This window comes from Nuphar pumila, chromosome 7, assembly GCF_984573655.1.
Source record: "Nuphar pumila chromosome 7, dmNupPumi1.hap1.1, whole genome shotgun sequence".
NCBI classification, from domain to species: Eukaryota; Viridiplantae; Streptophyta; class Magnoliopsida; order Nymphaeales; family Nymphaeaceae; genus Nuphar; species Nuphar pumila.
Window position 1 is genome coordinate 123,254,629 of NC_143255.1, and position 72,089 is coordinate 123,326,717.

The 72,089-nt window shown below is 36.9% G+C and overlaps 1 protein-coding gene across 1 annotated transcript; it reads left to right on the forward strand.

Moving 5' to 3' along the window:
- The first annotated feature begins 5,842 nt into the window (after window positions 1-5,842).
- Window positions 5,843-55,925, forward strand: AAE16 (AMP-dependent synthetase and ligase family protein). Its single transcript, XM_090015040.1, has 18 exons — window positions 5,843-6,083; window positions 9,061-9,258; window positions 23,312-23,426; window positions 24,283-24,370; window positions 42,760-42,971; window positions 45,818-45,936; window positions 46,248-46,397; window positions 47,043-47,110; window positions 48,159-48,264; window positions 48,494-48,652; window positions 48,812-48,865; window positions 48,943-49,023; window positions 50,947-51,084; window positions 51,355-51,514; window positions 52,293-52,372; window positions 54,855-55,000; window positions 55,438-55,495; window positions 55,576-55,925. The coding sequence occupies exons 1-18, from the start codon at window positions 5,925-5,927 to the stop codon at window positions 55,666-55,668; spliced, it is 2,184 nt and encodes a 727-aa protein (XP_089871166.1). The 5' UTR covers window positions 5,843-5,924; the 3' UTR covers window positions 55,669-55,925.
- Window positions 55,926-72,089: the final 16,164 nt, after the last annotated feature.

Genomic DNA, 72,089 nt, shown 5'->3' on the forward strand with positions numbered 1-72,089 from the left:
TCTGCGGTCTTTCTTTGGCTTGACCAAGTATTATTGACGCTTTATTTTGGGTTACTCACTCGTGGTTGCCCCTCTCACCAATCTTACCATAAGGGATCAGAAGTATGTTTGGACAACAGATTGTCAGACTGCCTTCACCAAGCTCAAAGTTATCCTCACAAGCGAGCCAGTTTTGCAGTTGCTCGATCACTTAAAACCATTTATGGTGCACATTGATGCCTTAGAATTTGCCATTGGGGGTGTTCTCATGCAAGAGGGCTACCCCAGTGCATTTGAAAGTAGAAAGTTGAATGACACATAGCATCACTACTTCGTGCATGAACCAGAGGTGACCACCATAGTCCAGTGCCTCAGGATATGACATCATTATTTATTGGGTTCTCCTTTTGTAGTCTACACGGATAATACAGCCACAAGCTATTTCCAAACACAAAAGAAGCTGAATCCCAAGTAGGCGCGATGGCAAGAGTTTCTAGTCAAATTCGACATGACATTACTCTACAACCCATTGAGTACCAACTATGTCGCTGACACACTCAGTAGAAGGGATGGGCTGGCGGCTCTGAGTGAAGGATATACCCTTCTTGTTCAGCTAAACATCGACCTCCTTGATCGAATCCGTGAGGGAATGTGTTATGACCCTATGGTCCCTTAACTGCATTACCTGATCAAGGCCGACAAAATGATGAAGTATACCTTTGAAGATGGCCTAATCTTGATGAAGGAGTGAGTCTTCGTCCCCAATTGAAGCTCACTGCAGAAAATTATCATTAAAGAGTGCTATGACACCAAGTGGGCAGGACACAGTGGCCAAGAACACACACTTTCTCTCATCGAAAGGGCTTACTATTTGCCTCATATGTGAAATGATGTTGAAGAATATATGAGGACTTGCTTTATTTATCAACATGACAAGTCCAACAATCTGAAACCTAAGGGTCTGCTTCAGCCTCTGTCAATCCCCAATCATCCACGACAAAACATTTTCATGGACTTCAGCTTAGCATTTCAGGTTGTCGATGATTTCATATCAATCTTTGTAGTGGTGGACAAATTTTCAAAATATGCCATCTTCATCCCTGCTCTGCCTACGTGCACCACCGATTATATTGTCCATCTCTTTGTCAAGAATGTGATCAAATATTGGAGACTACTAGAAGATATCGTCAGTGATCATGATCCTCACTTCATTGGCAGATTCTGGACTAAGGTGTTCAAACTCTTGGGATCAGAATTTTATTTCTCAACTGCCCTTCATCTGCAGACAGATGGGCAAACTGAGAGAATGAATGTGTTACTTAAAGATTATCTGAGGCACTTCGTCAATGCCAACCAAAGAGATTTGGTGAAACTGTAAGATGTTGCTCAATTTAGTTTCAACTTGCAAAAAAGTGAATTTACAGGGCATAGCCCCTTTGATTTCATTACCAAAGAGTAGCCCCTGACGCCTCATATCGTAGTTGTCCGCTATTCAAGCAAGATCCCCTAGCCATTAGTTAATCCATGACTGGCAAGAAAGAACATAACTTGCACAAAAAATCCTACAGAAGGTAGCTATGCCCATGAAGAAGTGGGTGGATCCTAAACGTCGACCCCTGACTTTCGACGTTGGTGACCAAGTGATGGTCAAGCTCGACGTGGAATAGATTTGTGCCTTTCGGAAGCTACACAAGGACCTTGTCTGCAAGTATGAAGGCCCATTTGTTGTTGTCTAAAAGGTAGGCAATCTCACCTATAAGTTGGAACTCCCCTCACACTTCAACTTGCATCCAGTCTTTCATGTCAATCAACTCAAGTCCTACCGTTCTGACAGTGAAGATCATAGTAAAAGCCAACCAATGCGCCCCCTGATACCACTCCGAACTATTGATAACTAGAAAGTTGACTACATCCTCAACCATAACACGAATTTGCGCGGTGGCTATAAAGAATTATTTCCCAATTTCAAGCAAAGCTCGATTAGTACCTCGATCGACTATAGCAGTTGCTGAGGAGGATGACATTTTTGGTTGGGGAGAATGTCATGCACAATATGCGCAACCATGGCATGTGCATGCCATGGCATATCTAAGTTGTTTTTTTTTGCTTCTTTAGCCATGTATATCATTTTCCTAAAGCTCTGTGTGGCTCATTTGGACATTATGGCCTTGTAAATAGCTTAGGGTGAGACGTGGTGTCATGAGCTCTATGACGTGCGCTCATGCTGCCACCCATGGCTAGGGAGAACCCTCCTGAAAACTTTATGGACGACGATAAACACCATCTTGAAAGAAAAATCCTTAGGGGTATTTTCAAGATTTGTCGTTACTCGTAGGATTTCAAGGTAGAAATTTTTTAGACCTCTCTGCGTAGGAACTTTTAATATTAAAATAATCATGTATGTTTTTTCATATTGAAAATGTGCACATACATATTCTTGTATGTTTTCCGTGATAAAATAAATGTATTGGTCAAAGTTCACGAAATATTATTCGCATGCATAAATTAGTTCATGTACATGCTTTAAAGATGTTTCTACATAAATTAACTCGCGTAAATGATATTTTTACATATGCATATCAATGTTAGCTTACGTATAAAAGAATTGCATGCACATGTTTTTTCCAGAGATTATTTATGCAAAATGGTTTACATGCATTTTTGTTCAAGATGTCCACGAAAAATGGTCGCATGCATGCCTTTCAAAGATAATTTTTGCATGCATGCCTTTTAATAAAGCTTTACATGAGATAGTTCTCACGCATAATCGTTCAAGGAAATGTACTTGAGAAGAATACCGGCATAATAATAAAATAAACATTTACTTGTGAATTTTACATGCATAGAATGATGAATGAGGTTAAAAAAGAGATAGTACACATGAAATGTTTATGACTCATGTTGGAGCCTATGATTCTAAGAACCAACTATGAATTATTTATTGAAGTATGTATGTTTTGGTACTATAAGATGCACACTCACATGCATATATGGGTATCACTTCTGGGGAGAAAGGGGTTGTTGTGAACCCAGTTGAAGGCGCAAAGCTCTCTCGTTTATGGATTACAAATATATGCACACAATTAATATTGGGATTCTCGCCTGTAACACATATATACATGTATCACTCTTGGGGAGCAAGGGTACTCTGATCTTATCCAGACTACCGCCCGTAACCCGCTCAAAAGTTGTTTAAACCTTTTGCATGATAAATATCATTTTTTTGTTGATTAAAGTTTAAAAGAAAATTTTCAAATTTTTGTTAAAATTTTAGGTTTAGATTTTCGGAGAGTTCATGCCTTGTATCATTTGGCCAATGATTCAGGTGAATTGGCCAATACTAATACTCAAGTGAATCATTCTAAATTAGCCAAAAAATAATTAAAAAATATTACATGTCAATCAGAACATGACACATGTTAACATCATTCAAATAATATTAAAATAATATTACAAAAATAATTATAGTTATTTTTTTACATTTATTAAAAAATAGCTTATTCAAGGGTGAAGCATATCGATTTTTTGCCCATATGATACGGCCGCTGATATATATATATATATATATATATATATATATATATATATATATATATATATATATATATATAGGTGTATCATCAAACACCCATCTTGTACAGTCCTAGACCATCGATAAAGGTCTGGTTTCCGCCCAAACCTTTAGGGCAGTCCAAGACCACTGCTAAATGTAAAAAAAAAAAAACATGAACGCATTGTGTGTGTCTGACATTACTCTGATTTGTGTGTATATATATATATATATATATATATATATATATATATATATATATAGTGAGAGAGAAAGAGAAAGAGAGATGTATTGTAAACAAGCATCGCTGATCGTGCATGCTATAAGCAGCGCTCTACTTTTTTCACACAAAAAACACATTTAGCTGTGGCCTTGACCATCACTAAAGACTTGTTTTTCACCCAGGTCTTTAGGGGAGATCAAAGACCGTGCTAAATAAATGTGGTTTTTTTTAAGGCACGGTGTTGAACGGCGCATCTGATGAAAGGGGTTCGATGTTACCCCTTCCGTGGGTATATAAAGCATAGTCGAGTCTAACGGACCCTATCGACAAAGCGTTTTCTAGCAGTTTTCATGCTGAAAATGATACCACCTTGAAGGGCGGGTGCTGCCGTTAGGACTGGCAAGGTGTTCAAGCTTGGCTTTTTTTCTTTTATTAAACGAGTCAAGTCGACCCCATGATGAGCTCAACCTGGCTCGTTTACTAAGATAAGAAAACATCATTTGAAAACAAGGAAGAAATTGTATTTGACATGTATGGCAATTGAGTGAAGCTCAAGCCAACTTGTCTTGGAATTTGAGGATAGAGGTCTGTAATGAGTGTTTGGTAGCCGGATCTGAGTGTTAGATGGAGGTGATATGGGTAGTGGTGATAGTGGTGGGTGGTGGTGGTGAGATGGGTCGTGGAGAGTGTAAAAATAAAATTTCTCTTGGTAGGAACCATTCCTTTCACTTTCTTTGGAGGAATGTTTTCTAAAAAAAATGTACTTGGAATTTGAGGACAGAGGTCTGAAATGAGTGTTGGGTCGTCGGATTTGGGTGCTTGCTGGAGGTTAGATGAGTAGTGGTGTTGGTGAGATGGGTGGTGGAGAGTGTAAAAATAAATTTTCTTTTGGTAGAAAACATTCATTCACCCCCTTTGGAGATTTTTTTTTCATCAAAAAGTGTATTTTTTAAGAAAAACTCTCTCGAAAAATCTATTGTTTGGAATGGTCAGAAAATCCGTATGGATTTTTTCATTTTGTATCACTTTTCCTACATCTTTCGCGCTTTCAAACGTGCTCTAAAGGGGAATTTGCATGTCACCTAAGAGGAAGCTGCGGCACTTCTGTCGCAGTTTCCTCTTCAGCAAAAATGGTATTGAACTCCCCTGTAAGAACACTTTCCGTAGAAAATGGGTCCAGCGTGCATTTTGGCACGAGTTAAATCCACACTCACATATTTGTTTCAAAATTTTAAGCACCTCAAAAACGCACGTCCGTCAATGGGTTTCCGCAGAAAATGCCCATTTTCCTTTGATCAACGTGACACCTCTCGACCCATGAGTGGTTTCTCCGTTCTCAATAAAAAAGAGAAAAAAGAAAAAAAAAACTTTGTAAGCATGGTCACTGTACGATGAGGCAGTACCATTCTATGATACGTGTTCTCACTCAAGTTAGAAATACTGGCCACAGAATGAAGATAAGAAGTACAAAACCCTTAATGTGCAGATACATCAATTTTCTTATGTCATGAAACGTGATTTTCAGCGTTGATCTTGGTGGATGGATTCAACATCCACCGTACAAATGGTGGTGCTAGTGAATGGAGATGGCGAGAAAAAAGAGGGAACCGGGAAGGGGGTGTGGATAAAGAAGGAATTAAGAGGGAAACGTGATTTATTGCAATATTATCATATTGTTAATGCGACATTTATATTTCTCATACATAATTTTTAATATTTTAATAATTTCCTTATATTTTTAAGATTTAAATATACTGATATTTTGTTGAGAAAGACAAAATTTAAATTTATCTTTAGATTTCATTTGACGAGAAAATCCCGATCGCAAGATTTGTGCCCTTATGGTTGGGTCGGCATGACGTAATCCAACCCAATGACCGTTAGGGCCGGACAGATCCGACCCGATCCTTGTCGGATTGAGGAAGGGCCCTGGTCTCACGGGGTCAAGGTCCGTTTCAGGTTTGGTACGGGTTGAGTAGCACGGTCGCTTGGTGATATCACGTCGCACAGAAAAAAAAGTGAACCCGCACGCTTCCCTTCAGCGTAGGCCAAAAATTTATTTGAACGTTGCGATTACCTTCCATAATTAGGGCGGTTCCATCTCCTCTCTGCAACAGGCGAAGGCCAAACTCTCTCTCTGAGAGGAATCCGAATTCCGGCCGATCGCCGGAGATGCCGACGCTGCACTACCCGAGCTTCCATACATCCAACGGCGATCTCCAGAAGCTCGTCGGAATATTTTCTCTCCGACCGTCCTTACAAGGGAGGATATGCTTCCCAGGATGCCTCGGCCGACTGATGAGGAGACCTATGGTTTCCTGCGTTTCCGGGGTGAGATTCATTTCTTCTCTTGAGTTTCCTGCGAATATCTTTACTATCCGAGTATCCGGTAGTCTCCCTGTGATCGAATTGACCGTTTTCCTTTAGTTTCTGAGATCGTCAGTTTCGTGGAGCGGAATCGTGGTTTCTTCTGTTGATTTCGTTAGGATTAGAGTCTGTTTTGTTCTTTCTATCGGATAGCGGGGATTCTTTTAGCTACTTTTGCGCGATAATTCCTTGAATGTTCGAAGTGATGTGAGGAATTTGGTGAATTGATGGTTCTAGGGATATCATCGAGCTATGCATTGATCATTTGTATTGACTCGTAGATTTTGAGTTTCTTTCGTTGATTTTTTTGTCTGAAATAGCTTCTATTTTGGGGATGTCAATGAATCAGATTGTTATCTGGTTTCCGACCTAATTCGATTCAGTTTAGTTGCATTTGGTAAGTCAAAATAATATCCGATTATAATGGGATGCATATATGGTTTTGATTTGTTGTGACTGAATCCGACAAATATCCAAATTTGACTGATATCCAAATCTGTTTACATGTAAAAAAGCGGATCAGGTAGGAGCTTTTGGCCATCCAAATCCAAATTGGAATCCGTTTAGCCAGCATCTGATTAGTCGAATATGATATTGGCCACATACGATCAGAATCCGAACCGTTTACATCCCTGCTCGAGTTTTTTTTTTACAGAATTCTTTCATTCTGTTGGACACTTATTAAAGAATCACACATGAATTCATATCGCTAAACATGTGGAAAATGAGAAAGGAGCTCCCGCTTTAATTTTTTGAATTGTTTTATCACATGGTTAGAGCCTTGTGGACTAGGATCACTGTTGTTGATTAGCATTTTAGTATACTGGATTTTTCATAGATTGCACGACTTACTTTTCTGTAAATTAGCTTATGAATTACATTCAAGAAAACAACAGGGATAAGTGATATATTGACGACTTAAAGATTTCAAATTAGCTAATAATAGCCGGGCTATAAATTAAGGAACTGGACTAGCTTGTTGTTATATGCAGAAACATGCCTGCTGATTTAATGAATTTATGCTGCTAGAGCAATTGTGAATGCTTTGACATAGAGATTAGGATCTATATATAAAGAAATGCAAATAGTTATGGAGCACCGATAGGAAAACAAGAACTATGTAGCTTGACAATTTAAATTAGTATTTTGAACCTGTAGGCAATTATTGCAAGTAATCCCGGCTGGCAAGAAGCCTTATAAATTATGATACTGGGGACATCGTTAAGGGGTTTTTAGTCAGAAAACAAAAATTCTGCATAAGGAATTACGTGAATTATTGACCTAGAAGCAAAAAGTAATATATCAACCTTGAATTAGGTATAGCAGGAATATCTACATGATAATAGCCACACGAATATTGTATTGCTGAAAGCCTCCTCGAATAGAGAATTATGCCTTGATACCTTTTACTTCACTGCAGTTTGAGACATGATATCTGATTGAAAATATATATATTTAATTGATTACTACAGATTTGATGTGGAGATCTGTTATGGCTGTTTGTTTTGGTGGGGAACCTGATCAATTTCCCATTTTATAGATTCTCCTGTTTAGGCTCCATTTTACATGAGAAACAAGTGGTGTCTTCTGTCTTTTGAGGTGATGTAAAGCTATAGGTTTTCAAGATGTGTCAAGATAATATTAGAAACATATGAGAAAAAAAAGGAGATGAAAGAGCACAGATTATCATAGTTGGGTTTCATTCTATATGGATAGTTTTATAAAAAGAAAAACCCATTCCAAATATGATTTGAAGAGAAATAAAAAGGAAAAAAAGGAGCTTCATCCTTTAAGGCTTATGTCTTAAGAGGAAGTCTTCATAGATGAGGCACAAGGATCTCCAAGGTGATGTGTGAACATCAATATCATGTAGCAAGCAAATACTTTGTCGTTCAAACTTCAAGGATGTGGAATGCATTGAGCTGTTTAGTGAAAATCCTATCTCCAACATTATAGTGTGCTTCATGGCCAAGAACTTATGCATTTCATTGATATGCACAAGCTATATCAATCAAGAACTATATGGGCTTAGTAGTAGAAACTTCAGCTGTGGACTGTGAATAATGGATCATGTTCAATGTCTCCGTAAGCAACTAAATGAGAGTATAAGCTTTATGGTAAGCTGGAACCACATTTACGAATGTATACTGCAGTAACATGGTTCATCTTTTCACACACACATACACATACTTCCTCACACACACACGGACACTAGTTGATTTGCCGATTATACAAAATGAATGTCTCCTTATTACTCTCCTGAATCTTGGGCATCTAATTCTGCCCAATCATCATGAGAAAGGGAAGGGAAAGTATAGCCTTGATTGTTTTTCTCTAAGGGAGACCATTGATGACATGGAAGCAAGCACTATGCTTGTTTTTCTGAAAGGAGCAAGCATTGACATTTTGGCTTCACTTGCTTCTGTGCTGCATTGACATTTTGGCTTCACTTGCTTCTGTGCTGCATTGACTTTGTTGATCAAATATCCAACTGAATTGAACTTCTAAAATGTGTAACCTAAACCAAGAATCTGATTCTTTTGTTGGAAACACCTATCATGGTATGACTTAGTTCATTTACTTTTTTCTTCTGAATTCAATTCATTGGCACGATAACTGTGAATTTTACATTTTTCAGTTATCTGTACAAGTGTAAACTGCTTACCCGTGTATTTTTAAATGATCACTATGTCTTAAGGAGATGGTAAATTTGTGTCTTTTTTCGTGCAAATTGGTCGCCTTTGGTACCTGTGAAATATTTTATGCTTTTCTCCAAGATCAGATTTCTCGCGGCAACTAGATCGATTTTAAAAAATCCAGATATTGCTGAACTTAAATATTGTACCTTTTAGGTCATGCCCAGCATCCATGACTTGGATGGAATATATTGTTTATGGCATGGGCTCTTGTACTTGTGTAATTGGTGGACGTTGCCATGCAGGAAGAGGTGAAGATGCACCAAATCAGGAAGTATTGTCCAGTTCTAGAGCATCCACCATCAGCAACTAATAATATTATAACCTCATGTGAATGGAAGGTTGTTCCAGATATTTGGAAGACATCAGCTGATAGATACGGCGATAGGGTTGCATTGATTGATCCTTATCATGATCCACCCTCAACATTGACGTACAAGCAGGTCAGCATATCTTTATGGTTGAGGAGGCTGATTAATTATTGTGCTTAGATCTTAGTTGTGAGAATCTGATCAATTTATGCTAATGGCTGCATCCAGGATCTCAATACAGAGGCTTTTGGATGCATGTGTGTGTGTACGTGCGTTTAGAATACTATATAGAAAACATACAAAAATTCACTATGCTAAGGATTTTTGACATGGATGTTATATTGCGTGTTTGTGCAGTCACATGCATGCACATACACATGCATGTATGGGTGTTGTTTTCTTCCACAGTCCTTTTGTACCTAATGTGCTGTACTGTTCTGAAAGTTGCATAATTCCCTTGGTAGCATTTAATGAAGATGCTACCGCGAAATTTGTGGTGATCTTGCTATCATCCTTTAGAGGCAGCTGTGGCTGTGTATTTTTCTGAGGGTGTAGTCTAGTGCAAATTTGATTTGTTTTATAAAAAAATTCAAGAATAACACATGTTGGTTAGACTGTTAATGTAATGAAACAAGAGCCTTCAATCAAGAACACAAAAGTTCACCAAGGATCCAAGTGGGCGAATACAACAAATGTCCACTAAGGACACACCAACAAAGCCCACAAAATGGCATACACAAGAAGGCTCAAGAATGTAAAAATAATATTTTATTCAATCCATAAAATACTAGAAAGTATTAATACATTGTGGGGATCACCCCTATTTATATACAAAAGGGCAGCTCAAGAGAGAAGCTCTTGAGAGACTCAAATAGAGTCATTGGAGCAAGTCCAACGACTCTATTTGTAGCCATTGGACTAGCTCCAATTCAACAATGTGTTAACTAGTTTGAATCTAGTTCAAAATAAACTAGACAAAAAAAAAGAAAGGAAAAATATATATAAATATACATATATACTATATATACATATGTATATATATATATATAATACATGTACATACATTGGTATGTACATATATATATATATATAGATTATATACATCATATGTATAGCTATATATATATACACTTTTAACAGCTAAGAGTGTTGTTTTCTTTTTTATTCGTGTTACAAGCATCTGGTATTTTAAAGAATGTAATTCACATTACATAGAGATAAGGATATATAGAATTATAGATCTTCTCGTCATTGTTATCCTAATTTTAATGAAAATGGAGTTGGATTTAAAAATTGTTTTTCTTTGCAGATTGGGTTTTCGTGTTACAAGCAGCTGGTATTTTAAAGAATGTAATCCACATTACATAGAGATAAGGATATGTAGAATTATAGATTTTCTCATCATTGTTAACCTAATTTTAATGAAAATGGAGTTGGATTTAAGAATTTCTTTTCTTTTCTGATTGGGTTTTGTTTCCTTTTTGATAAATCAAATTTTTGAAAGAAATGAGGAAAATAAACTATGACTTAGGCCCTGCTTGGATATGTTTTTATTTATTGTTTACATGCATAAATTAAAGCACATTTTGTAAAGAAGAATCTTGCCTTTATTTTTAATTAGGTGAATGTTTGGATCATACATTATTTAAACTTAAATGAAAAGGAACATAGATAAGTATGAGTAGTGGTGATGGTGATGGTGATGGTGATGGTAGTGGCTGGTAATGGTGATAGGGTGTGGTGGTGGTGATAGTGATGATGGAGGTGGTGGTTATGGTGGTAATGGTAACAGAGTTGCCAGTCGAGGAAGCAGGAGTGAGAAGCGATTCGGGAAGCCGAAGAAGGAAGCGAGGCACTTTCAAAATTTTAGGAAGTGGAAAGCGCGGGACGACTTAGAAGCGAACCAAGAATCATCTCGGAAGTGACCTAGAAAGCAAAAAAAGAAAGAAAAATAAAAATGAAAATGAAAAAAGAGGGGGAAGCACGCTTCCCAAAAATTTTTGGTGCTTCCCAGTATGTTTCAGAAGCGACACATTTCGTGCCTCCGAAACGCCCTTCGGGGAAGCGCACTTCTCCATGCCCTATGGCACTTTTAGTAACCCTGAATGGTAGTGATAGGGTGATGGTGATATTTGTGATGGTGGTGGTGGTGGTAGTGGTAGTGGTAGTGGTGATATTTGTGGGGATGGTGATGGAGGTGGTGATGGTTGTGGTGATGATGGTGGTGGTGGTGGAGGTCACAGGGTGGTAGTGGTGGTGATAGTGATGGTAGTGGCAACAATGGTGGTGGTCGTGATAGTGAAGTGATGGTGGTGATCGTGGTGGTAGTGGTGATGGTAGTGGTGGTGATGATAGGGTGAATGTGATATTTGTGGTGGTAGTGGTAAAGGTCATGGGGTGGCATTGGTGGTGATAGTGATCATAGTGGCAACAATAATGGTGGAGAAGTGGTAGGGTTTATGATGGTGATGGTGGTGGTGGTGGTGACGGTGGTGGGATGGAAGAAAATAAATTGTTGTAAAAGAAAAAAAGGTAGGTCCCTCTCTATTTCTGAAAAGGTGGATTATTTCTTATCAAATTTATAAAAGCTCATTAAAACAAATAACAATAAAAGATCTAAACACCAAAACTTGCTATTTAAAATAAGTATAAATGACATGGAGCTATTTATAAAGAGACCGGAACGGGTTTTACATATATCAGAAGCTAAATGTAATAATTGATTTTTTATATTTTGAAATGAGAACTGCCTTCATTATTTAATTTGGACCCTTCTTTCTGACGGATGACCTATATATATATATATTGGTTAATTGTTTGTATTTACAAATGACTTTGCAACTTCCATTCTTTTTGTTTTTTTGGTCCAATCGACCCCATGGATGTGACCTACATGTTTTTAGTGGGAACCGACTTTTGAATCACCGAACTCCAGCGTGTGTACAATATTTTCTGGCGATGCAAAAATCAACTGTTGTAAATGCATTATTTTTTGTGACTCAAGAAACCATGTTTTTTCATTGGAAAAACATGATCCAAGGGTTGTTTCTCAATAAATTGAGCATGTTGTACACGTCTAAGAGGTTAGATTGAGTCAAAACAACTTGCATCGTGAGATCCCAACTAGTTTGTACCTACAATCGACTATATTAAATTTAACCTCTCTATATATATTGTATATATATGTATGCATGGTTAATGTTTGCTACCCTCGCAGGCAAGGAATCCCCTAATAAAAAACTGTAATATTTTTAATTTTTTAATGTTTGTTGATCCCCATATGTGATCTATATGTTTGGGTTAGTAGAAATCAATGCTTGGATCATGTTATTCCAACATACATGTAAGATTTTACATGCCTACCACATTTTCATCGCTCATCAAAACGTATTTTTACATTAAAAAAAAGATCCAAGAGTTGATTCCTACTATTTTGACCATGATGAACAGGTCCATAAGGTTAGATTTGGTTAAAACAACCTTTCAGTATAAACTTCCCACTAGGGGGTTCCTTACCAATATATATATATATATATATATATATATGGGATAAGTCTCTTGTGCAGATTTGCATATGGTATCAATCAGTTGAAATACACAATATCTTATTTCTCGTGTTCTTTTAAGTGGACCTTACCTTATAGACAAGATCTACATGGTCTCTTTGGTGGGGATTGACTTTTCGATCATCTAAATTTGGTGTGTACAAGTTTTTGGTGATTAAAAATTCAGTGGCCATAATTTTGTCAATTTTTCATGACTTAATTTTTTTTTTGTCAAAAAAACATGATCCAAGGGTCAATGTCTAACAAATTGACTACGATGAACACATCTACAAGGTCAGGCTGAGTCAAAACAACTTGCACCTATGAGTTTCAACTCATTGATAACGCATGCACATCACATCTACAATTGTTTGTATGTATAAACAACTTAGCAAACTTCATATTTTTTTGGTCCAAATGACCCCATGGATGTGAGCTACATGCTGTTTTTAGTGGGAATTGGCTTTTGAAACACTGGAATACGACCTGCGTATAGGTTTCCCTGGCGATGCAAAAAATGATAGTTGTAAATTCACTGATTTTTTCAACTAAAAAAAACAAATTTTTTCGACGAAAAAACATGATCCAAGATTGAACACACCTACGGTGTTAGATTGAGCCAAAACTACTCACATCATGAGATCCTAAGACAATTGTACCTATAATTGACTTTACTAAATATATACCTATATATATGTAGTCAAAACAACTCACATAGTGAGATCCTAAGAAGATTATACCTACACTTGACTCTACTAAATATATACCTATATATACGTGTATATATATGGGTGCTTCTATGGTAGTACTGTATCACCTTTACATACATCTAAGCTCCAAATGCAAAATCTAACCTTTGGATCATGTTTAACATGTTCTATTTACTATTTCATGTGTTAAAGTTGATTGAAATATGATGTTTTATGCCATTTTTAAACCATCCTTATTTTCATGAGTTGTGAGCCTTTGATTTTCACTATCTTAAAAATAGGACCTTATGATATATTAGACATGATAAAACCTTCCAACATACTAAATTAACCATGCTAAACACATCTATACGGTTAGATCTACCTTTTGGTGGCTAGTTCTATAGAAACAAGGGTGTGTACCACCGTATGGTATCATGGTACATAACCACCATATATATATATACAACAACTACGCCTTCATCCCAAAACAATTGGGGTCGGCGATATGAACCAAAAAAGAAAATCATTCTGGGTCTTCCACATGAATCCTACTCCTCCAATCATTTCTATCCAATGCCATGTCCTCGGTGAGGTTCAAAGCATTCATATCCTTTCCTATCACCTCCATTCATGTCTTCCTAGGCCTACCCCGACCTCTTTTAACTAATATATTTTCCCATTTCTCCATCCTTCTAACTGGAGCATCATTAGGCCTTCGCCGAATATGTCCAAACCACCGTAAACGATTCTCTCTCATCTTATTTTCAATGGGTGCAACACCTTTCTTACGTATCTCCTCGTTCCGAATCTTATCTTTTATTGTATTTCCACACATCCATCTCAGCATACGCATCTCAGCTACACTCATTTTTTGAATATGATGTCTCTTGGCAGCCTAACATTCCGTACCATATAGTAAAGCGGGCCTAATAGTCATCGTATAAAACTTTCCCTTCAACCGTAATGACATTCTACGATCGCACAACACTCCAGTTGCACTTTTCCATTTCATCCACCCAACTTTTATCCTATGATTTACATCTCCATCAATTTCTCCATACTTTTGAATGCTAGATCTCAAATATTTGAAACAATCATCCACCAATATTTCTTGCTCACCAAGCTTCACTACACTCCCATCACTACTTCGTTGCTTACTAAACCGACATTCCATGTATTCTGTCTTACTCTTACTCAACTTAAAACCTCTTGCTTCTAATGTTTGTCTCCATAATTCTAACTTAGCATTAACCCCAGCTCTAGACTCATCAATCAAAACAATATCACCAGCAAACAACATACACCACGACACATTTTCTTGAATTGATCTCGTAAGCTCATCCATCACTATAGCAAATATATATATATATATATATATATATATATATATATATATATATATATCCTACCCAATTTAATCTCCTAACCGGCTCCAAAACATAGAGGCAGGTGTTTATTTAATTTTAACTTGTAGATATACTCTATAGCTTAGTAGAAGAATATATTAGTTTAGGTGTTTTTCATGTCTGAGTGTGCCTTTAGAGAGATGAAAAATCAACAACCATATGTCACTAGAAAACTCTGATAAAAAATCAAGCTTTTACATCAAATTTTTTTTATTTATGTATGTGCATGCATATGGTTTTTATGGCTCTCTTCTGTAACGACCCCAACTCATACCTATTAAAAAGTGTTTTTTTTAAACATTTGCGGAAACATTCCCAGATACCCGGGGCCTTTACGATCATAACCAATCCACAACAAGGGATCTTGCACTACCATCGTCCAAACCAAACCAACTTTATTAATCAAAAGCATAGAGTCTGAGAACACGATACAAAAGAATATAAATGAATAAAAAAGTAGAGCCACGTTGTTCCTAAGTAAAGCTGTCAAGCGGTCGTGTAACCTTCATAGCTCCTCGTACTAGCAGGTCCCTTCATTGGGCCTCAGAGGCTGTGAAAAATACAAAAGTAAGGGTGTTATAATCAAAGATCATGTGTACGAGTCCCTATAATGAATCAAATAAGTAAAAAGAAGATAAATAAGATTCATGCAATATATTAGAGGGATGCAATTATAACAAATTTATAATTCAATTAACCATTCATGCATTAAAAAACTATTACGAAACAATAAAAAATAATTATTAAGCAAGAGAAAATAATTATTAAACAATAAAGATCACTATTAAGCAATATTGAACACTTATCTTGCATTATGGAGCAAATATCATGCAATCATTAATTTAGCACGAGTAAGAAAACAAATAAATATGCATGATCTAATGCATAACAGGATTATGCATGATTTCAGTGCACATGCATGAATAAATTATCTTTTATCAGAGTTTGCTTTTATATGCATGTCCCTATTAAATGTACACAAACTTTACTAAACAATAAAAAATAATTATTAAGCAAGAGAAAATAATTATTAAACAATAGGGATCACTATTAAGCAATAGAGAACATTTATCATGCATTATGGAGCAAATATCATGCAATCATTAATTTAGCATGAGTAAGGGAACAAGTAATTATGCATGATCTAATGCATATGATTATGCATGATTTCAGTGTACATGCATGAATAAATTATTTTTTATCAGAGTTTGCTTTTATATACATGTCCCTATTAAATGTACACAAACTTTACTTTCTTTTTTTATTACCATTGCTCGCAAATACTAAAAAACAGGTGAAAATTTCTCAGGGTTAAATTAGGTTCTTAGTTGCAGCTTAACACACCATTTGTATTTTATTACTAGGTTTTACTCTTAGCCCTCGACCGATATCAAGAATCAACATCATCCATCAGAACATTAGAAATCAACATCTAATGTCGAGACATTATGAAAATCAACATCCACTAATGTCACTTTATTGGTATATCAAAAACAACAACGGTGTCTACATACGACTCCCAGGCAAAGTGGCAGAATCTCTCTAAAACTGTGGCCGGAAGATGAACCACCTAGTTGGGTTCAGGGGTACAACAACGCACACGGAGTTATAATATTTTCACGGTTCCCCAAATCCGCAAGTCTAAGATTCCCATACTAAAGAAGGGACATTCGGGAAGTGTGAATTACACTCTTCTCTTCTTTTATCTTTTTATTATTTTAATTTTTTTATTTTGCAAATCAATATGAAAAACCAACAATATACATTTCACAAATCAACATACAAAACTCATCACGGGACCACATCCCGTGGCAACATGGAACAGTGTAATTAATTCAATAAATATTAAGTTGATTTTTGCGATGCATAAGAAAACTAAGGAAGGAGCAACACCTGCTCAAGGCCTACACGACTTGCGATGATCCACTTTTGATTACCGATGCATCTAATGCAAAAACCATGGTGAACATGTAATTTATGTAACCAATCTGCATATACTTTCATACACATTAAGAATGCACATATTTAACAAACTCATATGCTTATGAACATAGGCTTGAAAACACACATCTTGTTTCACAGGATTGTCTCATGCATTTAATTCAAATCTGCGCATGACTATGTTAACACTTCATAAGCTACTTCCAATATTTCAACCATCGGAATTATACATGTTTATACTATGAAAAGATTTTGTATGAGACTAAGCCATGTAACACCATTGTGACACTTTGTGATACTATTAATATAGGCTTGAAAACACACATCTTGTTTCACAGGATTGTCTCATGCATTTCATTCAAATCTGCGCATGACTATGTTAACACTTCATAAGATACTTCCAAGATTTCAACCATCGGAATTATACATGTTTATACTATGAAAAGATTTTGTATGAGACTAAGCCATGTAACACCGTTATGACACTTTGTGATACATGATTATGCAGGCAAAGGTATGCATGCATGTGAGTTCCATTTAGCATCATGCAAATAACATATTACTCACTTATGCAGCTAACACACAATGCATATATAATGCTGGACATTCAGAACATGAGTAGATGTTGCACTTACAAAACTGAATAGAGGTACCCAAAACAGAATTTTAATCATGCCCAAATCTGTGCAATTAACATGGATATTCTGAATATTTACCATATATAAGTCTGGTCATAATCTTGACATGTATAACGAATTCAATGCGTGAATCACATAAAAGATCGGAATGCATAACAGGCATATATCAACATGAGTACTGTGTCCAGCATGTGTAGAAAAGTTCTGTTTTTTTTTTTGTCGCAAACTGGCCAACTCGACCCAGCCGACGGCTGGGCCAGACACTGCCCAGCCGGCTCAATCGGCTGGGTCTGGGCTGAACAGCTGCCCAGCCGATCCAGGAAATCGGCTGGGTCCAGAACAACAACAAACAACAACAACAACTACGCCTTCATCCCAAAACAATTGGGGTCAGCGATATGAACCAAAAAAGAAATTCATTATGGGTCCAGTACATCAAAAAATATATAAGTTAATATTCCCTATCTTTTTTTTTTAAACTGCAGGCACCTGGCCCACCCAAACCCAGTCGGCTCGGTCAGTGCTCAACTGAATTGCACCCAGTCGATTCAGTCAGCTGGAGCTAAAAACTGAGCCATCTGTGCTGGAGCTAAAAACTGAGCCATCTGCCCAGCCGAACAAGTGGCTCGACTGGGCCCACCGACAACTAAAAAGAAACATTTATTTACTCTCTAGTTTTTTTTTTGAAATTTCTGTTTTCCGTCTTTTTTTTGACAATGTGCCAGCCCCAGTCGGCTGGGACTGGACTGTTCCAGGTTCAGTCCAGCCGACTGAATTGACGCTATATATATATATATATATTTTATTTTCTTTTCTTTTTAACAAAGGCCTAGTTCCAAACCAGACAGTCGTCTGAGACTGGACAGCAGATTGACCTATCCCAACCGACTGTCCAGGCTCTGGACAAAAAAGCACAAAAGTCCAAATTTTTCTATTTAACTATATATATATATATTCTTCCATGGATTAGGTTCGTTTTTAGGAACCACAGTCCCGTGTTATCTGTTTGGATGTACACACTGTCCCTATGTTGTCAAAAGCGCTAGGCGGGGCTAGTCGGTGGACCTTCCGAAAGGCTTAGGGGGGCCGACTAGGCGGGCAAAAAAATTTAAGAACAAACAATGTAGAAAAAGATAAACTACACAATAGTGAGATAAATAAAGCATGTATGAAGCATAACAATTAATATTAAAGGGTCAAAACATAAGAGTGAATGACATTAAACATCGAACAAACAATTAATATTACTTGGGTTTGCATATTCTATTGTTCTAATTAAACATTTCAAAACAAACAATTATTAATCAATAAAGTAGATAAACAAAACATACACAATATATATATATATATATATATATATATATATATATATATATATATATATATATATATATATAACAGTATGTATAAACTGTTCAGTATATAAACAATACATATATAAAATATATAACTGTTATATATATATATATATATATATACACACTGAACCGACTAGGTAGCTCGCCTAGTCGAGCTAGGTGGCGCCCCCTAGGTGCGCCTTTGACAACATAGACCTGTCCAGCAGACAGATATGTCCAGAATGGACAGAATAGGCAGAATAGACAGGGACTCAGATCTAGCCATATCTGCACATCATCACGATGGCCAGATCTGTCCACTAAACACATGGGACAGATCTTTCCAAAGTGTCCATGGAGACACATATATGTATACACATTTTATATATATATATATATATATATATATATATATATATATATATATATATATATATATATGTATGTATTTTCTTTTTAACAAAGGCCTAGTTCCAAACCAGACGGTCGTCTGAGACTGGACAGCAGATTGACCTATCCCAACCGACTGTCCAGGCTCTGGACAAAAAAGCACAAAAGTCCAAATTTTTCTATTTAACTATATATATATATATATATTCTTCCATGGATTAGGTTCGTTTTTAGGAACCACAGTCCCGTGTTATCTGTTTGGATGTACACACTGTCCCTATGTTGTCAAAAGCGCTAGGCGGGGCTAGTCGGTGGACCTTCCAAAAGGCCTAGGGGGCCGACTAGGCGGGCAAAAAAATTTAAGAACAAACAATGTAGAAAAAGATAAACTACACAATAGTGAGATAAATAAAGCATGTATGAAGCATAACAATTAATATTAAAGGGTCAAAACATAAGAGTGAATGACATTAAACATCGAACAAACAATTAATATTACTTGGGTTTGCATATTCTATTGTTCTAATTAAACATTTCAAAACAAACAATTATTAATCAATAAAGTAGATAAACAAAACATACACAATATATATATATATATATATATAACAGTATGTATAAACTGTTCAGTATATAAACAATACATATATAAAATATATAACTGTTATATATATATATATATATACACACTGAACCGACTAGGTAGCTCGCCTAGTCGAGCTAGGTGGCGCCCCCTAGGTGCGCCTTTGACAACATAGACCTGTCCAGCAGACAGATATGTCCAGAATGGACAGAATAGGCAGAATAGACAGGGACTCAGATCTAGCCATATCTGCACATCATCACGATGGCCAGATCTGTCCACTAAACACATGGGACAGATCTTTCCAAAGTGTCCATGGAGACACATATATGTATACACATTTTATATATATATATATATATATATATATATATATATATATATATATATATGTATGTATTTTCTTTTTAACAAAGGCCTAGTTCCAAACCAGACGGTCGTCTGAGACTGGACAGCAGATTGACCTATCCCAACCGACTGTCCAGGCTCTGGACAAAAAAGCACAAAAGTCCAAATTTTTCTATTTAACTATATATATATATATTCTTCCATGGATTAGGTTCGTTTTTAGGAACCACAGTCCCGTGTTATCTGTTTGGATGTACACACTGTCCCTATGTTGTCAAAAGCGCTAGGCGGGGCTAGTCGGTGGACCTTCCAAAAGGCCTAGGGGGCCGACTAGGCGGGCAAAAAAATTTAAGAACAAACAATGTAGAAAAAGATAAACTACACAATAGTGAGATAAATAAAGCATGTATGAAGCATAACAATTAATATTAAAGGGTCAAAACATAAGAGTGAATGACATTAAACATAGAACAAACAATTAATATTACTTGGGTTTGCATATTCTATTGTTCTAATTAAACATTTCAAAACAAACAATTATTAATCAATAAAATAGATAAACAAAACATACACAATATATATATATATATATATATATATATATATAAACAATACATATGTAACAGTATGTATAAACTGTTCAATACATATATAACAGTATGTATAAACTGTTCAGTATATAAACAATACATATATAAAATATATAACTGTTATATCTATCTATCTCTCTCTCTCTCTCTCTCTATATATATATATATATATATATATATATACACTGAACCGACTAGGTAGCTCGCCTAGTCGAGCTAGGTGGCGCCCCCTAGGTGCGCCTTTGACAACATAGACCTGTCCAGCAGACAGATATGTCCAGAATGGACAGAATAGGCAGAATAGACAGGGACTCAGATCTAGCCATATCTGCACATCATCACGATGGCCAGATCTGTCCACTAAACACATGGGACAGATCTTTCCAAAGTGTCCATGGAGACACATATATGTATACACATTATATATATATATATATATATATATATATATATATATATATATATATATATATATATATATATATATATATATATATATACACACTGAGAACACAAAAACATGCAGAGATAAAGTAGAAAATTAAATCTAACATATTCTAGACATACCTGCATCGATTTTCATGGATTAAATAGTAGAAAATCAAGATAGAATCCATGACTCTCTACAAAAATATTGCCTAAAGCCTATTTAGGCTCTTTTTTACTCATCCGATACAAGAGATAACATCCATACGTTTTTTTGAAGCTTTCGAAGTTCCAAGAAAAACGATGGATGGTTGGAGAGGAAGAGGATTTGCTCTTCTTCTTTCTCCTTATTCTCCTTTTTTTCCTTCTTCCCTTCTCTCTTTCTCTTTCTTTTTGTCTCTCTTTCTCTTTCTTTCTTATTTTTTTTGACCCTTTTATAAAAAAATAGGCCCTTATCCTTCCAGCCCTTCTAATGTGGTCTGGAGAGAAGACTTCCCATTTGGGAGTCCTTCTCCACCCTCTTTCCATTTTTTTTTGAAATTCTTTATATGTTGACTTTTTCAATTCTTTCCCAAAGAAGTCTTTCTTCTTTTTAATAATTCTTTTTATTCTGATCTCTTAGCAATTTGGAACTCTTTTAGGGAGTCCATTAAGTTAACCAAATATGAAATTCGGAATAAATTTTAATTTAATAATTAATTAATTATTAATAATTAATATTCAGAAACTTTCAGAGGGTACCTTATCCCTTTGAGAGTCAACATAAATATTAAATTTAAACTTTAAAGTTGTCTTTTTGTTGGGTATGGATTTTGGATATGGATCCGGATCCAAGATCCAGATCAACATCCACATCCAAAATTCATTTGGATCCTGGGCTGAATCAATTTCTAATTAATATGAGTCTTGGACTGAGTCCAAATCCATATTAATTTGGATCATATGTATTGGATCCAATCCTAATCCAAATTCGGACCTGGCCTGTCGAGGCGGTCATTTTTTGAAAAATTGCAATTTTTGGGCCAACCGTAGCCCGAATTCGAAAAATTAAAATACTATAATACTCAGAATTTTGAGATGCAACTAACAATATATAACTCGAATTTTGCCTTCGAAATTCGTCTGAATTTAACCCAAATTTCGCTCAAATTTTGCTTGAATTTAAAGGTCGAAAAAAAAAACTTTTTCTCACCTTTTAATTCGCTCGTTTAGGTATTGTTGATGAGACCTGGGCCAAGCCCAGACTCAAATATCGCACCCTAACATCGAGGGTTCTACTTATATTTCTACAACACTTGGCCAAATTTTCAACAGTCTATGAATTTAACTAAGTATGAAAATACACGATATTACATCTTCGGTATATTGTTAGTATCATACTAGTTAGTATATAATCATAGTTGCAGGTAATACTTAACCGAACCTATTAGATGTGTTTGCCATGCCTTGTTTACTGAGAAACATGCTTTATATGTAATTCATATTAAACTAGGCACATGTGAAAACCTGTCCAAACATCAAAATCTCAGCCATGAAGTTCACTTTCAATGCCATGATTTTGTTCATGGATTATCCACTGTTCTACACCCATTCTTGTTTTTTTCAAAAAATTGAAGATATCTTAGTAGATAAAATCTCACCTAGGCTGCCTATGTGCAAACCTACTTCCTAGAGTGCCTAGGCGAGTGCCTTTCGGGGGGATCAAGATTGGTATTATATATTTTTTGGTTAAAAGTAACAAGGAACCTTTAAATTCCTTTGCTCTCGTCTTAGTAATCTATGGAAAACATGTAGTGCCCGATTAGAACATCCCAATTCATAAACTTTTTTTTTCAAAGTTCTTCTTTCTTGATTTAGCTATAGGCACACGTGCATGTATGAACAAACACTACCCTTGCTAGTTGTTTGAGAAGATCCTTATGACCAATTTCTGCTTTTGATTGACTTTTTGCAGAATATGTTATTTGGTGTTTTGAACCATGTGAGCATGTGTTGCAGATCTCTATGAATTGGTACTCCTGTGCACCATGCTATGGTGCATTGGATCACATGCTATAGTTAATAGTTAATACATGTATTTGCTAGTTCATCCTGTGCTAAATATATGCACTGCTTTTATGTCACCTCCCTTTTTTTCAGGTGTAGCTTCATGGTTGTTATGGCAGGGTATTGCAAAGTATCCTATCATGGTCACAGCCTAATGGGGAGTTGATTATTGTTCAACAAACTGGCCTGTCATTGCTTCATATGCCATCTATTGAAATCTGTTTGTTATCTTTTGAATGTCAGCTGGAGCAAGAGATTTTGGATTTTGCTGAGGGGCTGAGAGTTTCTGGGATCTTTCCAGATGAAAAAGTTGCCCTATTTGCTGACAATTCTTGTCGATGGTTGGTTGCTGATCAAGGTAAGGTGCAACATTTCCATTATTTTATTTTTTCTAACTTTAAGTATCATTTCTGGTAAAGAGGCGTATTGATGAATACACTATGGATGTCTTTTATTTTGAATCTAACAATGGATGAGATTTCATGTGGCTTTGGATGTTCTAAACTGAAAACTAAAATCTGTGCTTGCGCTATGCTGCTTCTATGAGCATGACTGTTGGTTGCAATTTCTTAGGCTGTTAGGAATGACATGTCTTGCAATTATTTGTTTTTGTTGTACTTAAGGGCATCCTGGGTATTATTTGTATTTTAGTCATATTGTATTGTTAATAGGGGTAGACTGGTCTTTTGTCTAACCATAATGAGATGTATATTATGTCATTGAATAGAATAGAACCCACACAGAAAATCAGACGTGGGCATTGACTGCTCTCTCTCTCCTCTACACTGGAACTCGTGAAGGCTCTATTTGTTAGTTATCCCAACTACATGGGGTCGGAGTTTTAGTATAGGGCTATGACACATGGAATTTGTGGACTTTTGATTAAAATACGTCCTTGCTAAATCTGGCATAAAGGTAAAGCTTCCAATGAACTTGTATTATGATAGTAATGCATACGTTCAATGGAGTTTTAAAAATTGCTATATGTTTTTAATGTTCTTTATATGTTTATGTTTCTCTAAACATGAGCTATGGATTGTCATAATTGATTACTGTTGGACTTATTATGTGGGTTGGTGATTTTTCAATTGTTGTCTGAAGTTGATCATTGTTAGATTACAGTAGTTTTTTTTATATTGTGCATTGATTGGAGACTGTTAATAGTTCAAATATGGCTGCTGACTCTGTGATGTCCATTATTGGGTTTGATTCAGGTATTATGGCAACTGGTGCAATAAATGTAGTTCGCGGATCAAGGTCCTCTGCTGAAGAGTTACTACAAATATACAATCATTCTGGCAGGTTGAACATTGACACTCTTGTCTGTTAGCATAAGTGCATTGGTAGCATCATTGTGAGTCTTGACTGATCTTCAAGGGTAAATCAATATATGGTGGCCTTTGATGCTGACTATGTCACAAAGACATGGCGCATGTGCATGTGAGACACGGACTTGATGTGCATATATATATATATATATATATATATATGGTTGCTGACTATGTCACAAAGACATATATATATATATATATATATATATATATATATATATATATATATATATATATATATATATATAGAGAGAGAGAGAGAGAGAGAGAGAGAGAGAGAGAGAGAGAGAGCCGGACCTGTAAAGAGGCCAATGAGGCTTGGGCTTCAGGGCCCCTGAGCTCAAAAAAAATTTAGGGGCCCATTTTATTGTTATTTTGATTCTTAAAAAAAAATCGGAGGCGCTGCCCCCGAACTCCTACTATTAATAAGGGGCCCATTTTTTCCCTCCGCCTCAGGCCCCATAAAACACAGGTACTGCTCTGTATATATATATATTGCACTATTTGTAGGTGTTGTAATAGGAAATACCCATTAAGGGTATTTTTGTCTTTGCACAGCATTGTAATAGGCTGTGCCCGTTAGGAGCACAACAATACTTTTATATTTTTTGCTTTATTTTTTGTTACATGTCATTTAGCTTAAAGCTAAAGGACATTTATGTCTTTTGTCCTTAGAGTCGTGGGACCTCCCCCAATGACTATTTCTAGCCGTTGGGGAAGGTCCCAAGGCCTCTAGTGTGTAAGTGTGTGTGTTGTGTATAAACAGGGTTGAACCCCCTCTTGAATTTTGCTTCTCTAGCAATTACAATTCAATAAGATTTATATTTTTTATTGTTTCTGCTCTCTTTAGCTTGTTGAAGTTCTTATTTGCACTTTGTACTTGTGTAGTGACTTAGTGCCTATGTATTGTACATTAAGTGGACTTGTATTTTTGCATGTCACATTGTATTTTTGCTTTAAGCTTGTTTTATTATCCAACTGTTAAAAGTTGTGTAAAATACTGTATTACTAGTTGTGTGCTGCCCCTTTATCTCTTAATATTCTTTCGTACATTATAACATAACCAGGGATAGTTTGGCCCTGTACATTTTTTTTTGGTCTTTTTTTTTATGTATCTAGGGTGGGTTGACCGTTAAAAGGGAACCCTAATAATATGTGTAGCTCTAATAAGAGGTCATCTGGAATTGAAGGAGAGTATCAGGAACTTCAGTGATCGTTAGCACTGTTCTTGTGGGCACGAATCTCGAGGTGTTGAGGTCAACACGCTCGTTTGTGCATGTGCAAAGTTGTGCTTTAGTGCCTGTGTATTGTCCAATGGACTTGTATTTGTACATGTGCACATTGTATTTTTGCTTTACGCTTGTTTCATTACACATCCAACTGTTAAAAGTTGTGTAAAATACTCTATTACTAGTTGTGTGCTGCCCCTTTAATTGTTGGTATTCTTTTGTACATTATAACATAACCAGGGTTGTTGGGCCCTGTACATTTTTCTTTTCTTTTTTTTGTCTTTTGTTTTTTCATGTATCTTAGTGGGTCGACCGTTAAAAGGGAACCTAATACGTGTATCACTTTGAATATGGTATTAGCACTAAGAAGAGGTCATCTGGGATTGAAGGGGAGTATCAGGAACTTCATTCTGTGATCGTTAGCACTGTTCTTGTGGGCACGAATCTCGAGGTGTTGACGTCAACAAGAGTTGCAGTTTGCCTGATTTGAGTTAGGGCTTTGTTAGAGGGTCATTTTAGAAGTTCACAAAATAAAAGATCGTGGCAATCGGATTTATGGCTGATTTTCTACGATTTTTTCAATATTTTCTGAGTTTCACAGTGAACAGTGTCCAGATTTGAGTTTTGGGGTTGTTTTGATCTTATCGGTGGTTTTGGATCCCTTAAAAGGGTTGTAATCTGGTCGTTTTTGCCCTATGAAGCTTTTAGAAGTGGTATGGTGGTTTGATATTGCGATTTGGAGCAGATTTAACGTGTTTTGGGGGTTCCTTTTTGTAGCAGTAACAGGGTTATCGTGTTTTTTGGATCTTGGTGACCAGATTGATGGTTTTGTACCACTTAAAAAAAGTGTAATTAGGTAGTTTTCACCCTAGAAGGTTGTTGAAAGTGGTTTGAGGGGCTGATGTGGTGATTTGGAAGAGTTTCTTAGTGTTTTTGACATTCCTATTGGTGGCGGTAACAGTGTTTCTATTGTTACACCTTGTTTTGACTGATGTAGCTGAGTTATTGCAGCATATTGGTGTTAGAGGTGTTTGGCCATCCTATCGCCCAGCCTTAGTTGATTTTTGTCTGTGTGATGTGTTTTTTATATGATTTTGGCATTAATACTTGCATATTGGAGATAGTGTGGAGACTTTAGGTGAAGCTTGTGTTTGGGTATTGTTGTACGTTTTGTATATTGGTTTTCTGTTATTGCTTTCTTGTGCAACACTATATTTTTTTGTTGATATTGGAGATAGTGTGGAGACTTTAGGTGAAGTTTGTGTTTGGGTATTGTTGTACGTTTTGTATATTGGTTTTCTGTTATTGCTTTCTTGTGCAACACTATATTTTTTTGTTGGGGGTTTGTCTGAAGTATGGAGAAAGAAGAAATTTAGATTGTTCCAGTAAAGCTGGATGAGACAAATTACACTTATTGGGTTGATTTTATGACAACCGTAATAGTTGGAAAAAGGCTTAGGGGTACTTGAATGGCTCAAAGGTGAAACCCAAGCGTATTAATGCTGATTTTGACAAAGTTATAGATGAAAGAGTTATAAATAATGCAAGGGTTAAGGCTTGGATATCAGGTTCAATAGAACAGAGAATAACTATAAACCACTCCAAGTTTCAGGAAGCTAAAGAAGCTTGGGCATATCTCAAACAAGTCTACAAGCAAGAGAATTGGGCTAGGCAATATCAACTCACTTAAGAATTGAGGGGTATGCGTCAAGGAAGCAAGTCAATTGAAAAATTTTACTTTGATATGCAGAGAGTTTGGGCCTATCTTCTGAACGCTTGCTAGTAAGTTTGTTTCTTTTAATGTTGTAAATTTGTGTATATGTGTTCCAATTTATTTCACAACAAGAAGATGTAATAGGTTGTGCTAGTAACTTGAAGGCAATATGTTAAAGTAAAGGGTAGTCATATCTATATGTGACTCACCATGTAAGAGGATAATCATAATCTTTATCTATCAACCCCTCCAAACCATCAAATCATCCCAAAGAAAACTTTGAATACTCACTATGCACATTCGTATTTTGTCCAGCATCCCAAAAAATCTTATTAAAACAAAGAACCCTATTTCTTGCTAGCTTTGAATCCTTATGTAGTGGCATTCGACCAACACCTTCACCTAGACACTTTTTTCCTATAGTACTTTGGATTCAATTAATTAGCCATGCACTGCAGAGGGGTGTTGCTTTTGTCCCATCGTGCTATCAATATTTTGTATACATGATCATAAAAAACTGTTTTCAAAGGCAAAAGTTTTCTTTTCATGTTTAAAAATTGCATTTTGCACTTTCTCAATCATGGTATCCCACATCTCATAAACCCTATGCAACATAGGAACATCTCGATCAACAACTCTCAACATCTCCTAAATGGGCTCTGGGAACTCAAGAAAATAAATGACATTGTCCCACCACATGTCATCAACAATGCATCTTTTAATAGCTTGGACTTTTACAACATCATCAGAACAATAAAAAACTCAGTCACTATCAGTAACCATTTGAAATAGTGCATTCTTCACTTCTTTAATTCTTTTAAACATAACAATGATAAATATAAAACGAGTCTCAACAACTTGGTGGTTTACAATAAAGTTTCTAATGTTCTTAATGTCATTCTCTAGCCCCTCAATCCATGAACACAATTCGTAAGCAATAGGATTTTGTTCCATACTTGGTGGATTGCATATACTCTTAAGAGCCAAATTTAAACTATGTGTTATGCAAGGAGTCCAAAATATGTGAGGATAATCAATCTCTACGGATATACCAGCTTTTCTACATACCGGTGCATTGTTAGTAATTAATTGAATAACTTTGTCATCTTTAATTTTGTTGATGCATTCTACAAAAAGTCCTTTCATATACTCCATATCCTTGTACTCCCCAGATGTGTCTATTGTTTTTTAAAACATTGGCTCTTTTATTGAAGCTGCAATGAAATTGATCAAAAGGTGCCTTTATATATCAGTCCACCCATCAGACACTATGAAAACACCACTTTCAGCCCAAGAAAACTTTTTGTACTTCAACACTTTATCCCTCTCCTCTCCCAAAATGGTTGTTCGTAACTTCTCAGAATTGGGAGGCACATACCCACCGAAGTTAGAATTTGCTAAAAAGGTAATTAGATCCTTCCAATAAGGATTTCTAACTACGTTAAATGGATGAAACTTGAAACAAAAAATCTGCCGACTTTTCTATCCATTTTTTCCCTTCCACGTGCATTAAACGAGCATTCAATTGTTTTTTGGCTAACATCCAATCTCCTTCTCTTCATAATGATATATGTGCCCTCACCACTCTTATGGCTAGATATTGGTATGTTAATACAACTTGATGCTACCATGACCTTTCTTTTATCAGCATTTTCTTGTTCCTTCCTCAATTGCTTAAGTGTGGAATCATCAATGCGAGTGCACTTCCTAATACGTTGTTTTTTCATCTTCAAGAGATGGGCTTTTACTCTTGTGTATGATCCACTAAACTTTGTATCACAAAAATTACACCTAAATAGCACATTCCCCCCTTTCCAGGACATTTCCCCAAGTTTGTTATGCTGGCCCCCAGTGGCTGAACATCAGGTGCCACACTAGAAGCGCAACTTGAGCTTGTTGCCGCCCTGCTACTCGCACTTGCAGCTTGCTTTCCTTTATCAGCCATCCTACACAATCAAACAATTCAAAGCAAAAATACCACATAAGAATAAATCAACAAACCATACATGACAAAATAAAAAACTAACAATCTGAATATAAACTGAAAATATACACTGAATACAAACTGAATATAAATTGAATAATCTAAATTATAAAGTGGATAGTATGAGGACATTATGTTTCACATAGTATGCAGCTTTTGGAATGAAAAGAAAAAAGTCACCAAGTTCATTTGCATGGTCCCATGGAATATCAGAAAAATTTTCATCAATTCCCAACTTCTTTCTAAATAAGCGGACTGAGAGACCAAATCTTTTTGTTTGAATCATTTGCAGCAAGGTCGGGCGGCAGATTCATCGTGATTAATAATGGTACTTTGACAGAACAGAATAACTCTCCTTGTTTTTGAGACTGAATCATTCTCAGAGACAAGGCATCCACAACAATTCTTTTCAGAGTCAATGAGGACAGTATTCATGAGATATTAAGTACAGACTTCTAGATCGTTTGTGCCCTTCCAGCAGGTAACACGGATATTAGACTTCAGTCCAGCTACTTGTGTAGTCCCTGCTAGCAATCTGGACAGTCTATAGAAGTGGGAGAAAAGGTCCAAAAAGGAAAACAAAATAACTTGTTAGTTCTGGTGAGTGATCTTTTCCATTGGCCAGATACCAAAGATCTGAGCCTCTTATTAACACTCAAGCAAGAAGAAATGGAATGGAAGGCCTGAATCAGGTCATCGAAAGGTATGAAATCGTGCCAAGGAAATCACATAAGAAGGGGTTTAACACAAATTATGCCTAGGACTAGATAAGGTATGTGCTCAGTTCTTACATGGATATGTTTGAATATCCTATAGGAATTAAACTACAAAAACAACATATGGAGAACCCTCTGACCATATTCATGTGCTTCTATTTCTTCCAGCTACCAACCTCATAGAGTATGCAAGACCTCTGATGTGAGAGGTGAGAGGCGAGTTGAGAGGGACACAAAGAGAGGCATATGTCATGAAAATAACACAAATCATGATGCACTCTGGAATGGATACCAAAAACCCAAAATACAATGTATTTGAATACATACTCACCATAGAAGTAACAATGAAACACAAGAATTATAAAATGAATAATTTCATTAAGCATGAAATTTAAATAATACAAAAAAAATGCAAAATTACAAACAACCTCACTACAAACACTCAAAAGCTTAGAAACTACCCATCACTCTCTCACTTTACAAAGGCACACACCCACCCATATATATTGACACAAGAAGGAAGAAGAGAGAGAGAGAGTTTAAAGGAAAGAAGTCTTCTAGCTGTTGCACTAGCTTGCAATGACTAGAACTTAGTCAACCTAGGTTGACTAATATATATATATATATATATATATATATATATATACACACACACCAAAGAATATATCCATCTTAACACCCCTCCTCAAACTTACATTAATACATCCCCTCAAACTTAGAGTGACTCACTGAAAGTTTGAAATTACAAAAGAAGAAACCCATTATATAAAATGTCTCCATAGACTTCATCAAGTTCTTTTGTTTGATATTTTTTTAGAGGGTGCTCAATCATATGCTCCATTATGTAGAGGATCTTCAATATCATCAATTCTTGAAAACCTATAAATAGAGCTAACAAAACATCCCAAATGTACGCATATATATCATAAGAAAAAGTCAAAGGATAACTATATTAGTTATATATTATGGAGAGAGGATGACCAAGCACACAAACATAAATATATAGAAAATATTTAATAAGTCAATTTAACAATTTTCAAAATCATTTAAAGTAAAAATTAATTATTAAAAGTTATTAATTTAAAAAATGATAGTCATTAATCACTTTAATCATTCATGAAAATCATGCACACATATATCTATCACAAAAGGTATATTAATGCATAACATATATGAATTTTCAAAATTATCAATACTATTAAGGAATAACTCACAAAGAAGTATAAATAACAAATCATTTTTATACAACGAAAGATAATAAAGATTTAAGAAAAGTCAAATACGCATAGATCAATTTTATTTTAGAAGCAACATTAGCCATACAACTAAAAAAGGTCACTTGTGGACCAATTTTAAGAGATAACAATGAAAAACTTTCAACTAACACATGCTTAAAAAACTAACTAATGAAGCCAACAATATCTCAAAAAAATACCACAAAGGCTACAATGAAATATTAATATGATAGTGGTTACTTATGGACCACGGAAAAACACACAAACAACTCACAAGGTAAAAATAATATATCCTTCATTAACAAATACTTAGAAAGAATTAATTAAACTTATGCAAAACATGCAAACGAGTTTAGAAATTTAAAATTTAATGCAAAATGCATGAAAATATTTTAATAACCATTTCTCATATAAGAACAAACTAGTTTAGAAAAATTATGAGGAGATTTAAAAAATCTCATATAACATAATAAATAATATATTTCAACAATTGTTTTTCCATCACAAACAATCGCTTCACTAGACCTCCAAACCTCAAAAAAAAATCTAGTATATCAACTACTAGAGCAAGAACATAGCCATAATGCCACTAAAAGGCTAAAAAACACATAAAAAGTGTGAATAACCAACATCTCTTGTCTATATAAATTGACACTTAAAACAAGTGTGTCAACGACTAGAACAAGAGCATAATCAATGGGTGCATATAACTCACCATATTTAAAATATCATCTCTTATCTATATATAATGATAGTAAAAAATAAGTGTATCAGCTACTAAAACAAAAGTATAATCACAATGTCACTTATGGGCTAAACAAACATACAAAAGTGTGAATAAACATCTCTTGTTTACATATAATGACACTCAAAATAAGTGTATTGGTGGACTGATATACAAAGTGTGAATAAACATCACAGGTTCTTATACGTGTGTGAAAGCACATCTTTTGCATATTCGTGGTCAAAGAATTAGGGCATGTTCTGGGGTTGACAAAGACATGTTAAAGCAATTAAAAAAAGAATAAGAGGAAGCTGAAAAAAAGAAAATTGCAGAGATGAGAAACGATTCGATTAATTTGTCTTTTCCTACTGCTAGTGATATACAAGAAGAGCTTTTAAAGAAAAGAAAGATGAAAAGCAATAAAACAATACGAATGTCATTCAAAAACATGGCAAGAGCAGAAATTGATAAAAAGATTGGTCGATTCTTTTACTCAAGCTCAATTCCTTTTAATGTAGCTAGAAGTCCATACTGAAAAGATTGATTACATCTTTGGCTAATTGTAAATTGAGTGGGTATGTGCCTCCTAGTTCAGAAAAACTAAAAAGTCATTCTTGCAAAAGAAAAAAAATAGAATTGAAGACTTGTTAGAGACCAAAAAATTTACATGGAAACAACATGGAGTGTCGATTGTTTCTGATGGGTGGACTGATATACAAAGGCGACCACTGATAAACTTCATTGCTTACTCACTTAATGGGCCAATCTTTTTGAAGACTGTTGATGCATCTGGAGAGTATAAAAATGTTGAATATTTAAAGAGATTATTTGTCGAAGTGATAAAAGAAGTGAGTGAAGAAAGTGTGGTGCAAATCATTACTGACAATGCTCCAGTTTGCAGTCGTGCAGGAATGAATTTGGCAAGTGAAGATACATATTCACATATTTTTTGGACTCCTTGTGCAGCACACAGTTTAAATTTGGCACTTAAGAGTATATGCAATCCATCAAAAGATGATGCACATGCACATGAAATATGCTTATGGATTGAGAAAATAGAGCATGATGTTCGAAATATTAGAAATTTTGTTGTAAACCATCATCATGCCCTTTCTATATTTAATAGGCATTCTGATCTCAATTTACTGAAAGTTGTTGAAACTCGTTTTGCTTCTCTCATTGTTATGATAAAAAGAATTAAGCAACTCAAGAATGCATTGATGATGATGGTGGCTGTTCAAGATTGAGATTTTTATCGTACTGAAGATGATGTCAAGGCTCAAGCTATCAAAAAATGCATCTGTGATGATTTTTGGTGGGATAAAATTACATATTTTGTTGAATTTACAGAGCCTATTTGGGAAATGTTGAGAGAAGTTGACAAAGATGTACCCATGCTTCATAGAATTTATGAAATGTGGGACAATATGTAAAACCCGGAAATTTTGGTTACAAAATATTTTTTTAAATTAGGCAAATTGGGCCTAGATCCAAATTGCAGATCCAGGACCCATAAAGGGGGTAATTAGGATTAATCGATTTAAACCTCGATTTAATAAATAAATAAATAAAATTTTAAGTTTTTAAATATTTATCCGAGGATCGACAGTTGGATCCATTTGGATCCAACTTAATGGATCCATTTTGATTTCTGGGGCCGAGTTACGGGTCCCGGGTTCGGACTCGAGCCGCGCCCCATGTTACAGCCTTTTAAATAAAAAGGGCAACCCGATAACGGTTGCCCGATAATACCTAACAGGAAAGGAAAGGGGGGGGGAAGGGGGGGTTACGTAGGGCGTAACCGACCTCCCCCCATCTCGGCTAAGAAGGAGGGGGCTTGGGGCTGATAAAGGGGGGAGTGGAGAGGGGGGTCTCGCCCTCTTCACTCAGTCCCCCATCTCTCTCTACTCAGTCTCTCCCTCTATCCCTCTCTCTCTCTCAGTCGGTGTGCGTGCGCCGGAGGAGAGGAAGTCGTCGGCGAGCTGCGGCAACCAACAGTCACCACATGCCACGGCGAGGACTTCCTGTCACGGCAGCAGCAAGGAGCGTCAGCCGCGGCCTTACCCACGTGGTTTCAGCCTCCGATCGCCGGAAAAGCTTCAAAAAGGTACGGGTCTTCCTGGAAATGGGGTGAGGGATCGAACAGGGATTCGATTCCGTGTGTGTGACTTGGGGTAGTGTCCACCGAAAACCCCCATCGGCGCATGTGTCTTTCATTTTCAAAAGGGTAAAAAGGGGTTTTTCAGTGGTCGGGGCACCCGATTTGGGAAAAATCAGGGTGTAGCCCTAAATCGATACCCCGATTTGGGGGTTCCCTGGTTGGGTACCCGTGAATATGCATGGGAGGAAAAAAAAAAGGGAAAGGTTGCCTTCGTATGATTCCTATGTTAATTAAGGGTTTGAGATGCCGATCATAGTTCAAATGCTAAGGTTCATTTCATGCTTTGTAGGCTTACCCAACGGCTAGCCATTTAGGCAATCTACACGTATCTCATCCAGTTTTGTTTCTATTTTTAATTAATTAATTAGTTAATGTTTCTGATAAGAGTTTACCTTTCATGTTTAAATAAGGTGCCATGCATTTTTTGAGTACCTTGCTGTTATATTGGTTTTTAATTGTCTGATTGTTGTGTGGTACTCGAATACTATTTCATTGTTCAGACAAGACAAGGATGCTTGTATACTATGGACACTGGGATCCATGTCAATGCTTTTGTACATTAGCATTGCATGTTTGCTGTAGTGCAGATATACTTTCCCATGAGTATGCACATGATTATGGGATTGCAAGATGAACGATAGAACATGTTAGTTGTAGGAGTCAGTAAGTGCACTAGATGAAATGTGTCCGGGATTTTACTGCCCATTCCAGAAAAGTGGCAAATATATCATATTGTTTGCAGAAAACATTTTTATCTTGAAACTGTCTTCTTCATTTGTGAAACATAGTCAATCTTGGTCATACCCCAGGCTTGTGCAAGACAGTATGAACGACAAGTTCCTTGTTGCTTGGTGTAGGGCTCATATTTTGTTTTCATTTCATAGCACAAAGAGCTTTAATATGTATATACCGAATATAGGTTTAATATGAAAAACATTGAATCTGCACATTTGAACTTTGTACTATCTGTTTATGCAATTACTCAATGGGTTGTAAACTCTTAATGCAAAGGTATGACCATCTGGGACCTCATCATGTATAGTGTTAGGTTCAAAAATTTAGTAATCATTAGAAGTATATTTTGCTAAGATAAATATCGGTTAGTGTTAATTGACTACACTATTAGGTGTTGAACAATTATTGTTAATTGAATACTCTTTTAATGTTAATAAGCATGCCTCTAAACAGGTTATGTCAATTGAATACCTTGGTGTATGCTGAACAGTTAATAGAAATTGTATACTCTGTGATATTCTTATTATCATACCCTATTATACTAGCATACCCGGGTATCCTCTGATTTGATACAGTTGAACTGTATTGCAACAGTATGACCTGCTTTCGCCATACTGATTTTTATTGCACCATTATGAATTTCTTTCACAGCTTTGATTTTCTTGAAACAGTAGGAATTGACTTCACTTGATTTCAATAACATTGACTATTGGATTTTGTATTAGGTTACACCAGATCGTTTACTTTTCCTTACTTATGAATGATTGATATAGCTTCTCTTGAATGTCGTGTACTATTAATATGATTACAAAGTTTGTTGGTGGGGGTACATACATGATGTGAATGCGTGCAGCCCTGACATATAAATTTCTAGATCCGGTTTATGTGCTTGTGTGGGGATGATAACTCATGCTATGAATGAAAGGTTTTATGTATCTACATGATGAGACATGTTTAATTATCATGCATAAATATTCTCATATACTTATGAAACTATGGATGAATGCATGTGTGTTAAGTGATTACATAAAAGCACTTACACATGAATGGTCATACATGCATAGGTCTGTGGAAGCTCATGCACATTGTTAAAATGGTATGAATGAATGTGCATTTGGAATTATGTTGGTATTATTGCATACATTGCAAGTTGTTATGATTTTTGCATACGATGCATCGATGGCCTAGATGGACCATCATCGGCCTGGAGAGCTGTGGGTTTGGTTTTCTTTCACATATGTTTTTAACTGCATCACTTAAACCACATAAGATGGTTTGGCACATTAATACACTGTTCTAGTGGTTTATACGGGCTGAAGTCCTGAATGAGTCCCTGCAAGGGAGGATGCGGGTTTTCACTTTACTTTTGCATATTGTGTTGCAAACTTAAAGAATGGAATTAAATAAAAATATAATGAATAAGAACAGTGTAATATACATTCTGGGATATCTCATATGGAGTATGAGAATCTTAGTTATCCGGTCTTGGGGAGACTGTGAGGATACAAAAACTCCGTGTGCGTTGTTGCCCCTGAACCCGATATTGAGGTTCTTCTCCTGGCCACGGTTTTAGGGAGAGCCCGCCACTTTACCCGGGAGTGGTGTGTTAGTCACAACTATGAGTTTATGGTACCAAGGAAGTGGCACTTGTGGGCGTGGGGTGTCCCTTGTGTCCCCGACATTAGATGTGGAGGTCTAATGTTCCGATGGATGGTGTTGTTTCCTGATATCGGTCGAGGGCTAAGTTGGAACCCAGTAATAAAATATAAATTGTGTGTTAAGCTACCCTGTGAACCTACTTGACCTCGGGGTTTGTACCCGTTTGGTGTATCCGCGGGCCATGGTAATTAAAAAGAGGAACTTAAAGGTGTGTGCATTTAATAGGGCATGTATATGGAAGGATGAAACTTAAATGAAAGATAACAGAAGAAATCATTCATTGCACATAATCATGCATTTTTCTGTTATGCATTAGATCATGCATGTTTGAATCACTCTTGATATCATGACATGATTTGGTATTAACATATGATTGACTTCTTGAAATCATGCTGCAAGGTTTAATTATTTAGTTCCTGATATATATACTGATTTACTATTCTTGATCGGTGAGCACATGCAATTGTTGGTAGTTATAGATATTTGAATGTTGCAAACTTTATATCTGCACTCACTCAAATCACTGCATGAAATCTTATCCATGTTCTTTCTCTCACCTGGTTTCTTTAGAAGTTGGACATGCATCTGGGGATGGATGAGTTATACTTGGGCTTGTCAGCTTCAGTAGAGGACATCGTGGCTCTTTCTTTTGTCTTTTAGTTCTTTTAATTTCTGCAATTGTTACTTTACTTTCAGTTGAAGAAAACCTTGTCTTTAAAATTTTCTTACTCATTAATAAAAGAGTTTTAGTTGGTTGATATGGATGATAATTGCAACTTCGTTTGTGGTGGATGGGCTATCCAATGGAAAGTGGAACTGTGAGGACCCCAGATCTCTGGGAAGGTTTCCGCAACTCTTAGAAAAAAAAAATATTCCGCATTTTTAAAGGGTATGGATTGGGGTCGTTACACAATATGATTGAAAAAGTTCAAAATATCATTTTTAAACATGAGAAGAAAGATATTGCACTTGATGATTCAGAATTTTACAATCATGTACATTCAGTTTTAGTGAGAAGATGGGATAAAAACAATACACCTTTGCATTGCATGGCACACTTTCTCAATCTAAAATACTATGTAAAAAAATGGTTGACAACCGGTGTTGGTCGTGTTTTTTCAAATGAAGATCTTGAGATATCAAGAAATAAAATGATATATTTGGGAAGACTTTTTAATGATCCTCACATGTTTAAGGTTGTAAATAGTGAGTTTGACAAGTTTTCTACTGGGAGATTTGATTCTTTAGCAACACTTGTGGCAAGGGACGGGGAAGATCCCTTTAATTGGTGGGCAACATATGGACCAGAGACACCAAATTTGCAACGTCTTGCAATGAAGTTGTTATCCCAACCTGCTACATCATCTTGTTGTGAAAGAAATTGTACATATGTTCAAATTCACAACATTAAAATAAACAAACTCACTAGTAAAAGAACAGAGAATTTGGTTTATGTTCACTCAAATCTACGATTAATTTCTCGCCACACCAAAGAAGAGTATAGGTACTTTTTTTTCTTTGTATTCAAAGTTTGTATTTAAATATTTGTATTCAAAGTTTTAAGTTAGATACTAATATAGTCATTTTTTGATGCAGTTGTGGGCCATCCAAGAATTGGGATGGTAAATCCAGAAGATTTTGACTTGGAGGGAGAACATAATTTGCATACTCTCAACATGGACTATCTCGATCCTGTTCTTTCCTCTAATTCAGACGATGAGGCAGATTTATGATAAGTTTTGTTGTTTATCACATTCACAAGCTTCTTTATGTGTTATATTTTGGTAAGTTTGTGTTGTTAAGAATTGTTTTTTTTATTTTTGCTTTAAAATTTATAATTTTTATGTGTTAATTTATTGTTATATATATATATATATATAGCCGAGTCCCCGTGTCCAAATTTTTTGGAATTGCACCGCACCCGCACCCATCTGACATAGTATAAGAACCAATTTGAAAAAAACCAATTTTCAAATCAAATCCAATAAAGGTAAATGAAACCTTAAAATGAATATAGTGCAATTATATGCATAATAAGATATCAATTGATGCAATCATATGCATGGTCAATACAAACAAGTCTACTTATGAGACAACAAAGACGTACAACATTAAAGAGGGCCAAAACATATATAGAGATTCTCAAAGAACAAATAAATCACCATATATTTAGAGTTTCAATAGCATGCATAACTATCACCAATCATGAACCCACATATGTCGCACAAGAAATTTTATCACAATGAAACAAATATAAGATTTATAAAGACCATAATGCACAAAAATCTTCTAAGAGTTGCAAAAGTGCACAAGCACTCACACACCTCAAACAAGAGGCAAAAACAAACCCACAAACAGGGCATAAGCACAATAGCCACTTAGGGGCTTAAAAAAATACTCACAACATGAAAAACATATAATCTTTATTCACTAACAAATGCATAATCCGTTCAAAATTATTTTATGCATTCATGATGATAAATCATAATTATTCCATCCAATAGTTATCATATAGACTACTTGTGGCATATACCTAGGAATATATTGCAAGAATATACACAAGCCATCAACTTGAGAATAATTTTTACTCAACAAGACATTTTTCAAAAAAAGGTAATATCACTTAAACATATATGGAATAATACATTCACATAATGATAGAAGGACCTTATAAATGCATGGAAAATATCCATGTTATCACTAAAGACAATACTATGCAAAGAATTTCTAAGATTCATAATATTAAGTTCACAAAACCAATTCATGCTTGGTGACATAATTAAAATTATTAAGGAAACATCATGATAGACTAAAAATCTCAAAGATAAGCCATATATACACATATGAGCATAAGAACAAGCATATACATGCGTTAAGAGATATTCAAGGGAGAAATACAACATAAAAATTCAGTATTTTGAAAAACATGAAATGCATATAAGAATATAAGAAAGCACATACTTTTGTAAAATATAATTTTTCAACGTACATATCCATGATCTAAAACATATACTTTATATATTAAAAGACAACAAATCCTAATTTCGAAAAGGACATTTTAATATAATCTTATAAAAATACCTATCATACATATGAAACCAAAAGGGCCAAAGATACATACCGAAAGGGGAGGACCTTGAATCCATACCATACAAATCTTTTCCAAGACCACGATGCCTTCTTGCTCTCTGATACCATGTCATAAAAATGATACGAATCCCGATGCACTCGAGAATGAATACCAAGAATTAAAAATACGATGTATTTGAATACATACTCACCATAGAAGTAACAATGGAATATAAGAATTATAAAATGAATAATTTCATTAAGCATGAAATTTAAATAATACAAAAAAATGCAAAATTACAAACAACCTCACTACAAACACTCAAAAGCCTAGAAACTACCCATCACTTTGTCACTTTACAAAAGCACAAACCCACCCATATATATATATAGAGAGAGAGAGAGACACAAGAAGGGAGAAGAGAGAGAGTTTAAAGAACATAAGTCTTCTAGCCATTGGACTAGCCTGCAATGACTATAACTTAGTCAACCTAGGTTGACTAAGATATATATATATATACACACACACACACACCAAAGAATACATCCATTTTAACCACATAGAGATGGGTGATGTGACGAGAGGGAGACAAACATGTGAGGGGCGAGTCGAGAGGGAGACAGAGATGCGAGAAGCGAGTTGAGAGGGTGACAGAGAGAGATGAGAGAGGTGAGAGGCGAGTTGAGAGAGAGATGGAAAGAGGGACAAAGGTGAGAGAGAGGGACAAAGAGGAGAGGAGTACCTGAGTTGCATAAAGAGGGCGACACTGCGAGGAGTTGAGAGAGGCGATGCTATGAGGGGCAGAGCGGCATTGTGAGGGGTTGAGCGACTCTGTGAGGGGCTGAGAGAGCTGAGAGAGAGTGAGTCGCGGGGGTCTTTAAAAGAAACCGAAACAGGTCAAGTTTTTTTTGGACCTGACCCTACGCAGTGCGGTACTTGATCCATGGCGTACCCGCACTACGTTTGGTGGCGGTACCCGTGTCGACACGGGTACGACACCTTAAGTGGAGTGTCGGTGTTACATAGCTAGAAAGGGAGCCTCTCACTCCCATTTCTTTATATAAATATGGGGTCTCTTCCCCTTCAAATGTAATGCGTTTTATGTGCATTGTTATTATTCAATAAAGATTATATTTTTATCTTGTGTGTTATTTATTGGTCCATAAGTGGCTTTTGTTTCTTGGAACCATAGTCGGCAAACCTGGCGAGTCGACTCAGGAATCGCCCGAGTCGACCCAGATCGGACCCCAACTGGGTCACTGATTCAGGACTGCCAATCCACATGCCTCTTATGTGTTTTTTTTTCATGCATTTTGTGATTTTAATGCATAATTTCTCATAAAAGAATACTTGTTATAAAGAATTATATCTTTTTAAATCATAAATATTAACAATTATGTATAGTTTAATACTTATATAGCTTAGTCATTATGTCATGTGCTAAATTTAGTGATTATACAATATGAATTTTTATTTTTTCCATATATATAAAATGCATAGTCCTAACTCGTCCGAGTTACCGAGTCAACCCGTTGACTCGCAAGTAAAGGGTTGGGCGATCCGACTCTGAGTGACGAGTTTGCTAACTTTGCTTGGAAACACTTGAGAGTGTGTTTGTGCCCATTGCTTGAGGTGATATATATATATATATATATATATATATATATCAAGGGGACCATGTTGATCAATATGGACCTTTCAGCTGCTTGTGAATTGACAGTCTAGATTGATGTAGGCATGTCCTATCTCCTTGCCTGCCCTCCGTCTCCACCCCTCGTGTTGTGCCCTACCCCCACCTCTTCCTTCCTCTACCTTCAGCTAGGTTGTTAAGCGACCTGATGGTTGGCGACAAACTGTCTCCTTCCCACCTATGCAACTCACGACTTCCCCTGTCCCCCACCCTCTTTCTTCTCCCTCGTTTCACCTTTCCCTCCCAGGCAACCCACCACCCCTCTAGGCAGCTGGTTTTTGGCAGACGACAGCTGAAAGATCGCCAGCCGATTGCTAGCAGCCACCGACAACTCTCTCTCTCTCAGCATCCCTGACCTCTAGGATGACCCAACTGTAAAAGTATCTTCAACAAGGTACTATAATCAAGACCCAATATTCTTGATGAAAGACAAGTGCACACATGCACAATAAGAACATAAAGAACACTTGTGCACAAAAGCACAAATCAATCAATCTCACAAATGCACTAAAAAATGAATATAAGCTTTATTGAACACTTGGGCTTTGACCTAAAACCATACCAAACTCAAGGGGGAACACCCCTATTTATACACAATGAGAGGCCATGGAGGGGCTCCCAATATGATCGTTGGGACCCCTCCAACGGTTTATAACTATTGGATGGCCCAACGATCATGTTGGGTGGGCCCCTCCATGTGCTAAAAGCAAAAAAATTAAAAGAAAGAATAAAAGAAAAAAAAGAAAAGGAAAGAAAAAGAAAACAAAAAGGAAAATTACATACATATTCTCAAAAAAGAATGTGTAAAATGATGAGAATACCCTTACGGCTAAAGAGAAATAAATATATATTATATATATATAATAGGTAGATACATATATTATATATATGTATTACCTTATATATAAAATATATATTGGATTACAAAATTTGATTACATAATTTAACACCGACATCCCTTCCCCCCCCCCCCCCCCCTCCTCCTTTCTTGCACCAGCTGCTTGCTATCAGTAGTCAACTTGATGGCCAATTGCCACACCAGTGTCTAGGCTGGTGGTGGAGGAAAGGGGTAAGGAGGGTGGATCATTGTCGGACCAAGAGAGAGAGAGAATGCACCCAGGACTATGAAAGCACTCAGACAGTCCAGAGTGGGTTGGGAAGTTTGGACCATCCTTGGGCTGGACAGTCTCTTTTCTTTATATGCATCATCATCCATGGAACACTATTATATTAGTTCATGCTTATCATGTAACAATAGTTGATTGTAATATTTTAGTTTCTTTGTAGTTACAATGAGATCTTATTTCATTTACAATGTTCATTTGTTATAGCTTGTCTTCATTTGTTCTCATATTTCATAAAAGACACTGTTTTAGTAGATTATATTCATAATTCTTATTGTTGGAGCTGAAAATAATGACCAGATCTTGTTTTCATCATCAGTGTTGCACTTGTCGTGGACAACCCAGTTTTTTTCAGCAAGTTCGCCTATAGTTTCAGTATTCAGGCAAAATTAAGATTTGTTGTGCTCCTTTGGGGCGAGAAATCATCTATTCATGGCCAAATGGTGGGAGATGTACCAATTTTCACTTATAAGGAAATTGCAGGTATTGGACAAAGCAGCCGTTTTGCTTCAACAGTTTCACAAAAGGAAGGTGATGCTTCCAATAAATTGATACTCTTTAATAACTTTATGCTTCATGAATTATTTGTTTACTGGTTTGGTGACATACTTTTGTTGAATTATCTGGATGTTTACTGAGGCCTTTACATTTCACATGGGGCTAATTTACTGATTCGAATTTTAAAAGCTTTTCAACTAATAAGGCATTTACTGGTCATAGAGCTACCACTTCTCCGTAGGTTATAAATGTTCAATGTGTTGTAGATTATCACAATCCAAATAAATAACTCCAATCTAGGCCCTCAGTCCAACTCCAAGCTGTACAATAAGAGCTGTTAAAATAGTGTATATGATTTTGTATCTAACTGATATATGTATATTTATACAATATACATATTAGGGGTATTTTGGTCATTTCATGACATGTAATAAAATACAGTCCAATAGGAACTGTAGTGTCTTTTTATTTATTTTTATTTTTCTGCCTTTTTATATGTAAGTCAAACTTGACTGTTAGGAGGCAGTCCAACGACTGTTGGACTGCCTCCCTTTCTTGTATGTGAGGCTCTATAAATAGAGCCTCACCACTTCATGTAAGGTATGTTTTTCTAAGCATATTTGTTGGGAATACATAGATTATTATTTTCTACATTGTGTTCTATTGAAGTTTGTGGTTTAGATATCTCTTTTATGAGATTGTTATCGGTCCATTAGAAATCATATTGTATTTGTGCACTTGTGTAGCCCTTCATTGGCATTGTGATTGTGCACATCTTATTTCATTTCGCTGCCATCCACCCAATGCATATGTATTTTTTAGCATGATTTACTTGAGAAACTCTGTGACCTTATTTCCAAACTGCTGCAGAGAGCTTTCAAGCATCTGATATGTTCTCTTATGTCTAGCCAATCTTTGAGAATCTTCTTGGAAGGGCATTTTCTCAAACCCAACCACCAAGACCCAAAGAAGTGATAAGATATAAAGAATGATTGTCTGGGAGTGCCAAAGGAAAAAAATGGGTCGCAAGGCTCCTAGGGGAAACTCCATACTCCATTGGTTACTCTGAAATCAAGTCCAATTAGCCTTCTCCAAGTGACCCCACTTCCATCATCAACCTTTAATGTTGCTTAGCATAGGCTGCATGGTTGGTTATCCTAAGGAGAATTTGAGTGGAGCAACCTCTAGTTTAGTGAAGTGATTCCTATGTTGCCTAGCGAAAGCTTGATAATCAAAAGTGCTAGGCAGTGCGTAGGCATTGCCCCCCCTAAGCACTATGTGGCGTTGTGGATAGAAAATCCAGGAAATCATATTTTTATTTGAAAAGATAAGTGGTATCTTTGAAATGAAATAAACAAAACTACAATAGTGGCCACTAAGGGCTACAAGAAATCACAAACACAAAGTGGTCACTAATGGACCAAATACTCTCCCGCAAAGGAGATACACAATAACACTTCACAAGAGAGCCAAAAATAAAAAAATTTGATTGTATTAATCCACAAAATGCTTAGACAAGCATGCATTACAATAGAGAGAATGACCCTATTTATAGAGCCAAGCAACAATGAAGGGAGGCAGTCCAACAACAATCGTAAATATGACTGTTCGGAACAGTCCACAGTCCAACAGCTAGTTGGACTACCCCAACAGTCATACTGACTGTAAAACAAAAAACAAAAAACAAAAAACAAAAAACAAAAAACAAAAAAAAAATAAAAATAAAAATAAAAAAAAAGCAAAAAAAAACAGCCTCTACTAGCCCGTCCCTATTACAGTAGAGAAAATGACCAAAATACCCCTGATATATATAGTTCCTCCTAATGTTGGGAGGGTGTGGATGACTTAGTTTTGGATGTTTTGAGGTATGTACCAGACCCTAAATATATGTTCAACATGGACCATTTGCTAGGAATTGACTCTTTGATCATGTTATTCGATTAGAAAACATTATTTTTTGAGTTTTGAACATCTTGAAAACTTTTGAGTCTTGAAAATCTAGAAAATTGTGGGTCCTTGATTTTTGAAGCCCTTCAAAACCCTGGTTACATATCATAATCGGATGATCAAAAAAGTCATTCCTTGTTGAACACACAACGTAGATCACATATGTAAGGTCATTTAAGAAAGTAGAAAAATAAAAAACTAGCACATCTACACCCTCCTAATGTTATAAGGAACAAAAAACTTCTCATATATGGTCTAGGTTTAACTAACTTGGACCAAGACCACTCTTAAATTTGAAAACTTTTATGGATCAATTGCCATGGGTTTGTGGTGGAAAACTGTAATATAAGGGTATTTTAGGGTGGGTTAGTAACTTCAATGAGAGAATAAGGAGAGTGATAAACTGAGAGATGTGGTAGGTCAAGGGTTTTATCAGTTTGTATGGTTGCATTTTCTTCTTTCAGTTTTTGCAATCATCAAATTTCAGTATTTAATGTGAAAAGCCAAGATTTTTTTTGGTGTGTGTATCCATCTGAGACTGAATATTAATTTATGCACATATTATGCTGCTGGAATTTGTGCAGCATCTTCATGATAGGTCAAGATGTCTGTATGCCTTTGAGCTTATTGTGTAATTGTTACCTGAAAATGAGTTATTTGCCTGTGCACTTCATTTTATTTCTTTTATTAATTATATGGGACACTAGAAACAGTTTTTTCTTTTCCATCTTTCTGACACTTTTATCTTCCTCTGATGCCTGTTGATGCCTTTTCATCTTGTTTATTTTCAATATCAACATTGGTGTATTTTAAAATGTGATTATACGAAGACCCATCAGGCTCATTTTACTACTTCACATGAAATTTGGATATATTTGCATCTCCTAATGTGAAGCTGTACAACAATGATCTGAAATACATACCTTTTGTAGGCCAGCAGTTTACATACAGCCCCATTGATTCAAAGGATGTTGCAACTCTTATGTACACAAGTGGAACAACAGGCACTCCAAAAGGGGTTATGCTGACACATGAAAATCTCCTGCATCAGGTTTGGGAAGTCATCATATGTTGGTGTGTTAAAATGTCAATCATGGAGTTCTCTCTTCTGCTGGAATTTTAGAAGCATTAATCATTTACTAGATGTCAATTGTCACTGGAATGGAAAATTTTAATTGTCAGAATGTTTTTATGCAATGCCCCAATTGATATTTTTAGGGTATGTCGCTTGTCATTGAATGCCTATTTAATGTCAGATTTCACTGTAATCTGTCACATTTAAATATAGATATTGATGGCTTTTTAAAGCATATAGCCAATTATTGTTAAAGATATTTTTTTTCTTTTTTGACATTCTTCCAGATAAAAACCTTTTGGGACATATTGCCTGCTAGAGCTGGTGACAGGTTCCTGAGCATGCTTCCATCTTGGCATGCATATGAGCGTGCTTGTGAATATTTCATTTTTACCCATGGGATACAGCAAGTGTACACAAACATAAAGAACTTAAAGGTACTTTTCTTCTATTCTTTCCGTATTAGTTTTTTTTTTTTTGGTGACAGGTTGATTTGTTTGTAAAAATAATTTTCTCAATGCAATCTACATCTTGTGCTCTGTTTGGAGGTAAAAAAATACTTGTAAGCTTCATTTTCTAATTATTCTACCAAAATGGTTATGCTTATATGAATCTGTACTATGACTTTATTGGCTTCCTTTCTGTTGGATTTTACGTAGAATGACTTACCTATCAATATCACTACTGCTTTATGTATTTGATTTGGTTGCATATTACCTTTTATTACTGAAGATGGTTTTTGTTAATTTCATAATGTGTCAGGCATATGCCAACATTGTGTGATATCAATTACAAAGGCATATAACAATTGCAAACATGGATGCTCTGCCTGTCTAGTCATTCTAAATTACTTTCCAGATCTTATAACCTTCTACTCAAGGATTTGAACTCTTCGTATACATGTGGACTTTATACTTGGATCGGAGGTTCTTGCGCCTTGTAGGGCCATAACATTGATAACCTTTTTCTTTTCTTGTATAATGAAGAATACAACCTTGATGTTCCTCAAATTATCAATGAGATACTTCTCTGTTGTTTTTTTACTTTTATCTATATGGTTCATTAGTTCTTTAATGTTGTAGGAAGATTTACAGCGGTATCAACCACATTACCTTATCTCTGTGCCACTTATTTATCAGACACTTTACAGGTGATTCCTTTGACAGATGTGCTATTGTCAGTTATTAATTTTGTGTAAATGGGTAGTTGCTAATGTTTCTTTCACCAGATATGACTGTGGACATTTGATTGTTCGAGAAAATCATAATGAAACTATGGGTCTTGTGTTGTGATTGGATACTTTTGATATGTTCACATTGTGAATAAGAAGTGAGAAGAAGAGGTCAGGAAAAGGTTTTGGCTGCCAACGACTAAGACTTCTGATGGATTATGGATGGATGTCTCCTTCATTAAGTGTGTTCCATATATGTCTACCATGCTATTGGAAAGAAATTGTGTTATATATATATATATATATATATCAAATCCCTACATGTTTTTTCCTTCTCTTTACTACTAGAAGACTATAGTTGGGTTAAGGAATGGTGCCTTCAGTGAGGATATGTGGCATTTCATAGCACTGCTACTTGTGTTTAAGATTCTGGCTTTCAGAATCGTAATTTGTATAACTTCTCTTGTTCTAAAATTGTAGCATATCTTGGCCAGTTAGGAGTAGAATTTCACTGGATGAACAAACCCCTGTGATCTTAGTTTCCATTAAATATTTTTTGTGAGTTTTAGAGTAGAGAAGGGGATTGTTGCAGCTTGTTTAGTGAAAAGTATTGAATTGTTATGTTAGGGTCTGTCTATCTTTTGGACTTGGTAAGTAATAGAGGAAAAAATCCAGACCTGCTGATGTAAGCTGTTTATGTCTAAAGTTGAAGTCTTGTGGTTGTAATAGTTTTGGCTTAAAATCTACATGTATGAGGTAAAATTAATGCCTTAGGCAATTCAAGGTCTTTCTATGCATCACAAAATTAACCTCTAGGTTGAATTGATGGGAAAGCAGAGAGATGGTTTCTTGTCAATGCAGTCCATCTATTAAAGTTTTTTAGCAGATCCTACATTGGTTGTGAGAGTTCTGTATCAAGGATGTATCTTATAAACACTTCAGTGGTTCCAGTCAACTGGTTAATGAGATAATTTCCATTCTTGTTAATTTGGAACTATTCTCTAATACTATTTTTATTTGGTCTCAGTGGAATTTATAGGCAGATATCTGCAAGCTCCAGTGCAAGGAAGATTATTGCATTAACTTTCATAAGGATAAGCTTGATGTACATGGAGTTTAAAAGAATATTTGAGGTTAGTGGTTGACCAGAAGCTTTGTCTTTTCTTCAGCTAGCTATCCATTCTTCTTTTGTACCACACTAAAGCTTGTTCTACTTGTACCAACCTTTTATATGCACTTTTCTTTGATGGAAGTCTTTTGAATTGTCTGCCAACACATGCAAGCAGCTATAATTGATTATTATGCACGATAATATATTATGTTGGATAGGGTAAGTAAAAACACATTTGATTTGTCTTGTAGGGAAAAGTCCTGCCTAAGATGCAGAATCAGCAATCTAGTTTTCCTCCCATGTTGGTGTGGCTATGGGCTGGAGTTATTAGCGCATTATTGTGTCCTTTGCATATGCTTGCTATGAAGCTTGTCTATGGTAAAATTCAGTCAACAGTTGGAATATCTAAGGTTTGGTTTACCATGTTTTATGTTTTTCATCTGGTTTACCATTTTTATGCCTTGTTAGGAAAATTGTTTTGTTGCAGCTGTTTTGCTTGATTTATAGTAGTTGCATGAAATGATGTGTAAACTGTGATAAATGGTGGAGCTTGTCATGAAATCTTGCAGGCTGGTATAAGTGGTGGTGGAAGCTTACCTTTGCATGTGGACAAGTTTTTTGAGGTTAGCATAATTTGAGTTCATATAGAAATTATACTGAACTTTATCTTTTATTTGATTATTTATCGCACTGTTGACAGGCAATTGGGATTAAGTTGCAGAATGGTTATGGTCTGACAGAGACATCGCCTGTTGTCGCTGCACGTCGACCCAAGTGTAATGTATGCGTGTCTCTTAAAAATGAAGACAAATCATCTTACAATAATTATTATGTTCAAATACTTTATGGCTTATATTTCCTAGATATGCATGAATCCTATAGAGTCACTATTAGGTGTTAAAATTATTTACTTCACATTACCGCATGTATTTTCTATCTATGAGCGATGTAGCTTGTAATGCTGTCTTCTTCCAAAAAAAATGAAACTGGTAACTTTTGCAGTAAATAAAATATCTTTACAGTACTGCCAGACATCATGCTCTTTAGAGCTGATCTTTTGTGACAGATGGCCCTCATGCCATTCATCATAGTTTCATATGCAATGGAAATCTGATGACTTCGTAAGTTCGTATGCATTGTAATGCTTTGCAAAAATAGATATTCTGTAATGTCACCATATGTACTTCATGTATGCAATCTCACAGTTGATTGCACATGAAGTAAGTTTGGTTCTTTTAGTCTGTTATCCTCACATTGAGAATGCAGGAACTCTGTGCCCTCCATGATATGGAGAACCTGCTGCCATAACATTTCATTATATTTCTCCCTCGATATTTCAATGGCCTTTTGCCCTTTTCTTCTTTTGCCATTGTGTAATCAAATATTACCAGTTTACCATAGAAGAGACAGTTCACTGGCACAGAGCTTTCAACTATTGATCCTGATGAAGTCATTGCAAGGTTGTATCTTTTTCATCTAGAAATACTTTTAGGAATTAATTAAAATGAAAAGTTTAGGGAGGGCCAGCTAGCAAGAGAATGAAAAAGGTTTCAAGCATGACGCCTAAAGATGTCTTGAGGAGGGTTTGGACACTTGAATCCTTGTCCAAGGGAACATGTATTTGCTGCCTTGCATGAGTTATCCACAAGTTCAAGGGGACTATTGGTGCTTCTGAGAAAATCTCTCCGGAATGAGTGAAGTGGCCTATAGGCTGGCTAACTATCAGTGGTTATGAGACTCCAGTCCATGGCGATGAGAAAATCTTGAACCTTGTCTGATGTAAAAAAAATTGATTTTGAAGCCTCAGTAGCATAAATTTTCATGGAACAAAGTTCGTTGGTGTATGGCCTGAATGTGAACCTGAAGTCAAAAAGAGCAAAATGCAGTTATGATGAAACATGTGCTATCATAGATTTATGTTACATAATTATTCAAGTCCATGACATGAAATCAAGATTGGCACTTATAGATACAAAAATACCTTAGTTCTGATAATAGCTCTACCTGCCTCATTTCCAAAACTTCCTTTTCACCTGTCTTTATCTTTCTGATTCAATCGCTTTGAAATCCTGATTGCTGTAAAATGTTAAGGACTTGAGCTTTGATCTTGAAGCCTTGGTAGCAGAAAATTTCATGGAACATTTGAATTGGGGTATGGCCTGCTTCCTGATACCAAAGTCAGGCAAGAATTACTTTGTGAGTGTTACAGAAAAGAATGACGATAAATTTCTCTAGTCATAATGATATTAGAGTCTTTGATACGTCATAGGGTGGTATTTGTAGGTAAAGAACTTCACATCGTGAAAAGATATATGACGTTGCAATTCCAAAGCTGCAGATTTCACATTTTGAACTTGAATTTCTGGTTCCACCATAGTTCTATTGGTATTACAAGTCACAGGATACAACAGATTGTAGATAATAGTGACAGCATTTTCATTTTCTTGCAATTTTGAAATTTGTAAAGGAATTTACTCATGAATTATCTTCTGAATGTGTTATTTTTGGTCACTATCTCTCCCTTTGCCCCCCCCCCCCTTCACACGCACATACACAAAAAAAAATGGCATACTAAATATGGTTTCCAAGCTATATGATCACCATGGATTTTTGTGCATGTTGTTTATTGTTTTTCTAGTTACCGTTACTTATTTATTATAATGGTAAAGGTTTAAAATTGATTCCAAAATTTACAATCTTTTAGGTTCTTGGAACAGTTGGACATCCTCTTCGAAGTACAGAAATTAAGATTGTCGACCTGGAAACAGGTAGTGATCTTCCACCTGGTTCGAAGGGAATCATAAAAGTTAGAGGGCCACAAGTGATGAAAGGTTATTACAAGGTTTCTTCATGGACCCTTTTCTTTATTAGTTTAATGCTAGGAGAATATTAATGACGTTGCTATAGGAGGTTACTTTGAAAACATTTCAACATTATACTTCAGGCTATTCTCTCTATGCATCTTGATGGATATTGAAGTTGTTCTCTTCGTGATGTTGAACATACCAGGATTGAATTGAACTAATTATACTGTAACCAGTGTTGTTAAATTTACAGTATTACATATTTCTACTTGGCTTCTCTTACATGTTTATTTTGTTTCATGAAAAAGAATCAAGATGCTACCAGTAAAGTCTTGGATAAGGAGGGCTGGTTCTATACTGGTGATGTAGGTTGGATTGTACCTAGTTCTTCCTCTGGACCAAGTCGTAATTGTGGAGGGATGATTGTTCTAGAAGGCCGTGCAAAAGATACAATTGTTCTTTCTACAGGTATCTATCTGTTGCATATATGGAATGATACGTGGAGAAGATGAGCTTGAAATTCTCATTTCCCCTCTTTCTTTAGTCTTAGCTCTTGGATCATCCTGTCCATGGCACTTCTTTATCATGTTTAGTAATGTGATGGTGATATTCACCTACTCTCCTAGGCACTTCTTGTCATGTTTAGCAAATGTAATGGCAATATTCACCTTTTGAGAACATTCAAATGTTAAAATTATGCTAATGCTGGGTTGTTCAACACCATTCTGGATGTAACTTAAATGTTCTATATTAGCATGTATTGTGTGCATGCGTCTGCATCATGTTCATGTCCAATTTCTGGATTCAGGTTGAGATCTACCATATCTGACCGGTTTCTCCCCTACTATAAAGGAATTATACTGTACAACTTGACAGGAAAAAAATATAGGATATGCTTCTTTGACCATGTAACTCGGACTGTGGTCTGTGTTTCCTTTGTTGGTGTTATCTTTTGTAATATGTGTTTAAGTTTGTTACCTTGTTCTTTTAGCAAGGACTGAGAGTGACCTTTTCAAATTGGGCCTTTGGCTGTATCAGTGATAGAAGCAGATTGCTGATTTATGATCTTTTCTGTATTTTTAAACATTGTGTTTTGGATGATTACTCTATTAATTTAGTTTTCCAGCATGTTTTGTTATTTTCATGTGGTCAATATTTCCATTTCCATTAAAATGCAATATTTATTGTGTAAAATTGTTAATCTCTTTCTTACATTTTGTAATCTAAAATTTCTCACACTTCTCAGGTGAAAATGTTGAACCATCAGAAATAGAGGAAGCTGCCATCAGGAGCAGCCTCATTCAGCAAATCATTGTGGTTGGCCAGGTGAAAAATTCAGCATCCATGTTCAATTTATGGTTGGGATTCAAGCATTCCTTATTGTCACTTCAAGCCAAAAGAGTTTGTTTCTGAAACTTGTGACCTATATGCTCTTTTTCAAGTTATAGTGGATGTGCATGTAGAAGTGGAAGAAAGCACATATACATTTCAGAACAATTGGTGGATCGCTGATAGGGTTTGAGTTGTGACAACATCATAGATAAGTCTGAAACCAGCCTTATTAAGTCTGAAGCATGAATCATATCCATCTGCAATTCATAAGCACACTTAGAAACATCAAACTGGATAGAGGGTTCGGTATGAAAGTAATAAGGCCACCTTGAGATACTATTGAAAACAGCCCATTAATATGTGACAGAAATTGCTTTGGGGTGCATGCCCTGCAGATCCCAGGATATGAATGGGAGAGAAATAAGAAAGTAGAAAGGATGGGAAGAACTCAATGGATCGTGCTTCAGCCCTTGGGTCATGTCCTTTTATATTAAAGTATATTTCTTTGTGATACAAAAATACCCTTTCAAACAAACAAATAATATAACATTATCCCAATGTAAGAAATGATGCAAATACCCCTGTTATGAAATACGATGACTGTTTCAATACTCCCCCTCAAACTGTACATGGATTATTCAGAACCATGGACAGTTTGCTTTTGACAAACCAATGTCTTGAACAAGTTAGGGGTTTAGTAAACGAGTCCACCACCCATTCATCTCCTTTGATAAAAAAAGGAGCTGAATTTTCTTACTCTCCACTTTTTCACGGATGAAATGCTACTCCAGTTCAGCGTGTTTCATTTTACCATGCTGAATTGGATTCATGGCAATAACAACAATGCTCCTATTATCACAAAATAGCAATGATTTGTCACTGGGTTATAAGTAAATGGTGGATCCATAGAACTGTTGTCAGTGCTGCCATGGCCCTATACTCAGCTTCAGTGCTAGATCTTGCCATTGTACGTTGCTTGTGACTCGACCATGAGACAAGATGACCTCTAAGGAAAACTCCATAACCCGTAGCAGAACGTCTAGTCATTGGATCTCCTGCTCATTCTGCATCTGAATATGCCAATACAACTAATAAAATTAATGAAGAACAAACAGGTCTTACTCTATACACCAGGTCATTTGTAACAGTCCCTTTAATGTACCTCAATATCCTCTTGGCTGCATCCATATGACTTCTCTTTGGTGCATGCATAAATTGGGAGTTTTGGTTCACAACATAAACTAAATATGGCCGCATAAATGTCAAGTATTGCAATACGCCAACTAAAGTACGAAATACCTGAGGTTCACTGAGCAATTCATCATCAGGATCATCCTCTATCAATTTGGTATTTAGGACAACAGGCTTGCAATCCAGCAGTCCAAACCTATTAAGTAAATTGAGAGCATACTTGTGCTACGTCAGAGATATGAATCCGGGATTTTTGTCCACTTCAACTCCAAGAAAATGCCTTAAATCACCATATGGAACTTTGAGCTGATAATGCCTTTCAATTTTGCAATTCGGTGTTGGTCACTACCTGTAATAATAATATCATCAATATACACTAAGAACCAATGTAATATGGCTTCTATCATAGTGAAAAAATAGTGAATAATCACACTGGGTGCGGGTGAAACCAAGGCTGCATAAGGCATGACTGAAAGTGTTAAACCAGGCTTGAGACGCTTACTTTAAACCATAAAGAGCCCTTTTTAACCGCAAAATTGTGGTCTGAGGATCCCCTTCCGAATAACCAGGAGGATGCTCCATGTAAACCCCATGTAAAACCGTGTGAAAGAAAAACTTTTTTCGCATCCATCCGACTTAGCCTTCAATTGTATAAGGTTGCAAGAGAGAACCATTTTAATAGTTTCCATGTGTCTCACTGGATTGAATGTTTTATCAAATCTAGACCATGCTCTTGTGTATATCCTTTTGCCACCAGTTGTGCCTTAAATTGCTTTATGCTTCCATTTGCTTTGTACTTGATTTTGTATACCCAGCGACACCCTACAAGGCTACAACATCTTTCCCGTTGGTCTTGGTACGGCATCCCAAGTATCACATTCATATAATCCTGAAATCTCCTCATTCATAGTTTCCACCCAATGGCTATTTCGACATGCTTCATGGTAAAACCTTGGCTCTTTTTCATGTAAAATGTTTGCTGCAAACACTTGAAATTCTGGTGAAAAGGTGTCATAACTCACCCAACGTGAGGATGCCTTGCTCCGGCCGATCTTCTAGGCTGAACAGGAGGTAAAAAATTTGGGTAAATGGAATTCCTTGATTCATATGTTATACTTTAATCTTTGGATCCCGCAAGTATCCAAATTAATATCCTAGATTTAGCCTGGGTTCCATTGCTGCCAAACAATATGAGAGAATGAGAGCAGTTGAATTTCTGTATGTTATAGCATGCTGTCCAACTCCAATTTTATAGTAAACGTCCAACTCTTGTTTCCTTGTATAGGATCAAAGGCGTCTTGGTGCCTTAATTGTTCCAAACAAGGAGGAACTCTTAGCGGCAGCGAAAGAATTCTCCAAATCCAATGAACTTGATCCTGCTTCAAGCCATGAAATATTCAGCAGACTGATACGGGATGAACTTTCATTTTGGTAAGCTTTAGTTATGTTTTGAGATCCTTAGTCAAGGCATGAAATGCTTTTTGCCTTTGAAGGATTACAATATATAGTGAGGGAGTTAACCGCCCTTTGACTTTTCCCAACCTTATGTATTAACCCTTGCAAGTTTTGGTAGACAAGCTACTTGCTAGTACATTTTGAAACTGAGATGATCTTCTGTACTATTAACATGTTCATTTTTTTGTTCTGTAATACTGCTCAAAGCCGCTCCTTGGGAATGACCAAACTTGAGTAAGTGCTGGCCTGTATTTCTAATCTTGTAAAACGGTGCATTGCCAGATACTGTCTGCATTCCACTGCAATTCCATAGAAATGTACATGTATTAAATCAATTTTTTGTATGTTTCCATGTTAGCAACAGTTTTCACCTGTATCAAAAAATGAATAGTAATACTTCTTATTTCTTGCAGGACTTCAAAATGTTCATTTCAGATCGGCCCATTCCTATTACTTGACGAGCCTTTCACTGTATGTACGATTTTCATCTCCACAATGCTTGTGTTCGTTTTTATTATATATGATGCGCTGAATATAAAGCATGACTGTAGGTTGATAATGCCTTGCTGACACCAACCATGAAAATTCGGAGAGATCAGGTCGCAGCTCGATACAGTGATGAGATCGCAAAACTCCACATGTGAGGTGCTAGGTTTTTCCTTAGAGTAGCATTAGATAATTAAATTAAAGCCTGATGATGCTCCAATGCTGGAAAAGAGGCGTGTAACAGAAAAATGTATTTTTTCCTTTTTTGCCTTGATTTTCCTCCTTTACCAACATTTTGAAGCTCACATGGTTAAATGGTGTCCTTCCTCTTTGGTAAGACCACGTTGTAACAGATCCTGAGATGTATCCTTCTAACATGCTCACTAATAAAATGTATCCTTCCTTTGATGAGTCATTTTCAGCATTTCATTATTTATTTTCCTAACTTCTGTATATATAATTCATTGTGCTCTGTATTTCAGTGACTTGTGAATTATTAGGAATATATTTGCTGCGGCCAATTGTATGTGCATGCAATCTACCTAGCAAACCTTTTTTCTTCACAAACCTAACCTTATAGATGTGATTTATATGCTCTACTTAGTAGGGAACTGCATTTGGATGGCGGAATATGATGTTGTGCAGTTTTTTTTAGCGATGTGTTTTAAAAAAAAAACTCACAATTTGCCAAAATTCACCTGATAACCAAAATCGCAAATGTTAGGTGTTAAAATGATGATTTTAACCTTCGCATGTGCGGACCTCTTCAGAATATGCGAATTTCTTTTGTGACAGGCATTACTACTGATTTTTGACTCAGAAATTTAAGGATTATAGAGAAACAAAAAAATAAATAAATAAACTAAACAGAAATATCTTTCCAACAACATTTGAATCATTGAAAAACGTTGAACGGGCACTGAGATACAACTTTAACAGTGTTTCGAAACAAAAAGAACAGGTGCAGTTGTACTAAGCCCGATTATTCTATGTTATTTTTTAGCCACTTGTGTTAAAACATTTAAAACATAATAAAAAAGATAAATAGATCAGTGTGTTAGCTTTTCAACGTCATCAAGATTGCCTTGATCTAATGAGTGGTTTGAGAGAAATGTCATCTGAAAAATAGACTTTTTAGAGGTATCACACCATGTAACTAAAAAAGTAGATTCACATAAATTTTTTTGCGGACCTCACGAAGATCACATAAATTGTAAGAAAAAATGACTAATATTTGCGAGAATGAGAAAGTTTGCATAAAATATAGGTGAAGACGAGGAAGTTTTCCTATATTTTATGCGAGGGTGAGAAAGTTCACATATATTTTATGCAGACTTCGTGAGGTATTCCTCATAAAATATATGCAAACTTTTTCATCTTCACAAAAAATACATGCAAACTTTCTCGTCATTGCACGAAACATATGTTAACTTCCTCATCCTTGCACAAAACATATGTAGACATCCTCATCCTTTCACACAATATATGCAAACTTTTTCATCCTCGCACAAAATATATGCGGACTTTATCATCCTTGCAAATATTGGTCAATTTCGCATCTATTTTATGCAGACTTCCTCATCCTTGCCTATATTTTATGTGAACTTCGTGATGTCCACAAAAAAATTTGTGTGAATCTACATTTTAGTTACATGGTGTGATACATCCGAAAAGTCTATCTTCCAAAAAATGTTTCTCCTAAACCGTTCATCAGATCAATGCAATCTTGGTGGTTTTGGAAAGCCAACACGTTGATCCGTTTGTCCTTTTTTATTGTTTTTTCATATTTGAAAGAAAAAATGAAGGTAAATTTGAAAATAAATTTAAATTTAAAAATAGATCAGAATTTGAGACAAGAAAAAGATCGCTTTTTAACTAACATGCCTTTTCTCCTTCAATGAGCAGGGATCAACTACTACAGGAACTTCAAAATCTTTAATGGCTGGGCTTTAGCATACAAGTGCATCATACCTTTAACATGCGAAACACCACCAACACTCGAAAAAGCATGAATAAGAACAAATATACTAGATTAAAGACAAATACACTCTAAATTAACTAAATAAAATGAACAAAAAAAGAAAATGAACTCACCACAAGCTTAGGTGGCCTGCATAAGATGACTCCCACTACAAGGAACAAAGTCAATAGTGACAACTCTTTAATGGTGACAAAAAAAGTCGCTGCTATTGACTTAGCAATAACGGTTACTTTAGATATCTCAGTGAATGCCTTGGCCCCACACAAATATCGCTATTAAAAACATGTCTATAACGGTGCCTTTATATATCGTTGTTACATGTATGTTTATAATGGCAATACTAGTATGCAAGTACAAGGTATCTCTCTCTCTTTCTTCTTCCTCCTCCTCCTCCTCCCCTTATTGCCACAGGTGTGGAACCCAGCCCTACTAGGTTGGGTTTGGCTCTCTAGGTCCCAACTTTTATAAAGCCTACTCAAAATTTAGACCCATCCATTATACATGAGGAAACTGTCAGCTGAAACATGTTTCCAATTCTCCTAGGTGAATCTTCATACAACTTTCTTAGAGAAATCAACTCACACGTTAATTCAATAAATATTGTTAGCTATATGCAAAACTTTTTTGTTTGTCTATTTTATTGTTTAGCGTTCAACTGATGAATTCCTAAGATGTTCCTAGAATTATTCTTGGTTAGTGACATAAACAATTTCTTCATTTAGAGAAAAAAGCAAATAAAGGATGCACAACAATTGCAAGTTTGTGATTAATCATGGAAAAAGTGTTACACAGAGATCAAATAGTGGACTAGAATTTATAGATGTTTTGGTGTCACTGTTATGGCAGCATAAGCACATTTAAGAATCTTAGTTTCAAAAGAGACCTTAGAATGATCAGAAAGTGTACAAAAAAATCTGTAGGTGGAGGGAAAGGAGAAAAGGGGTTAAAGTGAGTCCCCTATGGCCAGTGACTTGTTCAACCTAATTTTTTCCAGTTTCCTTTGACTTATGATTAAATTTTCTTAGCTCATTGTCTAAATCATTTTTCTGAGGTCTATGTTCTAATACTTGCCAGTCTTATGGAGGACTCACAGAGTGAGCCAATGGGTCATTTTAACTCAATCTTATGTAAAATGCACAAATATACAATGCTTAGAAGGTGAAGCTCCTGCTGATGCCTTCAATGCACAAGTAAAACATTAAATGAGTTGGAAATCCCGGTCTTGCTCACCTTAGAGGACAGACTCAACAAACAGATCAAGAAAGCTGCTAGAAGCATACAGTTGAAAGAGTGATCAGAAATTTATCAGTGTTAGAGAAAAAAAAGTTTGTCCAACGTTGTAACTTTCATCTTTTTGGTATCACTAAACTAAATCAAACCTTCATTGGGCAGATGTTTCTAAAATACTAAACAAGTTATACATCATTTAATCATTTTTGGTATAGTCTTAGTTTTTCACAACTAAATCTCTAAATGGTTAGATAATAAGATTCACTTCAAATATAGCTCACTTCTTTGGTTGATGTTTTCTTGGAATGAAGAATTTCTTAATTATATTTGAAGTGATGCTAATGCATGAGAAATGATGCTAATGCATAATCACGTGTTGTGAGCAATATTTGAAGTGCATCTCATGGACAAATATTAATCATATGATGATTGATAAATATTTTGATGCATTGAACATTAGATTATTATGAGGATTATTGCAGACGTTGAAGTTTGTTCTGATTCTTATGATCATGTACATATTTTCAGTATTAAAACTGTTCCCTTGCGACTTACAGTGTACAGTTGCGCTTAGAGTCTGTTTTGCTTTTGTTGAGTCTGATGTAAGCTGCCCGGTTCAGGTGAATTAATACCCCGAAGGGGCAGCCCGTATACTTGAACTGTAATAGCCTGCGGGCAAAATTGTGAATGAATCAAATGCGTTGAGCTTTCTTTTGTTCACCCTCGTTGTGATTGCTTCTTGTGATTGCAACTTCTCTCCCTCTATTCTCTCTTGCTCTCTTGCACTCTGATCATAAGCTTCCGCGACCGGCAAGCGAGCTGACGAGTAGGCTTGCGGCGGTAAGGAAGGACCGTCGCGCCGCGCTGGCCCATTGAAGGAAATAGGCCCGTGACAAGTGGTACCAGAGCCCGTTCTCGTGCTGGGGAAGGGACTCCGGAGTCGGTGTCGACAGACACGCCGACAGGCTGCGATTTGTGAGCAAGACATCGTGGCGCCTTATCAATACTTGCGCAACACCAGAGGCAAGGCAGTTGCCGAAGCTGAGGAGATGGATTCACCTCGGGGCCAAGAAGAGTTGGCTGCAACTGTTAATAAGTTGGTGGAAGATGTGACTTCGCATGATGAAGCGATTTCACGCGCATGTGAATCATTCAATGGATTGAATGATGTGGTGGCGAGCCTGCAAGAGCAGGTGAACTTACTAATGGGGCAGGTCACTTCGTTGACGACTACAGTGACCGATCTTGAGTTGAAGAACCGTACGTTGCAGCGGACGGTGACCCTGAATGGCGGAAATGGTGAGAGACCATCAAGGATTGATGTACCTAGACCCGCAAAATTCAATGGTTCTCGCGACAGCAAGGCTATTGAGAACTTCTTGTTCCAAGTAGAAGACTACTTGGATATCCAAAATGTGACCCTTGAAGATCTGAGGATCAAGGCTGCAGCAGCCTTACTTGATGGGGATGCTATTGCTTGGTGGAGGCGGAAGCGCAATGACATGGAGAGGGGTCAATGTGTGATAGACACCTTTGACGACTTCAAAGTAGAGTTGCGCAACTACTTCATGCCAAGAAATGCGCAGAGACAGGCTTACCGGATGGTTCGTGAACTCAAACATACTGGTTCGTTGCAAGACTATGTCCGAACGTTCCAGAAGCTTATGCTGGAGATACCTAACATGCCAGAGGATGACATGCTCAACTGGTTCATTGTGGGACTTCAACCATGGGCACAGTCCGAAGTGGAAAAGAGCAACCCCCGTATTTTGGAAGATGCATATGTGGCGGCGGAGCGCTTAGTTGATACTCAGCGCAAACCTTTCACCCCATCAACCAAAGTTGGGAAGAAGCCTGACCACGGAGGCAAGAAGGATGAGCAGCGCAACGATAAAGGTGAGGCGTCGACACGCCATCAACCCGAAAAGAAACAGAACTACACAAAGCATAACAACAGCAACAAGGGTGCGGTTGTGACATGTTGGTTCTGTGGTGATAGACATATCGCTCGGCAATGCCCAAAGCGCCTTGTAAAGGACGACGGGCAAGCCAATGCTGCACAGGAAGAATGCAGCGACACTGAAGGCAGTGACACTGAGACCATGCAACCGAGGATGGGCGCCATGCGATCGATTAACGCAGCTAGAAGTTGCGCAGCTAAGAACATGCAGGTCAGTAAGGAACTTATGTACGTAGAAGTCATTATGAATGGAAAGTCTACTTCGGCAATGGTAGACTCCGGGGCCACACACAACTTTGTCTCGCGGGAAGAGGCAGAGCGGTTGGGCTTGAAAACTGGGCCAAAGCAGAGGACTATCAAAACAGTAAACTCTGAGGCCAAGCCCATTCTTGGTGAAGCAAGAGATGTGGCTACTCAAGTGGGGAGTTGGGTCGGCAAAGCCAACTTCTCTGTGGTGCCCCTGGACGATTTCAAGGTGATTCTGGGTATGGAGTTTCTGCGAAGCCAAAATGTGATGATGCTGCCAAAGTTTAACACGTTGACGATCATGGGATCAGACCTATCCCACACAGTGCAGTGCCTCACGCAGAAAGGCAAGTCTTCAGTGTTATCAGCAATGCAACTGAAGAAGGGTGTCAAGCATGGGGAGCAGACATTCCTAGTTGCAGTGCGTGCAGATGAAGGGAAGGTAGAAGCAGCAGTGCCGCCGACCCTAGCCCCTCTATTGGAGGAGTTTCGGGGGGTGATGCCTCCGGAATTGCCAAAGCGTCTTCCGCCAAGACGCGAGGTCGACCACAAGATTGAGTTGACCCCGGGAGCAAAGCTTCCCGCAATGGTTCCATACCGTATGGGGCCAGCAGAGTTGAAGGAGCTGCGCAGGCAGCTAGACGAGATGTTGGACGCAGGCATTGTTCGTCCATCAAAAGCCCCATTTGGTGCCCCGGTCCTTTTTCAGATGAAACATGATGGCTCTAAACGGTTATGTGTGGATTACCGGGCCTTGAACAAGGTCACGGTGAAGAACAAGTACCCATTGCCATTGATAGCAGACTTGTTCGATCAGCTAGGCAGTGCCCGTATCTTTTCCAAGCTAGATCTGCGATCGGGTTACTGGCAGGTGAGGATTGCCGAAGGTGATGAGCCGAAAACAACTTGTGTCACCCGCTATGGTGCTTACGAATTTCTAGTAATGCCATTCGGGTTGACAAATGCTCCAGCCACATTCACGACTCTAATGAACCAGATTTTCTACCCTTACTTAGACAAGTTTGTGGTAGTCTATCTGGATGATATCGTGATCTACAGCAATAACATGGAGGAACATGTCGGGCACTTGCGAACAGTGCTTCAGGTGCTGAAGGAGAATGACCTCTGTGTTAAACGAGAGAAGTGTCTCTTCGGGCAGGAGGAGATCAGCTTCCTTGGCCACGTTGTGGGGCGTGGTGTGCTGCGTATGGATGGGCAGAAGATAAGGGCCATCCAGGAATGGGTTCCGCCAAGCAAAGTGCCAGAATTGCGGTCATTCCTCGGCTTGGCAAATTATTATCGACGTTTCATCGAAGGTTATTCTCTCATTGTTGCGCCTCTCACAGACTTGTTGAAGAAAAATCGGGTATGGCTCTGGACAGGAGCGTGCCAAGATGCCTTCGAGGGCTTGAAGAAAGCCTTAGTGAGAGAGCCAGTGCTGCGACTGCCTGATCATTCGAGACCCTTCGAAGTCCACACTGATGCCTCAGACTTTGCCATTGGCGGAGTTATTATGCAAGATGGGCATCCGATCGCATATGAGAGTCGTAAGCTGAAGGATGCAGAGAGGCGGTACACAGTGCACGAACGTGAGATGACCGCCATTGTGTATTGCCTCAGGACCTGGCGGCACTACCTTTTGGGTGCCGAGTTCGTCGTCAAGACGGACAATGTGGCCATGAGCTATTTTCAGACGCAAAAGAAGCTGACGCCCAAGCAAGCTCGATGGCAGATGTTTTTGGCTGAGTTCGACTTTGCCTTGGAGTACAAGGTTGGAAAGACCAATGTTGTGGCGGATGCCCTGAGCCGTAGGGCTGAACTGGCAGCTGTGCGTGCGGAGTCTTCTGAAGTGCATTTGGAGGGTGCATTGTTGAGCCGCATCCGCGAGGGTACGCAGCAAGATCCGACCGCACAACACCTTGTTTCTCTGGCGCAGGCAGGGAAGACTCGGCGATTTTGGCTACAAGACGGCCTCCTCGTAACAAAAGGGGGGCGCATCTTTGTACCACGGTGGGGAAGCCTCCGCCGAGAGCTACTCAAGGAGTGCCATGATACACTATGGGCCGGCCATCCTGGTCAGGAGCGGACCTTAGCACTCCTTGAGCGCGGCTACTATTGGCCGCAGATGAGAGACGATGTTGAGGGGTATGTGCGGACATGCCTCATCTGCCAGCAAGATAAGGGGACAAACCAGAAGGCTGCCGGTCTCCTTGAGCCTCTACCAATTCCAGAACGTCCTTGGGATAGCATCTCCATGGACTTTATTGTTAGTCTGCCAAAGGTAGAGGGCCTCAGTTCTATTTTGGTTGTGGTGGATCGTTTCTCAAAGTATGCCACCTTCATTTCAGCTTCTAAGGAGTGCCCTGCAGAGAAGACTGCAGAGTTGTTCGTAAAGCATGTGATGAAGCACTGGGGCATACCAAAGAGCATTGTGAGTGATCGCGATGCTCGCTTCACGGGCAAGTTCTGGCGTGAAGTATTTCAGCTACTTGGCTCTGAGTTGCTGTTTTCAACTAGCTTTCATCCGCAGACTGATGGGCAGACAGAGCGTATCAACGGGATCTTGGAGCAGTACCTCAGGCACTTTGTTAGTGCCAATCAGAAAAATTGGGTGAAGCTCCTTGATGTGGCACAGTTTTGCTATAATCTGCAGAAGAGCGAGTCTTCAGGCCACAGCCCGTTCGAGATAGCCACGGGGCAGCAGCCACTGACCCCGCACACGCTTGCCGCACAAGAAAAGGGAAGGCCATCCTTTGCCTATCAGTTTGTTCGCGACTGGCACGAGCAGAATGAGTTGGCGAAGGCATTCCTACATAAAGCGGCAAAGAGAATGAAGAAGTGGGCGGACAAACACCGTCGGCCCGCAGGGTTCCAAGTTGGGGACCAAGTGTTGGTGAAGTTATATCCTGGTCGCACAGGCATCTTCCGCGGGCGGCACCGCGGACTACTCAGAAAGTATGAGGGACCCTTCACCATCACAAAGAAGGTGGGCAAGCTAGCCTATAAGCTGGAGTTGCCCCCAGACTTCAAGGTGCACCCCGTGTTTCACGTGTGCAACCTCAAGCAGTTCCATCCAGATGATGGATACCCAGAACGCAATGTGCCGCAACGCGCTCCCATCATGCAGAGGGCCCCGGCAGCACAACGGGCCGAGAAGCACCTCAGTCAGATCCTTCGCCACAAGGTCAACTACTTGGGGCAAGCGAAGAAATACTTGGTGCAGTGGGAGGAAACAGCGGAACCAACGTGGGAGCCTGCATTTCGAATGAACAGCCGCTACCCGGCTGAAGTCAGGGCTTACCACGAAACAGATGGCGCCGAGGACGGCGCATGATTTGAAGGGGGGAGCATGTTCCCTTGCGACTTACAGTGTACAGTTGCGCTTAGAGTCTGTTTTGCTTTTGTTGAGTCTGATGTAAGCTGCCCGGTTCAGGTGAATTAATACCCCGAAGGGGCAGCCCGTATACTTGAACTGTAATAGCCTGCGGGCAAAATTGTGAATGAATCAAATGCGTTGAGCTTTCTTTTGTTCACCCTCGTTGTGATTGCTTCTTGTGATTGCAACTTCTCTCCCTCTATTCTCTCTTGCTCTCTTGCACTCTGATCATAAGCTTCCGCGACCGGCAAGCGAGCTGACGAGTAGGCTTGCGGCGGTAAGGAAGGACCGTCGCGCCGCGCTGGCCCATTGAAGGAAATAGGCCCGTGACAAAAACAACTCTATGTTATACCAAATTTTGTGAATTTGAGTATCACATTTATGATAAATAGCAGTGCTTGTAATATATATATCTTCTTATGACATGGTGATGTGACCTACAATTGTTTGTATCTATCCAAGTATTCTAAACCTAATGTGTGGTCCAATTTGACCCATATATATATATATATATATATATATATATATATATATATATATATATATATATATAAGATAAGATAAGACTGTAGAATGTGTTCAATAAAATATATAATTGATGACATGTCAATCATCATAATCTATTTATGGTTATTTTTTTTTATTTTTAAATTCTTATCGTACAAATATTGCTAAAAAGTCCTAATTGGCTGGACTCATAGCTAGACTCAGAAATTGATATAAGTGCAGTTGAATATCTACCTATTGAATAGTTGACAACGCATCTAGGGTCATAAAAGAATTGTATTGTAAGTGCCTTTGTGTTTTTTTTTTCTCTTAAGCACGAGTTCAAAAAATGAAAATGACCCTTGTTTATATTTCATAATTGTATGATATCTTAACTCTATGATCTTATTGTTGTCGTTCATTTTATTTAATGTTGTTTTTGTATGATAGTGAATATTCTTGTGTGATTTAATTTTGTATATTGTAGTTTGAACTAATATTGCTTGCATAAAATTAACAAATGTTGACATATCATTCACGATAAGAAAGTGGGTGTTCTTCCCCCAGTGGATTAGTTCACCACCCGCCAGCCAAGGTGAACACCTAGACGAGATCAACTTCAGATCATAGGTGGGTGATACTTCAAGGGAGGAAGAGGAGACCCTACACACACCATATGTTATTGCAACTCTAGAGTCATCCACGGTGGTCTTAGGTAAATATTAATATAGTATTTTTTTAGTATAATTAAAAATTTATTATTGTCATTCCCATTAATATTTATTTCTTACAACAAATTAGCAACTACAAAATCTTCTCAGAGAAGAACAAATATGTAGCCCACTAGAAGCAAATCAAGCAATGAAAGACTTCAATAACTATTAAGCCTGGGACACAAGGAGTCGTGGGCAAGAGCACTTTTGTATTCTCTAGGCAGCTTTCTTGAATCGTCAGAGAGAGGGCTAACATCACTCACAAGTCATGGATAAAGGTCTTAAAAGACGAGAAGATGTTGCGTGAGATAGCTTATATAAGTATATTACCTAACTATATTTTGATAAACAAATTAATTTATAAAAAAATGTTACTAATTGTATTTTGATAATTTGGTGCAGACCAAGTTTGATTTATATAAAGATATAACTAAACATCGTATTATTGTTGATAAGCAACTTCAGCTATCATATTTAAGGGTAGAAAAATGTTTTTATAATTATTACAAGTTTGAAAACCACAATGAAGTAGCAAAACATCCTTCTAAAGAAGTCAACTCTGAAGTGTGAAAAGAGATTTGCAACTATTTCATCAGAGACTATTGGATGGTAAATATTGAATATATATTCATAAGTAAATAAATATTCAAATTTTTAGATTTTCGTGAACTAATTGATCTTCCTTTGGTTAACAAGATACGCCAATTTTTTTTTTTGTGAATAGAGCAAAAATAGACAGTCCAACATACCAATAGATCATCTTATTACATCCAGAGATTTTATATGATGGTAAGTTTCTTATTTCTTAAGTTTATTTTTTTTATATAATAGTATAATGCTAAATATATTTGATTTAATATACTCTAAATTTATTATTTGCAAGCTGAAATTAAATGGCACGAACTGACAATAAGTGCATTCTATAAAGAGATGCACACATATTCAGATCACACAACATTCATCCGCAGCGAAGCAGAAGACACCTTTGTAAGTAACTCACACTTTATAGCAGCGAAGCAAAAGCCACATTCATTCATCCTGTTTTGTATATTATCATTAGTTATTGATAACCAAATATTAATGTTGTGTAGAACAAGATGCACTCAGTGGGGATTGAAAGTGATGAAACATGTTTTTTACAAGGAGGCTCATTGATGTCGCAACAAGACATCTTTGCTTAAGTTCTCGAGGAGTGGTATGGACATGTGAGAGGGATGTGTGCATTTGTCATTTCATCCAAAGGCAAAGCCTATTTTTTAGAGTTATCTTCTCAACTAGAGACAACACAGTCAAAACTCTAACAATTAAGAGAAGAACAAAAGATGAACAGAGTTTAATGAGAGAGAGAGAATAACGGGAGTGAGAGAGAATAACGAGAGTAACTCCTTCAGTAACTGAAGTGAGAGAGAAAAGATCAAAAGCGACAAAGAGAAGAAACTAGAAAGCTCAAAGAGCAGATGCAGACCTTCATAGATTCTCTCAGACAAAACCCCTCATCCTAGATCACTCTTATTTTCTCGTAGATAAGATCGTCAAATGCCTATTTATTGAATGAATATGTTGTAGTTTTTTATGTCCTGCTATGGTATAATGATACATGTCTGTTTATATCTTCTTTGTCTGTTTGGCCCGTATTAATTTTTACCATAATGAGATATTGTAGTTAGTGTAAAACTGATTATATATATATATATATATATATATATATATATATATATATATATATATATATATATATATATATATATATATAATTGAAGTTGATATCTTCTTGAATATGATTCTTTCATTAATTGGAGCGAGAAGAAAAAGACCGAAAGCGATAGAAAGAAGAAACTGGGAAGCTCAAAGAGCAGATGCATACCTTTATAAATTCTCTCAAATAACCCCCCCCCCCCATCCTAGATCACTCTTATTTTCTCGTAGATAAGATCGTCAGATGCCTATTTATTGGATGAACATGTCATAGTTTTTTATGTACTCTTATGGTATAAGGACATATGTCTATTTATATCTTCTTTGTTTGTTTGGTCCGTATTAATTTTTACTATAATGAGATGTTGTAGTTAGTACGAAACTGATTATATATATATATATATATATATATATATATATATATATATATATATATATATATTGTATTGAAGTTGATATCCTCTTGAATGTGAAAAAATGTTTTGTTAATATTATCTTTATGCTTCCAGATTCTCAAGAAAGTGCAAAAAAAGGCAAAAGCATCATCGAGCCTTCAATCTGTGGAGGATAACAAAACATTCTAATGTCAAAAATTGCATTAAAAAATGTTTTGTTAACCCTATGTCATCGTTATAACCTATAACAACAACTTAATTATCGCCTTCATAGCCTATAACAATGACTTACTTCTCATTGTTATCGACTATAACGATGAGTTAATTTTCTCCGTTACAGGCTATAGCAGCTACTTAGAATGTCATTGTTATAGGGTGAGTCGCCACTATTGGTGTTCCCAGTTTTAGTGAGATTCTTCGTTGGTGTTGAGTCACAGACGACCTATAAATGTTGTCATTATTACTCAACTGAGGAAAAAAATTGATCATTTTTTGTCGTTGTTATAGACCTATAGCAGCAATAAATAGGGTAATAGTGGCGATAAAAGTTGTCGTTATCGACCCTCATCCTTGTAGTATCTGATGAATGACAAATTAGATAGCACCTATTTAGGGAACAAGCTCAAAGAGGTTCAAATCCAACAAAATAGATCCTAAGATAGGTGATTCAGACGTAGATTTGGCCAATAAGTTCAGCAGAGTAAGAGTATATGGATTATGTTAAGCTCTCACATCAACAACAATACTCTCACACCCAAGATCTAGGTTTAGATGTCGGGGAGGAAGCTTACCGCTCTATTTATAAAATTTTTGTTGGGTATGAATCCTAATCATATTGAGCCCAAGATCCAAAGATCTGAATCCACTTTCAGATGAAATGGCGAAATCCTATTGGTTGAAAGTTTAGAGATCTTTTTCTGATTGGTTTTTGGTTTCTAAGCTTAATCATATTGATTGGAGTTACCTTGCTTAGAGGCTAAGCAACCTAAGACTGATAAATTAAGTTAAGTGAATCTGATAAGAGTAATCCCTAAGGCCCATTGAATATGGGCACTTGGATATGTTCATTGAATCTAGATCTAGATCAAGTCAAATGATCGGGACAATAATTCGATTTGGATTAGGTCCAAAGATTATAAACAATAATTTCATGTAGATTATGTAGAAAGATTCAAACAATAATTAGATCTGGATCAGGTCTAAAGATCCAAATGACAATAGGATTCTGATGGATCAAGGCGACCATTCATGTCAGATCTGGATTAGACCTATTTTGACAGCAAAACTTTTTTTTACCGTGTCTTTTCAATGCAATTTTTGATGTGTTGAAAACTAACATCCTTTACTTTAATTTATCTTTTAAATAGAAAACCAAATTCAATTTTTTTAGTAGTTAAAAATTCACTTAAAGTGGGTCCTATTTGAAAAACAAGATTTTTGCTAAAAAAAAAGTCTTGTTTTGGTGATAACTTTATACATGTATTGCCTTTATTTTTGTTTTATCAAAAAGATAAAATCCTTTAGTTTATTTCATCTTTTGGACAAAAATCTTGAAAATGTAGTTTTAAAAGCTTTGAACACTGAATTTTTGTCAAATTTCACCCTCATCTAGACAAATTGTTGTCTTTATGCAAGCCTTGTACGAGAGGGGCACGGGTATTCGCAGCTAGAAACCAACAAAGCTAATCTTGCTTTCTTGGCTTGCTATATTTTGTCCAATGATTCGGGGTGCAGGTTTATCAAGACAAATACCTAGTGGGTAATACCAACGGGGGCCCTTCTTGTTTGGCAGGAGCAACACATCACCTTGTGTTGGGACATTGCAAGTTCAAACCCCTAATGATATGGTTGTGTAACTGGTACGGGTCTGCCAAACCCCAGTTTTCTAGGTCTAAAAAAAACTATCAGGCAAAGAAGCAGGAGATCTTGGGACTGGAATGGCATAAGATGGGACTGGAAGGAAGTCTAGCAACACATCTCCTGATCGGTTGGTGATGGAAGGTTTGATTCTGGGCAGAGAAAGCCATGGTGTGACTTGATTTTTGCTGATGAAGTGAGAGGACAGGTTTGTGAGATGATTGAGATGCAACTAGAGAAATCTGTGGATGAGATCATCAACCACCCATTCCATAGATCACTAGGTGCACATGTGGCTCCTACGCAAGCCAACCTTGCTACTCTTGAGGGGATGCAAGGGCGTTCGACTCACCAGGCGTCTTCTTTGGAATGAGGTTTGGGCTAAACTTCCCCAACATCTCAATTTTCTCATCCAATTCCCCCCCGTAGGAAATAGTTGAAGAGGGTGTGCAGTGGTCAGAGTGGATTGGATCCTGGTTTCCAGGCCCTTCAACAGCATTCTAACTTCATTTTTTTGTCTTAGAGCATGGTTCTTGTGTTGATACTGGTGCTCTCATTTTTTGTCCAATGCATGACGCAGGTGAGTGGTGTATGTTCGCCCCCGATGATTCACTGAATCCCACGTCTGTGTTCGGGGCTTTGAATGAGCATCACGTATACAAGCACATGGGGCTCGTATTCCCGTGTATGTTGACATAACTTTGCATCGGACTCTGGTGTTGTTGCAAAGACTTAAGTACCCTTTCTTGCTATTCTTCTCATAAAGTGATGGTTTGAGAAAATGACAAAAATGCCCTTCATTCAAAAAAGAAAAAACAAACAGTTCAAAAAAAGGACAAACATGTCCTCCATCCAGAAAGTCGAGGATGATGTTGACTCTTCAAAGTCTTCTTCTTTTTCTGTTCAAAAAAAGGACAAACATGTCTTCTTCTTCTTTCTCCGTAAAACACTGTAAAACCCTCTCCCTCTCTAGAGAAGAAATCAAGGGAAACAAAGAGTTCTTCCTGGAGAAGGCCATGAACAACAACCCTTTCACTCTCTCTCTCTTCTCTCTCTACTTCTGTGCACATCCAACAGACGATCCTACATTGCTCCATCGTCATCTTCTTCTTCTTCCTTCTTCGTAAAACACTGTAAAACCCTCTCTCTCTCTAGAGAAGAAATCAAGGGAGGTAAAAGGTTCCTCCTGGAGAAGGCCATGAACACCAACCCTCTCTCCCTTCTCTCTCCCTTCTTTCTCTACTTATGTGCCTGATTTAGAGTTGTTGCCCTTACAAGAGGGGGGTCCGGGGGTTCATCCCAGTGTGGGTAGCATCATTCAACTAAATGAGTTGTAGATCCTGATTCAGAGTTTTTACCCTTACAGGAGAGGGGTCTGGGGGCTCCTCCCAACGTGGGTAGCATCATTCAACTTGAAGAGTTGTGGAGTCTGATTCAAAGTTTTTATCCATTCATATTTTAAGGCATTAGATCTCATTTTTGAACATCCACGCATGTGCAGTTTGCTTTCATCATGTTCAGTTGCTTTCTAGATTATACTTTGAATTCTTGTGCATTTTAGATCTATCAATTTGTATGTAACCAGAGCTCATTTTAACTTGAATTTTTTACTGCAACTTCATGCATATGTCTTCATGCTCTCCACCAAAAATCAAATCATTCTGAGTTTGTTTGACCCATTTTAAAAATCGAGATTCAAAAACTGTTATTTTGCACCGTCAGGATTTTAGCAGAATCAGGACCAACTTGCGGAAGTGATTTCTCCCTAACTAGAGATGATCTTTCCGATCCGTAAAAAGGGTTGTTTTTTAAATTAAATCTAGTTTGTTCATACCAAATTTCAGCGATTTCTATAGTGTTTTCGTACCAGTTTCGGGTAAAAAACCATAACCCTGTCACCCTGTGTCATTTTAACGACTCAGATTTTGATCCATTTTGTTTGAATTTTATTTTCCTAATGGAAGATCATTTTTCAATTCTGTAAAAAGGGTTCTTTTTGTTTATGTGTCTAGTTCATCCCTATAAATTTTCAGAATTTTTTATGGTCAATTACTATTTTATTTTGATTAAATACCAGAACCTTGTATCCAGATTTTATAAATGTTCTGATTTTGGCCCCCATATCATGACTGTTGTAGCACTTCTTCAATAAATCGTTATTTGATTGACAATATTCTTCAGCAAATTATTATTATGATTTTTTTGAGTCTCTAATGAGTCTCTACTATGATTTGTAGTATTTTTGGGTCCCCAACGAGCCTCACAATGATTTATAGTGTTGTTCGATCTTTTAACTATGATTTATAGTGCTTTGGGGTCTCCAATGAGCCCCACAACGATTTGTAGTGTTTTTCGGTATTTTAACTATAATTTATAGTGTTTTCGGGTCTCTAACGAGACCCACAACGATTTATAGTGTTGTTGGACCTCGCTATAGCGATTTGTAGTGTTTTTCGCTAAACACTACAACGATTTGTGATACAAATCGCTATCTGAATCAGGACCAACTTGTCAGGGTCATATCTCCCTAACAAGAGATCGGATTTCAAATCCGTAAAAAGTGGTGTTTTCGTTATGAAGTCTAGTTTACTCCTGTAAATTTTCAACGATTTCTATGGTCATTTGATACCCCATTTGGAT

Coding starts and splice junctions, on each gene's coding strand:
- AAE16 (XM_090015040.1), top strand. CDS start 5,925: ATGCCGACGCTGCACTACCCGAGCTTCCATACATCCAACGGCGATCTC. Junction 6,084..9,060: donor TGGTTTCCTGCGTTTCCGGG/GTGAGATTCATT, acceptor GTTGCCATGCAG/GAAGAGGTGAAGATGCACCA. Junction 23,427..24,282: donor ATGGTTGGTTGCTGATCAAG/GTAAGGTGCAAC, acceptor GGTTTGATTCAG/GTATTATGGCAACTGGTGCA.